Here is a 72,089-nt window from a genome sequence, read left to right on the forward strand (position 1 = left end):
TGTGATCAGAATCTGCAATTTAAGCCCCCTTAGAAAATGTCTTATGCAAATTGATGCCACTACCCTGGTGTTGCCATTGAATTTTAGTTTTGATTACGTTAGTTATACTGTGTCTGACTGAAATTAAACAAATGCTGACATAACAAGAAAGTGATTTTGCCTATGGAATGGTTGTCTAAACATGAAACGCCGATCCTTTATGAATATCTCATGTGTTTCTATATTAACCTAGGTGCTGCTCATATAAACTAGCTTTCATTTCTGCCATTATTTGGTGTATATTTTGCACTATAATATAGCTAATAACTATACTCATATGACTATTCAACTTTTTATTGTTGTATTTCAGCCTGGAAAAATGTACAGAGCCTTCATCAGTTACAACTAGGAATACAGATAAAAAAATAACATAAGCACATAACAAAACATGGATTTATTAAGCGGTAAATGTAAGTTGTATTTAAAAAGTTGCACATAAAGCTAAATTCGCAATAATTAGCACAAATGTACTGCAGCTTTGTGGTAAATGGCAGAATACATAAATATCAACTTGAACTGAAAATGTCTGACTAGAAATTATTGATTGTATCAAGACTGTAATAAACTTCAGAAGTGGTGCCACCATTAGATTGCTAGTCTTTTTTTTCAAAACTGAATCTGTTAACTACATGCATACTTTTCCATGCAGTGATGTATACAAAGAATTTGGCTGACTATAACCTCTAATTAGATGCTAGATGTAATAGTTTCTACTAAAAGTAAAGAAAGACAAGCTAAAGTTCAGTTTGCACACACAAGATACATGCCCAGATACATTAGAGTCATCACATTTTTTCTTAGACTGTCCACCTACATTTATCTTGTGAGTTTCTAAAGCAGGACATGTGAAGGACTTTGACCTCTTAAAATGATCTCTAAACAATGTATGGTCAGTCTGAGACTTTCATCTCCTGAAATAAAGTAGTAGCTGGCCCTAATGCAACTCTCTGCAAGTGTTTCATGTTTTTCAGTTCTGGACATATAATTAGTTTTTGTAGCTAACAACCAACAATTACTAAATGGGATGAGATAAACAGATCTAGACATTTGTGATCTTCAAGCATTACAGCATGGCTGCCTGGCAAAGGTGAGTAATCAGTACATCATGTGGGTGTAACTCTGCTGGCATTAGTGTCTGTAAGCACACTGTCTATAACCAGTCATTTGCTTCAATTTTGGCTCTCTGAAGTATCTGACTGTAATCTAGTTTGTAGTATATATCTTAAGGACACAGATATCAGTAGCATGTTAGAAAATAGAAATGAGTAGTTACAAGACAGAAGGCAAATTAGTACCTTGTATGACAGTCAGCCATTACTATATGAAAGGACGTAAACATATGCCGATGCTAATGAATACTAGTCAGAAATATAGTCATTGGTCCTGATATTTCAACAGTGTCACAAGTTTAGAAACAAAGTAGATGGCTTCTCACATATCCTTGTAACAGGAAATCACTTTTGAATGCAAACTGGAACAGCTTTGACATTTCAACATTATTTAAACCAGTACTGGTCAAATGGTTACTTTAGAAAAATATTTCAGAAATTAACACTAAAGAAAAAGTGGTCAACATCAGACTTAACAATATAATCTGTACTACTACAATGGCCACATCTGTGTGGTTATCTGTTTTTTACACATCTATATTTCACTGAACAGAGATGCTAAGAGGCTGTTTTAAACAAATTTTCATGCATACATTTATTTGTAAATGTATCCTGCTTTCTTGCCACATTATGAATTTTCCATTCATATTTATTATTAACATTTTTGGTGTGCTCCTTTCCAGTCAGCATCACCTTTATGTCTCTGTTAATCATTTTTCATGTTAACACCTACTTATTCTGTTTTCCTGCCACTGTGACCTTCATTTTTCCAACAACTCAATCTCGGCCATAATGGAAGCCAAGTATTCCTACATATATGTAGAGTTGTACATAACTCTCCCTGCCTACCAGCTTACTCATGATATCACCTGACATTGTTCTGGTTCTCCATTAAGAGATTTATCACTTTATAATGCATTAATCTAGCAGCAAATCCAAGCAACTCAAATTAAGGGTATTAAATAAGCATCTGATAAACTTATGCTGAAAATTATTAGAAACTTGAGGTACAGATTAGATCCAGGTGACATGAGTAAGTTTATTATGTAACATTTCTATAATATCAATATAAATATAAAGTTTATATCATCATCGAAAAAAATTAAGTTAGCAGCAAATTCATCCAAACAGCATACGTTTCTATAACAGATGACTGTCATAGAATATTAAACTAACATGACCAGATTTTGCAAAATGTTACTGTTTCATCAAAAATAATGCAGCATCACTTATTTCAACTGGTCAGATAGTTCATATCATTTCTTTGATAAAATCTAGCTGGGCTATAATTCTAGTTAGGTAAAATCTACTGATTGCTCTAATCAAGAAATACAGTTGATAAATCATATAAGGGTATTAAGATAACGATGTGGTTCCATATCTTTGCAGGCTATAGTTTTGAAAAAAAAATAGGTGGTCGAGAAGACTTAGGGACTGAATGTCAAAAGCATAACTTCTCTACTCTTTTACAGATGCTTATAACTTATGTTTTATAATATGTGCATTTGTCTTATCTCTCTATGGTGTTTGTAATTTTAGTGAGTGTCGGTATATGTGCAACATGACCTTCTCCGAAAGGTTAACTTTTCCTCTCGTCAACATTTTTTTCTTATAGTTATGTAGGGGGCAGATGGACAGGGAAGTGAGGGTCAGCATGGAGATATCAATAAAACAGAATGGGAATAAAGTGCCCCATGTTTTCTACACAACTAATAGAAGCAAAGTCAGCACAGATATGGTATGTTAAACACAAATACAAAATGTAATAATGCTGACAGCATAAAACAGGACATAAGTGAGAAAGCAAGCATAAATGAAAGTCATACAGCCTTTAATCTTGGTAGGCTAGTACCCCTCAGTGTCCATGTGTCATTCTCTCTCTCTATGTATCACTCTCTAAAGGCACACATAAGTGTGTGCATATTCTTCAAAGACAAAACTACAGACAAAAGACACAGACTTCTACGTGTATGTCAAAAAATGGTCTCCCAATCCTGTCCCTGGTGCTCAATCTCAATCATTCTAGCAAAGTGTGCCACATACAGCCTGATCACGTTGGCACTCAATCAAGTTCCCATGATACAAGTAAAAAGGTGCAGAAATGATTATATGCACAGTAATGTTCTAGAGGTCTGGTTGGTTAACATTTAGATTTGCAGAATATTATTTGTAAGGGATGTATACAGTATAATTACAAACTACAATAATTACTGATTGTTCAGGTGAGTAAATTCTGTGATTATCTGACTTCACTGCATTATTAAAAAAAATGGGTGCTTCTTCATTTTATTGTAATACGGGTAGATGATCTGACCTAATTGGTCCTTTTCAAAAATAGCCTTGCTACAGAACAAATAAAACAAGTAAGAAAAGATGCAATGTAAAACAAGACAATAAAGTATGGTAAAGGTCAAAGCAACCTTGAAAAACAATCAACCAGTGACAGACATCATTGGCAATATAAAATAAAGAACTTACTGTTTTTGTAAACATGCAGTCTGCAATGTGCGATCAACTACATCCATTAAAATGTGTAAAAGGATTGCAAACTTGCCAGTCTATGTAATACTGAGGTAAGGGGGAGCCTCTTGGTCTTTATCAGTCCTGCAGTCTGATGGAAGCACTTCTCATACATTTCATCCTCTGTCACTTTCTTCTCATAGTATCTTTTCTCTTGCATTATTTTTTGCAAGTGTTAACAAAGGGATGGCATTAAAAAGAACGTCTTGTACCATACAAGATAATTCAGAGGGAGTACATGCCTGTGCATGGGAGGGGGCAAGAAAAGCAAAATTTTAGCAACGGAGTGTCATGAATGTTAGTCTTTTTCTGGACTTTAGTAAACTCCTCACAGGTACGTGTTTATCACATTTACCTTCAGCAAGGGACATTACCTATGCATCATCTCCATGATTTTATCAGATTTTTTTACATGCATTCCAGCAGTTGTCGTATCAGCTCCTCACACACACATTGTTACTCACTAGTCCACCATTTTGCATTTGATCAGTGTGTGTGTGTGTGTGTGTGTGTGTGTGTGTGTGTGTGTGTGTGTGTGTGTGTGTGTGTGTGTGTGTGTGTGTGTGTGTGTGTGTGTGTGTGTGTGTGTGTGTGTGTGTGTGTGTGTGTGTATGTGTGTGTCTTCTTGCTAGTCTGTTGGCAGTTAAGGATAAATGCATTCCCGAGCATACTGTAATACTTAACAATGTAATAGCAAAAAAAATAAATCTCTCAAATCCTCTGCTCACTTGCAAATTATATTTAATAGACATGTATACATATGCCTTTCTGTGAAACCTAAAGTTAAACAGAATGGCACATAAAAGATCCATGTTAGGAATAACTTGTATGACTATCGCATTTGGGACACATTTTACATTTGTAGTCCTAATCTTTACCTTTGTGGGTGGGGTACACAGGAGGGGTCAAAAATTCTCTCTTTCATTCTTTCATTCTGTCATTCATTCATTTATTACACCTTGTTGACCAGATAAACATACCTAGATGGAGTACTTTTATAGATGGGATCTAAGGAAATTAGGAGGTGTAACACCCAACAGGATAAAAGCACTCTCATCAAACTAAACAAGCAAACAACTCAGAGGACAAACACAGTCTACCAAAGCCAAATTTGAGTTGTTTGGCCTCCCAGGGCAAGGACAACCACAAGGCATTTTTTAGCAGTATCCACAACCTCAAAGGCAATAAACAATTGTGTGCAGTAATGGAGCCACCTATACTGATGGAAAAGATATAGCAAACCTACTGGCCAGCAATTTCAGGTCTAACTTTATCCCTCTCTCCCCCTCAACCTCCCTTCAGGAAATGGCATTAAATATCACTCTCCCTAGAGAGGTCTTTAATTTTCTCTCTCTAAAACCAATATCCAAAGATGCCTTCTAAACAGCACGAATAATGACCAATCAGGCCCTCTGGAATTGCTATTTAGCTGTAGCCTCCAAACAGGCCTTGTGCCTCATGAATGGAGAACAGCAACAGTTATCTCTCTGCACAAAGGTGGGCCATCTACAAACCCTGGAAACTACAGACTCATTAGTCTCACTAGCCTCATATGTAAAGCCATGGAAAGAATTATTATGGAAATGATCAATAGTGACATAGGAAACCTCCAAACCCTGGACCCAACACAATTAGTTTTTGTCAAGGACAGTTTGTGCCTAGTCATACCTCTCAACCACTTAGAGGACAAAATCTGGACAAAGCCATAAATAATGGGGGGACAAGGACCAAAGATAGTGACCATTTTAAATATTGCTCTTACAAACTTAGAAAGTTAATAGAATAGTAGGTTTGGTGTTAACATAAATATTCTGAAAAGTATAAAGTCTGACACTCAAATGTTATCTTCAATGATTTGCCAGAAAAACACAATTTTGTGAAAAATGGACCAAAAATACGAGGCAAAAATCTGGATATTCTGTGAAAATCTGTACAGTTGAGGGGTATGGCAGCCTACTCAGTTTTGGTAGACCTCTTTGAGAAGGTCACCAAAACAATGGATGAGTGCAAAATGGTTCACACTTCCTACCTCAACCTGGCCAAGGCATTTGACACAATACCCCACTCAGGCTTTGTTGACAAATGTAAGAGGTTCTGTACAGACCCATATGTCCACTGTGGATAGCCAGCTGGCTCACAGTTAAGACTTAGGAAGTTGCAGCTGGGATGTCTACCTCTACAAAGAAGCCAGTCACAAGCAGAGTCCCAAAGGGATCGGTCCTGGAACTGATCCTTTTTAGCATTTACTTCTCTTAACTCAAGGCCATTGTCAAGGGCTTTATTTAATCCCTCAGACTTTACCATCTTAATCAATCCATACCAGCCAGCTTTAAATCCTGCGAAACTGATACCCAGTTGTGGATTATTGTTAAATTATGCAGTGATACATTATTAAAAATCTACAATAATAATAACAATAGAATAAATTATACATCTGTCATCAAAATCTACTGTAATAATAATAATAATAATAATAATAATAATAATAATAACAAGAACAAGAACAATAAAAACACCACAGGTCATAGGTGCATATATAACCAAAAATAGAAGATACTGGAGACATGGAAACTACAAGCTGCACTGGTGTTATCAAGGAAAGGTTACCAGGATGGTAAAATAAGGAGGAATTAATTCTCCTTTACTGCTTACACTAAGGGTGTCAGTGAAATGTTGCTCCATTACTAAAGTTGGGCATTTAAAAATTAGATGCCTGGAAAGAACTAGCAGGCAGGGTGATGGATAAAACTGACATGCAAACATCTGTGCAACACTGGTGTTCTTGCTATGATGGTCTTCAGAAGATGCAGCATTGAATACTCATGGAATTGAAGACATTGGTCATTAGGCCCCCAGTGCATAGCTAGTGAAACTCCTTATATGCCTGAGAGTCAACTGGGTTATTCTTCTAGGTTAATGTTCTCTTAGACAGCAGCAAATGTGTTTATTATTTAAATAATGAAGAGCTGGAACTGACTTAGCCATGAGTGCTGAAGCTGTTGCTGAATGTGTATAATGACCTGCATCCACTAGGACTGTTGTTTTTTTTCAGAACAGCATAGCTGATACATCATATATACCCCTATAATATAACACATATGTACACTGATGTTGCTACATGCACATAACTGTTGACAGCAGGACTCATTCAACCATTTTGGTTTTATGCAGAGGCTTTTGCCATTATTCGTGGTCCACCAGTGGACATCCAACTATGTTTCAGTACTGTCTGCAGACACTGATGACACATATGATCTATGACAACTAAGTGTGTGGGCGCCCACTGGAATTTGTTTCCATTCACATTATTCACAAATAATTATGTGATCATGTATATAATTATCTCAGTAGGCTTAGGTGTATTACCAATATGAGCATGTGACATGCTGGGGAGTACATAGCACATAAGAATGGTCACAAGACAGAGCAGCACAGAAAAAGACAATACTGGTCAGACGGTATGGCAAGTGACACTCTTGTCATCTGTGTTCGTATCTGCCATTATTGTTAGCCACTGCAGAAAACGTTTGTTGGTCTCTTCCCACTATATCTCCCCAATGTGAGTGCAACATCACCACACACATAACATAATGTGCCACAAATGAGGGGGATGTGATGGTATTCATGCCACATTACTGTTCAGCCATGATTCTTGATGTTTGTGTTTGCCCAGATGCCAAGGATGGAGAATCTGTCAGAACAAGAACAGAGGAGAGGAGTGGCTGGGTAGTCTGGACACATAGTATAGGTATGGAAAATGGAATCTTTCCTGATTACATGACAGATGTTCCCCAGGGGAATGACATTTCAGTAGCCAGATTTGTAAAACAGGCTTGTGGCTTGTGTGTGTGTGTGTGTGTGTGGGGGGGGGAGGGGGGGGGGTCCTGCACTGATTTTCATTTTGGCTATGCCTTTTGTGTTTCAGGTTGATAGTTTATATTAGTAAAGTAGCTTCATCATACAATGGATCAGTTAGTTCTTGTAGGACTCTATGAAAATAGGTGCCATTCACAACGCCAAAAATTTGTATGACTGAACGGAAGCAAACACCAGCAAAAAAGATAAAGTATGAAGTGATTTCATAGTTCTGTTCTTTGCATGTGTGACATTATGATACATCAGAGATTGGGAATTTGTCCTTTCCCAACTATAATGGAGTCTCACTGTTGGTATATATAAGTAGCAGTAGGTGTGGGGGTGCAGGGAGCTTTCCCCTGCAAAAAAAAAATTATTGAAATGTTTCGATCTTTTTTGAATGGGTGGGTTTTGGTGTTGATGGAGAAGTACAGTGAAGGTCAGAAGGAGTTGCATTGTGTCTTTGTGGACTTGGAGAAAGCATATGACAGGGTGCCTAGAGAGGAGTTGTGGTATTGTATGAGGAAGTCAGGAGTGTCAGAGAAGTATGTAAGAGTGGTACAGGGTATGTACGAGGGTAGTGTGACAGTGGTGAAGTCTGCGGTGGGAGTGAGGATGCATTTAAGGTGGCAGTGGGATTACATCAAGGATCAGCTCTGAGCCCTTTCTTATTTGCAATGGTGATGGACAGGTTGACAGATGAGATCAGACAGGAGTCCCCGTGGACTATGATGTTTGCAGATGACATTGTGATCTGTAGTGAGAGTAGGGAACAGGTGGAAGAGACCCTGGAGAGGTGGAGATATGCTCTAGAGAGAAGAGGAATGAAGGTCAGCAGGACTAAGACAGAATATATGTGTGTGAATGAGAGGGAGGATAGAGGAATGGTGAGGATGCAAGGAGTAGAGGTGGCGAAGGTGGACGAGTTTAAATACTTGGGATCAACAGTTCAGAGTAATGGTGAGTGTGGAAGAGAGGTGAAGAAGAGAGTACAGGCAGGATGGAGTGGGTGGAGAAAAGTGTCAGGAGTGATTTGTTACAGACGAGTACCAGTAAGAGTGAAAGGGAAGGTCTACAAGAGGGTAGTGAGACCAGCTATGTTATATGGGTTGGAGATAGTGGCATTGACAAAAAGGTAGGAGTCAGAGCTGGACGTGGCAGAGTTAAAGATGTTAAGATTTGCACTGGGTGTGATGAGGGTGGACAGGATTAGGAATAAGTATATTAGAGGGTCAGCCCATGTTGGAAGGTTTGGAGACAAAGCCAGAAATGCAAGATTATGTTGGTTTGGACGTGCTGAGGGGGGATGCAGAGTATATTGGGAAAAAGATGCTAAGGATGAAGCTGCCAGGTAACAGGAAAAGAAGAAGGCCTAAGATAAGGTTTATGGATGTGGTAAGAGAGGACATGTAGGTGGTTGGTGTGACAGAGCAAGATGCAGAGGACAGAAAGAAATGGAAACAGATGATCCGCTGTGGTGACCCCTAACAGGAGAAGCCGAAAGAAGAAGAAGGTTGGGTTTTGGTGAGATTTCTTTGATTACTATGCATCCAAGAATCTGACAGTTTGAACGCTTGGTATACACCCGTGGAAACATGCAATTTGGTACAGTGCACAAATAAGGAACATATGGTACAATCATTTCAACTAATGGCAATCTTTATATGGCTCTGTTTATGTTTGTGATATGAGCAAATATATAGGTGTTTTCTCACAACCAGACTGAAATCATACCGCTCACCTGCTCCTGATTTTGGACAAAATCCCTAATTTGCCCTATCCCTCAAAAATGTTTGATTTTTCTGGTAAATTCTGTTTCGACTGTGACTATTAGACATTAGAAGTTCATACTTTCTGTTGTGCAGAAAATGCATGTTAATGTAAAACCTGTTATTCTATTAACTTTTTATGTGAATTAGAGTAATATTTAACACCGATTTTGAGCCTTTATCTCCAGTTACTTTTTCTTTCACCAGAATTCTTTAGCAAAGAAGTTGGAAGGCTTGTTGGAACACCTGTGCATTTGTAACCTCCATACTTAGCCTTGCATGTGCACCACAAGCTACAACATGGAACAGATGCAAAGGATATATGAAAGTGGCCCGTTTGTTTTCTTTTATCATTTGTTACAATTCTGTAATTTTAAATTCTTCAACTACATCATTTTTAATTATATAATAAAAAATATCATTCTGTCTTCCTGACTGTACCATTTTTCATTTTCAAAGCAACCACAATATTATTAAGTAAGTTATAAATTAGAGTATCCTTCACGACATTTTTTGCCACTATAAATATTACTTATGCTATGCATGTTAACATTTAGTACTAACAGTGTTTGTTCTAAATTTATTTCAGCTGACCCAAAGCCTGAATGAACATGAGTTTGAAGACTTGATTTACTTTTATTTCTGAGACAACATAAACCAAGTGTTGTTTTTTTTTTTTTTTTACGACTCAGTTTGCATCCCTGGGATTCATTAACACATACACTAAGTGTACACCATTCTGAGTAAACAGGCAACACAAGCATAACTCACACCTTCTTCTGCCTAACTTTGGTTTTACTACTGATTTCTTGCAGCCTTATATAATGGGGGGGATTCATAAAGTTTACCCAAAGGGTAGACTACACGTACACTTAGTATAATCTTTCTGAGTGACTAGAAAGCACAAAAAATGCAGTAGAGATGCTCTTGAATATAGATGATGTACACTCACTGTACATTTAGTGCAAATATTAATAAATATGGTTCTATGTTTCTAACACATTTCACATGGGAAAGGTCAAGTCACAAACTGATAAGGTACAATGTGGCAAAACTTAAATAGCAAAAAAAAAAAAAAACAAATTGGGGGAAAAAAACATCTCTCTCTCTCTCTCTATCTATATATATATATATATATATATATATATATATATATAGGTTCACTTTATAATTCCGAAATCCTGAAATATCGAATTTCAGAATCTCGAGATCATAAAGCCGAAACCTTAAAATCCCAAAACCCCAAAGCACGAATTTCAAAATCGCGAATCCTACACTAACCATACACCACACACATACACACACCTTCCCCCCACACACAAACACACAAACTTACACTACATACAAGCAGGGGGGCAAGCCCCCCTGCACCCCCCATGTCTCCCCTACTTAAATATGCTAACTCCAAGGTTGCACTACACAGGCAAACACAAGAAAACACCACCATACAAGCTACATTCCCCTCGCACACACATATCACAGTCACACAAAACACTAACACACACTAAAGCTCCTAACCAAAACCCTTAAACATAAATACTTACCTGAACTTCCCACTACCCATTCACAAACTGCAACACCAGAAGCGCTAACTCAACATCTCCGGACTTCGGGATTTTGAAATTCGCACTTCTGGGGTTTCAGAATTTTGAGCTTTCGGCTTTATAATCTCGGGAATCTGAAATTCGATATTTCAGAATTTCCTATAGATATATATATATATATATATATATATATATATATATATATATATATATATATATATATATATTTTATAGATAGATATATATCACCTCTATCAGCACATAAACATGAAGAAGAAAGAAATCTCCCAAAATGAATGGGTCAGTGCAGGCACACATATAGAAACCAGAATGACAGAAATTTCTTTTACAAATTAGTTGCTGGCATTTTACACAAAAGAGATTTGTGTCTCAGAAACTGGCATTCAGGGAATTTGATCTCAACAGACTCTAGACATACCAGCAAATTTATAGTTTCATAACACAGAGATAAAAGCAGCTTACTACAATTATAGTTTGTATATAAACATATAAGATGACATTCTGGGAATTAAATGCAGCAGATAATTAGTGATAGCTTTGTATAACGAGCTCAACCACCACCACCCCTATACACACAATGTAAAACAAACAAAGAGAAAATACAGGCACTATTTCAAATGTCCTGCGAGAAAAGAAAGAAAGAAAAATGCTAATAAATATGAGTATTATTACTTCCTTTTGAGAAGAAAAGTAGTATGTTTTAAAACCTTTAGTTTACAACACATGCCTGGTTGACTTGAACCATTTTTGAAATATGAAATTATGGCACAGTAATAACTGAATGTTTCCCTGTTTGAACCAAATTGCATACATGTAATTGTTTTGCACAACCAGTAGATTCTTTAGACAAATTCATTTTAACATGCCATAGTTTTAACATGCCAAATAATAAAGCAGTAGATTTGCATCTTAAGATAAAGAAAGAAGCACCGTTTTAAATGGAGAAGTGAACATTCCATAACCCCTAGAATTATCGACTGACCCCACCCAAGGACACCCAAGCCACATACCATATTGCCATAGCCACTATACCACATTTATCTCAAAACAATGTGCCAAGCTAGCAATGGTTCTCCCATCAAGGATGCCTCCAGATCTCCAGGTATTGAAACCTTCACTTGCATTTTCATAGCCTTTAATCTCAGGTTCCATCTGAAAGGTAAAACTGAGCTTTAGCATTCCTGTTTCTCATTTTTTTTTTTTTTTTTTTTTTTTTTTTTTATGAGGGACCTACATGATGTATGTAGAATAGTCATGTACTCGCTGAGTTTTTGCTGCCATAAGTCCCTGAAGGATTATATCATACATTGTATAAGATAAAAGTTCACAATGATGGAACTTGGTCTGCAGCAAGGAGAGTTTGGTAGATCTAGACTTGTGTGGAGTTTCACTTCTGCGTAACAAAGCATGGAGGAAAATTAAATACTTTAGGATCTAAGTAATGAACAAAATGTTCATTCTCTAATTGCTACACATTCTGGTAACCCCTAAATTAATCCATTATGGTTCAGTTTTGTTTATATGTCAGCTTATCTTGAAGCATGTAGATTTTCAGTGTAAGAACATTAGTTTGAATGTCAGTCTTCTGAATTCTACTGCTCAGCTCACAAAGAATATTTCCAATAGCAGTAAACTTCTCCTCTTGTAGAGCAACTAGTGGTTTTAACTCTGTGTGTTGAGCGACACAACATAGCAAGTTGTCTATTTTTGAGTGAGGGACTGTAAAACCAAGGTGTTTCACAGGATGCGTCACATTGTATGTTATGTTCTGTTCTGTGGTGTGTCCTAAGAGTATAATTTTGGGTTGTACCATGTGTCATTAAATAAAGCATCCCCTTGCTTGTTCTTAAGATTTTTTTTTAAGCTTCTGTTCCAGATCTCCTCTGACCATTGAGGATGTCACCTGGCTCACTACTTTGCTCCCACTGTACAAGAGTTCAGTGATCCATTCATTTCCTCAGATGACGTGCAAGTGTGCAAGGAGTAGTGCCATTATTACATGCAGAATTGGATATTTTTTCTTAAGCCCTGACTACATGTGCATGCTCAGAGGTATTGGTATGCAAATGGACATTTGAGATGTACAGTACATCTTTGTATTACAGGTTCCCTTTATAGAGAATCACCTCTATGTTATTCCTGATCTCCACAAGAGATTCTACTTTAGAGAGTGCCTCCATGAGCACACATCCCTCCCTATCTCTCAAACAGAGGCAAGCTAGGTTAAGATTCATCATTCCTCTTCCCTGTACACCAACTTCAATAGTAGTGTGAGTCTGTAGTTGACCTCAGATTTCCAGGGTTGTAGTCAGAACTTTATCCAGCTGTACTAATGAAGCTGCTTTTGTCAGGATTATTTACACTGAGGTATCGCAATCCAAACTCTCCTCACTGAATGGAAGTCCTCCAGCTCAGAATCCTTCAGTTCATACAGAACAGTTGAAAATAATTGGGGTGTCACATTTTGTAGTGTCCCGTGTTGAGAGAGGGATGATGTTTTGCAGAATGATGTTGCAGCATCATAGGACAAGCCATGTCTTGGGGTTACAAAGCTGTCATTGCAAACTCAGCCAGTATGCCTTGTCTTCCCCAGCATCTGTAGAGGCATGAGCCAGCTCCACCTATAATCCTGTCCACCTATGTCTACATCTACCTCACCTGGCATATCTGGTGTATCATTACATCATTTTGAGTGTGTAGCCAGTAAAGGTTGTAACATTGAAGAACGACATATGCTTACAGTGGTGCTGCTTAACCCCTTCACACATGATGCTCATCATGCCAGCATGACAGAACATCAGGATTCTATGGAACTCCTGGCTCTCTGCTGATTTACATCCATGAACCTCTGTACTATAGGTGTATGCTATGGATCTGGATCTGGGCAATAACATGATACTACAGTTGCATGCCTATCTGATGTAGTACTGATATTTTATACATACATGTTCAGTAAATGGGGAACACTGGTGTTAGTAAGTGGCCACTGCAGATTTTCCTCCTCTGAGGATCATAAGGCCACATTCATCTGTCTCTTCAGCACCTCTGTCAGTACTATTGCCATCTACCAAGTGGAACATGCTGCTATACTCTGTGTACCTACCTACGTACAATGTGCCCACACTCTCAGTAACCGGCACCATCAATGGACAATTGAATGGTGTCCACATCAGTCATATCCATGTAGTCACTGACATTGGAAAACACCTCTGCCAGCCTTGGCTACAGTATTACCTGTAAAAAGGATGCAGACATTAGCAATAACTGATAAAGTATCACCCTAGGTGAACATGTGATAAAGCTGTATGTACTGCAAGGTCCAAAATAATGTGAGCTATATAGATATATAAGCATACCTGAGCTAGATGCATGTCCAGCCTGTAGCTTTACGTAGAGAACATTGTGCCATAGAGGTTTTGACTATGTTTCTATAAAACTTGTAAATGTTATACTGATAGCCAGATCATCGAGGGAGATCTGACACTTCATATTCCACTTCCCATATTCATAGTAACATCATGACCACTGCCAAGGATGATGGAAACATCATATTCAGACAGTCATACTATAAAGGGCTTAATATCTATCAGAAGCCATGATGATGCCCCACCACAACCTATAGCATGCTGTACAGTATTTGTGTTCCTTGCCTAGTCACTCATTTCAGCAACCCTGTGGCAATGCTGAAGGCCAGTCCTTAGCTTCCATGGCCACTAACTGCATTGATCTGCAGCAGAACATTGGCTTAGCTGTTCATGCTGTTCCTAGGAGAGACCACTCTTGTCTGCTAAAACAGGACCATGCTCCCTCAAGGCTGTCAGGAAGACTTTATTTCTCTATAACTAGGTTTCCTGCTTTGGTGTTGTTTCTACTTAATATTGCCGAAGCTACAAAACTTAGCAAGTATGTGGAATACCTCAGAATTTAACACATAGCAAAAGTGTAAGCCATTAGAATACAGCAATCCTGCATTTTATTTGTTTGTTTTGTTATGTATTTAGTTATATATTTTTATATGTTTGTTTGCTTTTTAAATGACCTTGTGGGTAGGCTGGTTCAAGGACCTTTTTCAACTATGACTCATGCTATAATGATCCAGATTCAGAACATTAGGGTTCATAGGTAGCTTCTAAGTTTGCAGTCCAGAGGCCTATTCAAAAGCCTAGCCCAAATTCCCAGATTACCCCCAAGCACTGCTTGGTTAAGTGACGTGCTCAATGTCACACTGTAGGCAAATAGGACTAAGGGAATCAAACCCAGGACCACAGGAACTAAAGCTCATAGCCTTGATGCTCTGTGTCTTCTGTCAAACTTTCAGGTTAAAATAAGACATTTTGGTTACCTTAGTAAGTCAGTGGTAGTTCAAAGTCTTTTTTCACTGCATTTCAAATACAGGTTAGTGTAAAGTATCATAATTCACAAAAAAATTGAAGTTTATTTTTATTACCTGTATAAATGCAGCACATAAATTTATAGCCACCTATATTCTAATGACAAAAAAGTCAAGTTGTCAGAGAGGAATAGTATACACAATACTATACATAATAATACAGATGATGCAATCAAAGTAACCAAATAAATATAGATGCATATTTATTAGTAAAGAGCCAGCCATTTCAGCAAAGTAGTATCTGAAATCATTGTTTATATTCATTTACATGAAGGTGTTGACAAGGGGCAAGAAAAAGATTAACAGGTAGCCTATTTTTACAAACCATAAACAGGAGGCTGTGTCTTTGGATTGTGTAAGAGTTATTTGCTAAATTGTGGGTATATATTGTATGTTTTTACATATCAAAAGGGAGATGGTGTCACTTGGCTGGTGCTATTTAAGCAAAATCATTTTAAACTATAGCTTGGAGAAACTGAGGTGATTGAAGTAATAATAGGGCATTGTCCATGTCTGCACATACATCATATAGGAATGATCTAATTTTTAGTTTATTTTAAGTGTGGGCATGGGGCAATGATTTCTGTATAGGAACTTGAAAGTACTTTGGGTTTCAGAAGCCTCAGGCAGGAAAAGGAAGCCCATTTGCCTTCTGGAGTGTGATGCATTGGTCTCTGAACCTGAGGGATTTTAGGATAGCTATGGGGAAAAGGTAAGTCTAAGAAAATTTATAGTATGTGCTCTGTATGATAGAGCTTTTTTAGGTGATTTGCAGTAGAGTAACTGACTGATCTGTTTACAAACTTTGTAATATGCTGCTTGCCAGATTTATAAGTAAGGCAGGGGTCCAATAGAAGTCTTAGGTATTGGATTTGTAGTGCCTATTCGGCTTTATTTTTGTCAGGATTTGTGATTGCCAGTGAAGTACTCTGAATTAACTTTAGATTTGTCCCAAAGAGTACTGATACAGTTGTTGTGATGTTTAGCTTTAGCTGGTTGGTGCATCACCATTGACAGAGGTGGTTAAAAACAATCTCTAATTGCTCCTGTAAATTTAATGCAGAGGATCTAGAAGAGTATAGTATTACTTCATCAGCACAGAGGGTTATTGCTGAGAGGATTATGCTGGGGGTTGCATAATCAAAAAGCAAAGAAAAAATAAGTTGAACTAGCACTAATGCCTGTGGGACTCCTGCTTGCAATTCCTGTTGGAAATTCCTAAATTTAATTATATATCAGAACAAGAATGTTAGAGTTTACTTTGGTAAAAGTTGAACTAGAACCATGTTAATGTGGTGAGTAAGTCCATTGTGTTTCAGATTTAAATTTGTTTACGGCCTAGTCTAGCTGGATACATGTCCATTTTCAGTAGAGGCCCGGGGAGAAAAGCTCCAAGAAGAAGGTACAGATAACATAATAGATGCTAAGACAATAAAAATTACTATAGGCTATACATATATTTGAAATAGAGATAAAAATAAAACAATTGGCTATACATGTAGTTGAAATAGAGAAACAAATAAAAATAAAACATATTGCACTTCTCCAAATATAAACAGGCCCAGCCCAACTCCCTGCTAAGTAAATAATATTAACTCCAAGACTCATGTAGTTTGCTGGAATATAGTAAATGTTGGTTTAATATGTTTTTCCAATGTTATGGGAATCAATGTTTTGAGTTTTCAGTGTTTTGAATTTTCAAGATTTTGGTATCAGTGTTTTGAATTTCAATGATATGGGCTTTCAATGTTCTAAAGTGGATCCATGTATACATATATAAATACAAACATATATATATATATATATATATATATATATATATATATATATATATATATATATATATATATATATATATCTAGAGAGAGAGTGACCGAGGGGGGGGGGTGAATGCATGTGACTGAGAGTGCTGTGTGTACTAGTATTAAATTAGAAATTAAGATCGTTAGATATGGTCACTGAGAAGGCTGGGAACTGGAAAGTAGGAAGTTATCACTTGTCAACAGATGAGATTAACCAAAGCAATACATTTTTTATATTTTTTCTGTAAGGATGGCTCAACATCTCTGTCACATTAGCTTTGGCTTGAGGGGCATAAACAGGCAAATGCTTTTATAGCTTTCCAAGAATGTTTGGGTTTTGAGATCATAATTATTTGCTTCTCATGGAAGTAGGTGGATTTAGTTTCTTTAATACTGAGTTTATACTGCCTCCTCGGTTGGAAGAAGGTCAGTTGCTCTATTTGTAGCTGGGAAGCTTTCCATTTTTTCCATGTTTTGACCCTGGGGTTCATTAGTAATTTCAGACCTGAAGTTATCCAGGGTCTGCTTTTGTCCCCTGAGGATTAAGTGTCATTGAATACTTTATCTAGGACTGAATATGATAGTCAAAAATTTGAAGAGACAAATTTTGGTTTGGTGTTTGATACAGGGGATCCATTCAATGTTCTCAAGTTCTGAGACTAACAAGCTTTAATTTGATTCTGCATATAATCTGGAAGTTATTGTCTTAGTTTTGGAGTTTTCATTGCACTATTTGTATTAACATTTTTATAGTTTGACTGAATGTTTTCCATGTTTGTATTTTCCTATTTAAAATTATTTTTAATGCCAGTAATTATTCTTTGTTGAAGACATTAATCAAGGTGCTAGAGAATACTTATGTTGGAATAAAAGTTTTTGAACTTGAATATCATTTTATTATTTTACAACTTTAGCTGTTTGAATAGTTTTGGAGTTGTTGAAGAGATTATTTCTTGAACAAGAAGATCACTGAAAATGTATGGGAGGCAAGATGTTTTTGTAACTTTCAGAAGATATTAGTAATTGAAAGAGCGAATTCAAGAAAGCTTATACGGTCATTTTTTCCATGTGCACATCGAGACACGATGCGAACACAGGAGCAATAATTTTAGATTTAGTAAACTCTGTGTAGCAGTGCACAATCATGTGTAATGCAAATTTCAGCATAAGTAGCTGAAATGTATACTAATGAAGTGAAACAACATGGTGGAGTGATCCAACAACCCCTAATAAGTGCAGACTCTGTGTCTGTGTTGGTAGTGTACGCAGAAAACTTCTGTATACAGGAGTCTACACAGAAGCAAGGGCATGTAAAAGTCCAGAAATATGGACAGAATTCCCCTGAAAAGGTAGCAACACACATATAATGGGTGATGTATGCACTGTGGATGTCTGAAAACATCATGTAAAAGAGGAATATAATATACTGTAACCATAGGTAAAGTAATACCCTGCCTTGTGTCTTTAAAATTGTGCTCCAGTGCTGTTGATCAGCATACATGGCTACTAACCATGTATATTTCAGACTGTCATCACAGTTAATATGCAAACGAGTGCAAAAATCAGTGGATTTGTTGAATCACAAAAAGCAGGAACCCTGTAGGGATGTTCACTTCGTGTAGGCTCCTACACAGTGTTTAAGTTTCCAACAGATGTTGATGACATCGGGGGGGGGGGGGTGTCAAGTCACTTTCTGTTTTTTTTGTTTGTTTTTTGTATTGTGAATGTTTGCACAGTGCGTTGCATGCCGCAAACGGTTTTGGCGATGCATACCTTGTTTGCACGACTAGACCACCCAAGTATCAGACTTGAGTTATACATCCAAAAATAGAAGCCGGGTGCATTCAATTGATATTGCTGAGCACCGGTAGGCATGACACAAACCCAGTAAGCAGGGCTGCACTATGCTAACATCCTCAAGTTATGGAATTTTGTGTAACTACTCCTGTGGTGACAGGTGTTAAGTATTGGACTGGAATGCAGATGGTCCTGTGTTCTAGTACAGGGGATGCAAACTTTTCTTATACTTTTGTGACATTGGAGCTTATGCAAATAAAGTGTAACTTGCAGTAAATAGTTTTTTCTTCATGCATCATGACAACAGAGATAAAAATATAAAATTTTGACATGGCTTACCTTAGTTATGCACAGTTGCACTCTGCTGCTCGTCGGTGTGCACAGTTCACTACTGCACACTGAAGCAGGAGCTTTAAATCATGTTGATTACAGCCTAAGCAGGTGAATTGCATCTTAATTAGCCAATTCCACATGGTGGAGCTACTCAAGAAATGTATAAAGTATGCGTGCAGGTTAATCATCTGTAAAATTGTGAAATGAGGGGGTGGAGCTAAGAACTAAACCTTCTATTTAAGGGGTAAAATAAAACATTTCAGCGCTTTACTAGAAAGGCTCACCCAGACTCTGCTACACTTTGTTGTGAGGGAAAGGTTAGTTTACTTTTTATTTCTTGTATTTTGTATTACTTTATTGCCTTTTTCTATTTTGAATACTGTGATTTGTTTTCTTTACCTTGTGTTTTACTTGTAGTCTGCCTATAACTGCATATTAAAACTTGAAAAGAGACCACAGCTCTGTCTCTTGTGAGTCAGGCAGAAATCCCCACCCTCCCACATGGTTACTGTTGTGTTCTTAAACATCACTGTCTTTCTAGTTGCCTGCCCCTTATGTTAATTTAACCATATATCTCATTTCCTCTCTGTTTTTACTGGCTTGTGTGAGTAAGCGCAAAATTATCATTTTGTGAAATCACTCCCCTTCAACTATTTAAATGTATTGGCCATCCTACTGTATTCCATAGCACCAGAATAGAAAAGTGACCACCCCTTTCAATCTATCTTGCTGTTTTAAAAATAGTGACGCTCCACAAAAACTTAACTTTTTAGACAGGTAAAACTTAAGTTACTTACTTTCACATCTAACTCCTCTAGTGCAAACTGCAGTGTTTAGCATAAACCATTTTTTTCATCTTACCTTTAAGCATCCCTCTGACTAGCACTTGCTTTAAAACCTGCTGGAAAGCACTAGGAACCCTTAAACTGATACAAGCACTCAACTCTCCTTGTTAATAAGGAGAAATTAATTGTAGACACTAAGCCTATAATTGCAAAGTACATTGCTAAGGTAAGGGAAAACAGCACTTGTACTTTACAAAAAAAGCACCAAACCAGGCATGTCAAGGGTCAGCTTCCTGTGATTTCTCCTGTCCACCTGGTGAATCTGGGCATACTGGGGCAATACAGCAATTGCCTCATGTACACAGACAACCCTCTCCTCCTACCACCCAGCACTACAACCTGCGAGAGATGCACATAGCCAAACTGGAAGCAAATCTCTCTCCACCCAAGATTGTGCTACACAGTGAAGAGGAGAAGGTTAACATCCGCACTACACCTCAAGCAACACATAGGCCTTCTAAACCCACACCACCAACACCCTTACATAGTAACACTAAACCCTCATATGTGGAGGCCCTTAACAGTAACCTCCCTAAGCAACAAGGACCTCTGACGCTGAAATGCAAACAAACACCAATCACAATCAAAGTGTCACACAGCTCACAACACCAGTGTGCCACCCAACAGCAGCCCCTAAGGCAAGACAACTTACCCAACACTTTAGTCATAGGTGACTCTATAGTCAGTTGCACAAGAAGAAAATTACATTCAGTTGCCTGTCTGGTGCCAGGATCCACCACATAACACATGCACTCAAATCACTCCACAACAAGTACAAATATTACTCTGTCATTGTCCATGTTGGAGTGAATGACTTGAGACGCACCTCCCTTGACTACATGAAAAGAGACATGGAAGAGCTCTCAGATCATGTGGCCCAGGCAGGTATGACTCTAGCCCTGAGTAGCATCCTGCCTTCGCCCAGAATTATACCACAGTATAAGGACAAAATGATTGACTTCAACAATTGGCTAAGCTTCTGGTGTCATTCAAAAAGGATCCAGCATCTGTCTGCCTGGGACGACATGATCAACAGACCACGATGCTTTGCCAGAGATGGTCTGCACCTGTCACCCCTGGGATTCAGGTTACTGGCTAAGGTTCTTGCCACCCCTATAGTGCCTTTTTTAGGCAAAGTTCAAAGGACAAAACCACCACTGTAACAGGTACAAGCATTTAAAATCTGAAGGTAATGTAACTCAATGCTAGAAGTCTAAACCTCTAAATGCACCCTCTCGAGGCACTCCTAAAAATGGAGAACATCGATATCTGTGCAGTAACTGAGATCTGGTTCAAGGCTCCAGACAGCACCCCTCCAATACCACGCTACAACTCTTACCACACTTTTTGGCCACCAAACCAGGACCGAAACACTAAAGGTGGAGGAGTCTCCATATTCACCAAGGATATTCACACCACCAGGCTAGTTGCCCAACACAATGCATCTGAAATTCTCCAGGTGCAACTTACACTAGGTAAGACTGCAATCCAAATTGTGGCTTGCTACAGATCCTCCACCATGCCCCAAGATTCTCATTACACCTTTTTAAACATACTGGAAAATTTTAAGATACAACCAAACACCCTAATACTGGGTGATTTCAACTACCCTGCCATTAACTGGGAAAATTACTCATGTACCAACACTCTTGCCCAACGGTTCTTGGAATTCATAAATTCCAATACCCTGGATCAACTAATCCATAGTCCCACCAGGGGCTCCAATTTCCTAGACTTGGTCATTACCAACATGGGAAATCAATGCTCCACACCTATGGTCACCCCCTCATTGGTCAGGTCTGACCATAAGCTAATCACCCTTGACATCCACATCCCTCCCCCACCCTCCAGTAAGAAAACCTCTGTAAAAAACTTCTCCAAAGCCAACTTCATGCTACTCAAGTCAGAAGTGACAAACTTCATGACACCCATGCAGACAGGATATGAAAGTTTGACTGCTGAATCCTACACTAAGGCACTGTATGAGCACATCCACTCGTGCATGAATCGTGCCATCCCACATAGAACCAAGATACTCTCCTCCAAAAAACGGAAGCCAATCTGGTGGTCCCCTGCCATAAACAAACTTTACAACAAAAGGAAGAAACTGTTGCAGAAAAGAGGAAAATCCCAAGATGCAAAAAACTCCCTTACCAGCCTCAGTAAGAAGCTGAGATCCCTCATAAAATCCTCCAAAGCTAGTTAAGAAAATAAAACTGCCAAAGATTCCAAAGACAACCACAAGGCATTCTATAGCTATGTCAAGAATCTAAATGGCAATGCTCAGATATGCTCTGAGCTACAACAGAATGGCATTAAATATACTGATCCCAAGGGTATTGCCAGTATCCTGGCAGACCGATTCAGTGCCAACTTCACCCCCCTCTCACCCTCTAAAGGGTCCATCTCAATACTAAAAAGATTGCCAAATTCCAGTAATAATGGCCACACAGGTAGAAACCACACTCTCCAAAGCTAAGAATACAGCATCCATGGGACCAGATGACATCCCGGGCTGTGTACTACATGAACTACAAAATGAACTGACACCTCACCTAAGTGTCATGTTTAATCATAGCCTCACCTGAGGGTTCATGCCCATTGAGTGGTGCACAGCTACATTTATCCCATTCCACAAGGGGGGATCCACCTTGGATCCTGGGAACTACTGCCCCCTCAGTCTGATGAGCCTGATCTGCAAGGTCATGGAACGTATTAACATGGAACTTATAAAAAAAGACATTGGCAACCTCCAAACACTGGACCCCACCCAGTTTGAGTTTGTGAAGGGACGATCTTGTCTCCTGAACCTGATTGACTTCTTCAAATCAGTCTCCAGAGCTGTGAACAAGGGTAAGGCATTCCACACAGCCTATCTGGACCTTGCCAAGGCCTTCGACACCATCAACTACTCTAGAATCATAGATAAACTTACTAAGCTGGGCATTAATCCCTATGTCACTTGATGGGTTGCCAACTGGCCTACTGACAGAACCCACACTGTAAAAGTAGCCAACTTCAAATCCAGCTCCAGACAAGTAACAAGGGAAGTACCTCAGGGTTCAGTCCTGGGATGGCTCTTGTTTGGCATCTACTTCTCTGAAGTACAGGTCAACACTAAGGGACTCGGGCTAACAAAGTTCACAGATGACTGCAAACTGGGAGCCATTATTTAATCCCCAAATGATGTGGATATTCTACAAAAGGGCCTTACAGAAACAGATGCTTGGTGCCAAAGCCATGGGCTTAAGCTCAATGCCAAGAAATGTACAGTTATCCCCGTGGGTAAAAACATGTACCCGTGAATTACCACATAGGTAGCAGTACACTAAACACCAAAAGTGTGATAAGAGACTTAGGGACACAGGTGAACAGTTGTCTCACCTTCAATAACCACATCACCACAGCTGTCAGGAAATCCTTCTATGTGGCACACCTCATCACTAAGGGCTTCTCATCCAAAAAAAGGAGGTCATTGTCGCACTGTACTCATCCCTCATTAGACTCATTATAGAATACAATGCCCTGTTTGGTATGTACCTCTCAAGACATCTGTAACAACTGGAAAGAACGCAGAAATACATCACTAAAAGAATCACAGGCCTAAAGCAGATGCCCTATGCTGACCATTTAAAAAAACTCCAGCTATACTCTGTCACATATCGTCTACTCAGAGGCGATCTCTGCTTAACATACAAGGCCATGTCAAATCCAGAGCTGTTGGACATGCTACACTTAAAGAAATCCCAATCCCTCAGAGCCACACATCCTAGGGATCTAAACCTTGTCATCACAATGAACAAAGCATGCTGGAGGGATAGGTTCCTCACCCAGAGACTCCCCAGAGTCTGGAATAGACTGCCCATATATGTCAAGCAGAGTGCTTCTTTGGCCCTCTTCAAAAGGAACCTTGACGATTGGATGGGAGATATAAAATTCACCCCAGGGATCACGTCAGTCACCCTGCTAGACAGGGGTCCAGGGAAGTAAATACTGTGGAAAGAAATAGCCAGGGAATTGTTATAGCTAGGCTTGTATAGGCTCTAGGGCCAATAGCCTAGTACCAACCTATGAACCTATGAACATTCTGATTTTTCTTCTATACCTATAGATCACTGGAGTAGAGACTTGGAAATTTTATCTGAGATAATGCTAGCAGCTGCTGCAGCTGATCTACATCTGTACTTGCTAGATGCTGAAGTCAGTGCTGCTGGTGCTGCTGACAATGGGCCTAGGCTGACAAGGAGAAGAATGTTCAAGGCCAGGGTAACCTCAACTTAAAGCCAGAGCCAACTGAGAGGAACCCATCCCAGTGAAATCTAAGGTATGTGTAGCCCTTAGGATATTAGCTACAGGTACTTTTCAAAGACCAGCTGGGGATATGATGGGGGTGTCACAGGCATCAGCATTCGGGATATTCCACCAGTTCCAGGATGCTATGCTCTTACATGCCAGTGAGCACATATATTTCCCCCTTTCCTCTGAGGAGAGGGCCAGCAATATACCATGTAGTGCACTACCCTGAAGTACTCGGTGCCATAGACTGCACTCATGTACACATCAAGGGACCATCTGGTGAGTAGGATAGAATCTACATTAACCACAAGTGATACTACCTATCAACTGCCAAGTTATGTGCAACACCCATGGAATTATCTTGAATGCATGTGCTGGCAACCCTGGCAGTTATCACAACTCCCATATATGGCACACATCACAACTGTGCCCGATGTTTGCTAGGGGGGGACATCCCACAGGGCCATTTACTGGGGATTGCTGGCTATGCCCTGGAGCCATGGATGATGACACCCATCAGAAATGCACACACACCCACAGAAGAATGCCAAACTGATGCACATGCACAAACTAGAAATATCATAAAGCATATGTCTGGGCTTCTGAAGCCATGTTTCCAGTGCCTAGATATATCCAGTGAAGCCTTGCAGTATACTCTACACACATGTACACACATATTCACAGTATGTACTATGCTCCACAGTCTGATCATGTGGAAACAGCTGCAGCAGGATCAGCAAGAGGAAGAGGCACACATTCCCCAATCCACACCTAGGTCACCACAGCCACAGTCACAGGGACTCAGAGGAAGAACGCCCCAGCTGATGTCCCTGCAGGCAGACATAGGCATGCGCATTCACTGACCACTTAGGGACCAAGGGACTAATACCTTTCTCCTACTCACATACATATATTAAAATTGATGTCAAGCAACTCACACAGTCTGTACCCATCCATGTATTGGCTGTGTACTGCTTGCATCAGACAGAGTCAGCCCTGAACTAAAGTTGTGTCAACTGCCCCATTTGCAAGGTAAGACCTGAGCCTAAACTGTATTCTTAAAGAGTATTATGATATATCCTTGTATCTATTACCTTGGTACAGCATGCAAGTATATAGTGGTGGTGTTGTAGTTAACGTACATTAACGTGTGACTACAGATACTTATACTACTAATATTTGTCCATGTGTAATTAGTAGGCATCAGCCATGAAACATTCACACAGCACTACCTCAGCAGAATACTGGTACATCATTCAAGAGAGAAGTCAGAAAGTGAGGCTAGAGATTGCAGTTTTTGACTTCAGACTTGTTTGTATCCTATCAGTAAATGTGGCTTGTTCCCCCACTCCCCAGCACAGGAGTGTCTCCTTGTAACTGCCATAACAGTAACTCAGCTATGCTACCCACAAACCCATGGTATATGCGTGTTTATGTCACAGTTATTATCACCCACATTTTCAGAACAATTATATAGATTTGATTATATCTCGTATGTGTTAGTAACTGATTAATTAACAACAAACACACACATGTAAGACAGAGAGATGTATATTTGTAACCATAATAATAATACTTGTGACAGGTTGTGTGACTACTAACTGCTTTATGTCCAGATATAATACAGAGAAGTACTTGTACAATATACAGTGCATGGTTTGATAGCAGTGTACATTTTTATGCAGGGGGTTGTGTGATGAATGATCCCAGTTCTGGCAAGCTGCTTCTGTGGCCAAATGGACTAAGACACCTATCCTGTTTGATGCAGCTGTATTGCTGTTGAGGGTTCTAATCCTGATACAAGTAGAAATTTTGGAGGTTTACTAGTGTGTTTTACAGGCTGTGACTCTGTGTCCCATACTGTTATCAGCTTTGTCTTGTTTTAATTCCACATTTGCATGGCACATCTAATGTATAAAACATTTTTGATAAGGCTTAGCCATTTTACATGAAGTGCAATAGGATTTGTGTCAGACTGCCAACCACAAACACTGGATATATTCAATTATTTGCCATTAGTAATTGGAAAATCCTGGCCTGGAGTAGGAATAGGAGTGGGCTGTAGAAGCAAGTATATATTGCATCATAGTATGTCTCAGATGTAAGTAATGCACCTCACATTTGCACACTGCTTACCTATGCGCAAACAGGTAAAGAGGCAAATGCGCATGCGTGTACACTTAGTTAACCATGCCACAAATCCAATGCTTCTCATGCTATTGCATTATATGCATGCATATATGTCTTCAGTACCCTATCATTCTCAGACCCCATGTCTCACATAAGACTACATGTGAAAAAATTGCAAACTGAGGGCACAATATAAGTATATGTACATATACTGACAATCCATCCATTTGTTTCCTCACCAGCAGCAACACCAACAATCACAACAACCCTGGGTATCCTTGATTTTTGCACACATACATCAACCATTGTACAAGTTGTAATATATAATGTGATGTGCTCCCTCATCGTCAGAGCCAACTGGTGGTGCTCACAGGCTTGCTCATCCAAACACAAACAGACAAATATGCTCAATAAGGGTACTGTTGTTACACAACAAGGCTACTAAACAGTATTCGTTTGCTAGCCTACTAGCCTCAGATGACACTAAGAAGCAATGTGACTATGCAGGCTTCCCAAGCCGTTGTTCAACACATCACTTGGTTATGTCACCTAGCATAAATTCATCTGCAGTACTGCCTAAATTGGATTTGTGCTGTGGTGCATGTGTTAAGTACTGTGTTCTGTAGTCCCTATACATAGATAGGTAGGGGTTCTAATCTCACTGCAGTCAACTGTGTGTATTTGTGTATGTGTAAACAAGAGTGGAAGTGTGTATCCCAATCTGACTTCCCAAAGGATATGGTTTTCCATTGTTTTGTTGCCTGCATAAACATCCATTCCAAGCAGGCCTCCAAACACTGGTCACCCACATGCCCTGCTGATGGCATCTATTATAAGATCACCTGCAGTCTTATTAAAATCAGCTGTATCATTGCATGTGCATTAAGTACTGTGTTCTGTTGTCTGTAAACTTAGATAAGTAGGGGTTCTATCCTCACTACAGCCAACTTGGTGTGTGTGTGTGTGTGTGTGTGTGTGTGTGTGTGTGTGTGTGTGTGTGTGTGTGTGTGTGTGTGTGTCCATAAAGAAGTGTGTATCCCACACTGACCAACCAAAGGGCATGGTGTTGCAGTATTCTGGTGCTTGCACAACATCCATTTGAGGCAGGCCTCCAACCACTGGTCACCCACATGGCCTGCTAATATCATCTACTATAAGATCACCTGCAGTCCTGGTAAAATCAGACTTGTGTCGTGGTCCCTGCATTAAGTACTGTGACCTGTAGTCTGTAAACCTAGATAGGTAAGGGATCTATTCTCACTGCAGTCAACTGTATGTGCGTGAGTTGTTGATGGATGTTACAGAGAGCATTTTACAGCAGCCTATGGGACATTGTCCTCTTGTCTACAAAAGACACTGCTGATGTCATCAGCAATATCAGATTATTGGATATGTTGTTGTTGTTTGTCTTTTCGGCTTTTCCTGGTTAGGGGTCGCCACAGCTGCACAGGTAAAAAACACACTCTCCAAAGCCAAGAACACAGCATCCATGGGACCTGACAACATCCCAGGCTGTGTTCTACATGTACTGCAAAACAAACTGGCACCCTACCTAAGTACCATGTTCACTCATAGCCTCACCCCAGCCTTTGTGTCCACTGAATGGCACACAGCAACGGTTATCCCACTCCACAAAGGGGGAGCCACCATGGACCCCGGGAACTACCACCCCATTAGCCTGACGAGCCTGGTCTGCAAGGCTATGGAGCATATCATCATGGAACTTATAAACAATGACATTGATAATCTCCAAACTCTGGACTCTACCCAGTTCAGGTTTGTAAAAGGCAGATCATGTCTCCTAAACCTAATAGACTTCTTTGAAGCGGTCACCAAAGCCATAGATGAGGGTGAGGTGGTTCACATAGCCTATCTAGATCTCGCCAAGGCTTTTGACACCATCCCCACTCTGGAATTATAGGCAAACTCACTAAACTTGGTATAAATCCCTTTGTCACAAGATGGGTTGCCAACTGGCTCACTGAGAGAACCCACACTGTGAAAGTAGCAGACTCTAAACCCAACTTCAGACCAGTGACAAGTGGAGTACCACAGGGTTCAGTCCTGGGTCCTCACCTGTTTGGTATTTACTTCTCTGAAGAACAGGCTAACACAGAAGGTCTTTGGCTAATGAAGTTTGCAGATGACTGCAAACTGGGAGCCATAATCAAAACTCATAACAATGTGGACATCCTACAAAAGGGCCTCACTGAGTCAGATGCCTGGTGTCAAAGCCATGGCCTCAAGCTCAATGCCAAAAAGTGCATTGTCATCTCTTTTGGTAATAATTTTGTACCCATGAACTGCCACATAGGCGGTAGTCTACTTAACACCGAAAGTGTGATAAGAGACCTTGGGACACATGTGGACAGTAGTCTCTCCTTTGATAATCACATCACCACAGTAGTCAGGAAATCCTTCTACATGGCACACCTCATCACAAAAAGTTTCTCATCCAGGAAAAAAAGAGGTCATTGTTCCCCTCTACTCATCATTCATTAGACCCATTATAGAGTACAACTCCCCTTTTGGTATGTACCTCACAAGACATCTACAACAACTGGAAAGGGCACAGAAATACCTCACAAAGTGGATTAGCAGCCCCAAACAGATGCCCTACACAGACGTTCTCAAAAAACTCCAGCTTTACTCTGTCGCATATTGCCTACTCAGAGGCGATCTCTGCCTAACATACAAAACTATGTCTAACCCAGAGCTGTTGGACATGTTCCACATAAAGAAATCCCAATCCCTCTGAGCTACATGCTCTAGGGACTTAAACCTTGTCACCACAATAAACTGAACATGCTGGAGGGATAGATTTCTATCCCAGAGACTTCCCATACTCTGGAACAAACTACCTAGCTATATCAAACAAAGCTCCTCATTAGCACTCCAAGAAAAATCTTGATGATTGGCTGGGAGATAGGAAATTCACCCCGAGGATCAATTCTGTGGCTCTGCTTGACAGGAGCATAGGAAAATAATTTTCTTGGGTGGCAAAAGCCAGGGTACCATTTGGCTAGGCTTATATAGGCCCTAGGGCCAACAGCCTAGTACCTACCTATAAACCTATGAACCTATAAACATCATGACATCTATTTTCAATGGTGACAGACAGGTTGACATATGGGATCACATAGGTGTCTCCACGAAGTATGATGTTTGCAGATGATATTGTGACCTGTAGTGAGAGTAGGGAACAAGTTTAGGAGACCCTGGAGAGGTGGAGATATGCTCTACAGAGGAGAGGAATGAAGGTCAGCAGGACTAAGACAGAATATTTGTGTGTGAATGAAAGGGAGGATAGAGGAATGGTGAGGATGCAGGGAGTAGAGCTGGCAAAGGTGTATGAGTTGAAATATTTGGGATCAGCAGGTTCAGTGTAATGGTGAGTGCGGAAGACAGGTGAAGAAGAGAGTGCATGCATGGTGGAGTGGGTGGAGAATAGTGTCAGGAGTGATTTTTGACAGATGGGTACCAATAAGAGTGAAATGGAAGGTCTACAAGATGGTAGTGAGACCAGCTATGCTATATGGGCTGGAGACAGTGGCACTGGCAAAAATACAGGAGTCATAACAGGTGTTGGCAGAGTTTCAGATGTTAAGATTTGCATTGGGTGTGCTGAGGATGGACAGTAGTTTTAATCCATACATTAGAGTGTCAGCCCAGGTTGTACAGTTTGGAGACAAAGCCAGAGTGGTGAGATTGTGTTTGAACATGCGCTGAGGAGTGATGCTGGGTGTATTGGAAGAAGGATGTTAAGGATAGAACTGCCAGGCAAGAGGAAAAGAGGAAGGTCTAAGATAAGGTTTATGGATGTGGTGACAAAGGGCATGCAGGTGGTTGGTGTGACAGAGCAAGATGCAGAGGATGGGTGGAAATGGAAGCAGATGATCTGCTGTGGTGACCCCTAATGGTAGTAGCCAAAAGAAGAAGAAGAAGAAGATGATATCTGTGTTTGGAGAAACCCCATCTGTACACTTGTGGCAGGAGTGTATTATGGGAGTGTCTACTTGAAGGTTAGTGTTTCTGGACTCAGTCTGAGCTTTAACAGTGTGTCTGTATTACCTGCTCTGCTCTGGATTGTGTGCAGAGGCTGAAACACTTTGCCCTTATACATGCAGAAATGTCAATACACTTATTTTCAACTCCACTCTGCTGCTACTATGTAGCAGAACAGCTCTAGCTGTCAGAACCTATGTTACACAACAAGCAGCAATTTAACCACTTACCTATCAGTAACAGAAGTATTGATCCACTTTATGAAGGACCTCCTAATGTACAACCCATAGGTTAGTCCCTTGAAAATAGCAGTCAGATCACATATCACCCTCCTTTTTGCATTCTCTTTGCTGATACAGGGTTCAAACATCCCAATATAACATATCATTTCCCCTATGTTTCCCCTACTAGCATAGTTGACATGAGTATTTGACTCAGTGCAGACAATGCCTCATGTGCACTGAATAGCCTGTATCTCCTACATCACTGAATTACAATTTTCAAGAGATCCACCTATAGTAGGAATCTGGAATCAGTGTGCTGTTGCTTCCAGAAGATCAACACTAAACTGGTTGTCTGCTCACACACCTTGCTACTACTCATAATATGCACCCAACACAAACCATCATGTGTGGAGGTACTCTCCAGAAGCCAATGTAAGCAGAAGACACATCCAAAACACAATCATGTTACATCTAACACTGCACCCAAAGCAGACAATACATATAAGAAATATTATCACCAGTGTTTTACCATATAAGTGCTTAAGGCAATGGGCGTCTATTCCAAAGATTTGCATAATAGCTGACTGTATAGTGAGATGTACTTAAACAAGGATAATGTGTTTGGAGAGACTTTTTATTGACAGAGAAATGGCATAGCTATGGGCAATTTGTTTGCCAATAGCTACGCCAATGCCGTTATGATTATTTGGGAACAAGAGTATGTTCTTAAAGGTCCCTTTCATGAGCTCGTAATGTTCTACAGGAGGTTTGTTGATGATTTATTCCTTTTATGGAATGTGACCTATGCACAATTTTGTTAATTTAAGGAATACATCAACATGACTACCTCATACTTATGCATCACTTCAACTATGTCTTCAGACAGCATTAGTTTTCTGGATGTCTGTGCTGATGTAGATGGAAGGAAAGTAATGTCCACCAGGTTATACAAGAAACCATGCCATTGTAATCACTTACTTTCTAGGGATAGTATGCACCCCCCCTATATTTTCAAAAATGTAGTTAAGAAACACGTATTTATGGCCTCAAGACTCAATGTTCGAGATCAAGATTTTACTAGTCAGGTTAATGTCTTAGAAAATGCCTTACAGGTGAGAGGTTATGAGAGAAAAGAAATTGCAAAGAATACTAGTGATGTCAAACTTTTAAGAACAAGTAGAGCTAAACCTTATTTTTCTGAGATAACTGTTGATAATACACAAGACAAGTAAATGTTAAGAGATAGAAAGTTGAGAGTTCCTTTGTTTTATTCTACCAATGTTTCTTCTTACATGCAAGTTATTAGAAAACATTATAATATTTTAACCACTGATAAAGAGATAAGTGAATTAGTAGACCCTGAACCTACATTTATTTTTAAAAATATGAGGTCCCCTGAAAGGCAACTTTGTTACCCTGACTTTAGAAGGAGGGATTTTAAGGTTAAGGCAACTTTACCTTGTGGCAAATGTTCTATATGTAAGTATATAGATAGCACAGCACACTTCACACATCCTGACCAAGGTAAGGTGTATGAATTTAATGTTTATGCCACATGTCATTTTGAACATATAGTGTAGTTGGCTTACTGCACTTTATATTCTAAGTTTTATATAGGTAAAACTGATAGAACATTTAAAGAGAGAATTAAGGAACACATTTATTAAATTAGTAAAATGTAGCAGTGCTAGTGCTTTGGCTAAACATGTACAGGCCACTAATTCTGAGCACAAGTTTAAGTTCATGGCTATAGGTAGAATATTTGAGAATATAAGAGGGGGTTGATGTTAGAAATGCTACAGAGCAACTAGAAGCTAAATGGATAATTAGGTTAAGGGGAGACTATGGACATGGGTTGAATGACAGTGTACCCGTTAAACCAAAATTAAAATCTAGACCTTTAGCAAGGTAAAGATGTGTTTTTAATAAAAGTTTTCATGTTCTTTGTTATGTAGATGTATTTATGTCTATTCATTTATAATGTGTTTGTGTTTTTAAAAAACTTAAGATTCTAAGTGCTTATTAAGTCATGTGATTAATTAATAGTTAATTGCTGGTAGTTTATATAAGAGTATTTGTGAGGAATTGTACTGACATCCGAAGAAGCAGCATAGACTGCAAAAGCACTTATGTATTTTTAATAAACTGAGTCAGTTGTCTGGCAGAAGTAGTCATCACAGCACACATGCAATCTAGTCACTCAACAAGTCCCACTCTTAGTCCAGCATACTTCATGTTGGTATGCGCAACTTGAGACATGTCTATATGAAATATATGATCACAGACATGATTGAGCTATCTAAATATGTTTCCCAGCCAAGTATGTCTCTATGTCTGAGCAACATTAGACCCTCACTTAGGATGATGCCACTATAGAAAAACAACAGATTCTTTTGAAATTTCCAAAGTTTCTGGTGTCATTCTAAGGTGATACAGTACCTGTCAGTGTGGGATAACATGGTGTATAGCGCACACTGCTTTGCCATACATAAGGCATTTGACTGCTCCATAATCCATTTATTAGGCAAGGTCACAAAAGCAGAATTACCAATGTGAAAATATACAAGTCCAACAAAGTAAGGGTCATGCTGCTATACCCTAGGAGTTCACATCTTAAACTGGACTCTGTAAGCACTCTTCACAGTGAAGATGCTGATGTCTGTGCAGTCACAGAACCATGGTTCAAGGCTGTAGTAAATAATCCAGCCTTGCAAGACTACAATGTCTTCCAATCATCCAAAGAGAAAATGGAAGTTGTATGAACCACAGAAGGTATCATATCTATCTACACTGAAGATAATTACCGGTTAGTGAAGATAATGATACGGAGTTATTCTACATCCAATGTACTGTGGATAGGAAACCCTTTCATGTCATTGCCATTACTAGGTCACCATCCATAAACACAAAAGGCCACACAGCCTATTTATAAGTACTTGGAACAATTAAAGTAGAAAACAATAACACAGTCAGAGGTGAGTGAAACTTTTCATCCACTGATCAGGATAATAATAGAACAAAAACCTCACTTTCACAATATTACTTGGAGTTTGTAAACTGAAATGCCATGGAAGAAATAGTGCACCACACCACAAGGTTATCTGGTATTCCAGACCTGTTCCTCAACAATATGAGTAAACAATGTAATGGCAAATGTGTAGTGCCTGCACTGTTAATCCAACCATAAGGTGCTATGTTTTGAAGTAGATATATCTACTGAACTCCCTAAAGGAGGAGTCAGGTTCAAAAACATCTTCCAAGGTAATTACACCCTCCTAAGGAATGGTCTAATCTACTTCGCAGCCCCAGTTAGCATGAAGAACATTAACAGCTATAGTAAGTTACTAACTAATGCCCTGTCTACACATCTACACAAATGTATACAAACAGCTGTGCCTGATAGGCTCAAACAAAGATCCCCTGGAAAATACAAACCATTGTGGTGGATGTCTGTCATTACTACATTATACAGTAAGTGATAGAAGCTGCTGTTTACAAATACAGCATTGGGAAACCAGTATTGGAAGGCCACTCTCCTTAGTGTAAGCAAGCAAATAAAACATCTTCAAAAATCCTCACATAGCAACTATGCTAATAATTTACAAAACATATCCAGAGATAACCATAAGGCTTTCTTCATTTACATCTGCATACTAATAAATATAACTTAAGTGTATTTGGAACTAATTGTGGATGGTATCGCACACACTGACCCAATGTAAATTCCAAACCTGCTAGCAGACACGGTTGGCTGAAAATGCCCCCCCTCCCACCACCAAAGTACTACAAACCATGTGTGCAACATCACCTCTAACCTGTGGTATCTACAAAGAGAAAGTTATCACTGCCCACTCCAAGACTAGGAGCACAGTCTCCATGGGACCATATGGCATTCTGGGTTGTGGTCTTCATGTGCTTCAACAGTGAGCTACTCCACTAGGCACCATATTCAACCACAGTCTGAATACTGCTGTTGTCCACACTGAATGGAATACAGTGACCATTTTTCAACCAGACAAGGGATGATCAGCAAAATACAAGTGTAATTATAGACCCGTGACTTTATTCAACCTCTGCTATAAGGCAATGGAAACAATTTGCATGCATCTCAGACACAAGGACATAGGTGACCTCCAAACACTAGATGTGTTCCAGTTAGGTGTTCTCAAGGGGAGCTTGTGGATGAAAAACCTGGTGGTATTCAAGACTGTGACCAGAGACATAAACAAAGTCAAAGCTGTGCACACATTGTATTGCAACTTGGCCAGGACCTTCAACACAATCCAATATTCGGTCTCAGTGAGAAACTAACCAAGATGAATATCAAATCCTATGCTATCAGTTAGTTCACAGACCAACAACATTCAATCACAGTGGAAGACTTCACCTCAAGCAGCAGATCTGTCACCTATGTGGTAATAGAAGTGTCAGTGCTATGGCCCCTCGTGTTTGACATATACTTCTCAGAAGTCCAGAATAAAACAGAGGGTCTGTGGCAAACCATCTTTGTGGCACTAATGACTGCTGACAAAGCCATGGGTGTTACATCAACTGCACAAAAATGCATCAGCATACCCTGTGGTAATAACAAATGTTCCTGCTTATTGTAAAATAACCAATAATACACTACTCCCCAATTCTGTATTGATAGACCTTGGAACGCATGTCAACTGCATCCTGGGTCTACTGTGGGGTGGAAGTCATTCTACATTTTACATCTGATTACCAAAAGCATTACATCAATAGCAAAATATGTTATTAGTCCCCTATACTCATCCCTCATCAACCATATTAATGAATGTAATCCTCCCTTTGATATGTATTGTATCAGACAGCTGCACCAACTTGACAAACCTCAGACATTTCTGAGTAATAAAAGGGGTCTCTAACACTTGTCTTCCGTGGGCAGACTGAAGTAGCTCTCTCTGTGTGCAGTATCATATAGATAGCTTTGAAGCAGATTATGTATGCTTTACAGGGTTATCTGTGGCCAAAATGTGGATGAAAATGCTGCACATCCATAAGTAATGTGGGACTAGAGTTACCTGTTCCATTTACCTCAATGTACACTATGACATACATAGGACATACTGGACAGACAGATACATCTGTCATAGGTTGTCACTCCTCTGCCATAGGCTTCAACTCCATGTCAAGCAGAGCACCACCATTACCCTGTTTAAGCACAGGTTGGATGACTTGATGTGAAAACATCTGCCATGGATCACTTCTGCTTCTCTCTTGGACATGGGTAGTCCCTGCTAGACAAAACTTGGCCATACATTATATCTGCCATTAAATATTATATTGCAATGTAACAGCTATGCTTCTAAACACCATCTGGTCAATACCCTAGTCACATCCTATTATCTTCGGAACCTATGATGATGACATGCAAAAATAAACATTATACTGTATTATTGTTCAGATGAATTTTGTCTTCAGTCCTGATATACAGTCCTGAGCTCTGAATCTGATGGGTTGACTTTGGATGTGTACCCATAAGTTTGTACTAAACAATCCTTAAAGAGAAAGTTAGATATATTGAGACACATTTCATTGTCTAACTTCACAACCCTTACAAAAGCATAAACTATCAAGTAAAGAAATTATTATGCTAGCAACTGTCTAACTGGCTAAGTACAATCTAACTGACAGGTACAATTACCAGTTTAATAGCAGAAATGGAGATAATAAATTTGTATTAATATTCATATTAATATAGATAGTCATCCTGTCCATCAGACACATAGCTTTAGCATAGCAAAACAACAGGAGTCAGCACAGGATCCAAAAGCAGCTTTATTTTCTTGTCTCTCTCTCTACAGTAAGCCTTCAAGGAGTAAACTAACAATACTAAAACACACTTTATATAGTCACAAAAATCATTCAATTACATAATTAAACAATTAATCAATAAAATTGATATGCACCTACAAGCTAAATAACATTCTTCCAATTACATTCTGTATTCAAGCCTCTAGGTACTAAAGTGTCATATTTTAAAATAAAAGTAGTTTCTTTCTTTAAAAGTAATTTACCCACAACTAATTCATCAGGTTCCATTTTAGCTACCTGTTGTAAGATAGTACCTTTTAAACTCTCACTACTGCCATTGTGAAATTCACAAAAATGTAAGGCTAAAGGGCTCTCCATTTTTTTATTTCTTATGTCCCTCAGATGTTCTAGAAGTCTAACCTTAAACATTCTTTTCGTTTGACCGATGTAAAATTTATTACAACCACATTTGAGGAAGATTACCTATTAGTTCTACAGTTGTATGAGCCCTCTAAATCAAAATTCTTGTTATTAATTTTAAAGAAAGTTCTATATATATATGAACAAGCTTGACATTTTCCACATGGAAAAGTACCCAAAATAGTTAACTGGATGGGTATTTTCACAATCAATTTAGAAAACCTAGTCCATACAACAAAATCTTTAATGCTTTTGCCTTTTGTGTAAGAAAAAATTATTTTTTGTCTTTAAATTCTTTAATTCATCAAAGTTATCTAAAATTCCCAAAAATGTAATACATTTGACTTAATCATATTACTACAAATATTATACTTAGATACTATAAATAAATTATCTATACAATTAATAGTTTTATTAGATATAAAAATATCTCTACTTTTTTGTTTATTAAATCTATCAAATCTAAGTTTAATAATTCTATCAATATCACTTTCGACTAACTTTTTATCATAATTTCTTCTCAAAAACATCTTTTTAGTTTCATGAACCTCTTTAAAGAATATCTCATCAGTATTACATAAGCGTGAAATTCTTAAGAATTCCCCATATGGTAAAGCATTAATAACATGAAAGGGTGGCAACTATCAGCTTTCAAAAATCATTTGGCTCTCCAAACTTTCTATGTAAGCTAGTTAAGATGGGTTGACCATCAATACCCTGTACATTTACATCTAAAAAGTTAACTGTGTTTCCACACTGTAACCCATCAAAACAAATATTAAATCTATTTTGAATCTCTTGGACAAAATTTTGTACATAATTCTTACCTCCTTCACATAAAAATATTAAGTCATCAATAAATCTATAATACAATTTAACATATTTGTGTACAAATTCATTATTATAGATACATTCTCTTTCTACCAGACCCATGAAAATATTTGCATACATAGGTGCAAAGGGAGCACCCATTGCTGTTCCCTGCTTCTGTTGAAAAATCAAATTGTCAAAACAAAAATAATTGTTTTCTAAACAAAATTGTATCAAGTCAAGCACATAATGAGTTAATGGCTTATCTCCCATAGTCTTATACAACGCCTCTAGGCCGTATTTATGTTGAATGTTTGTGTAAAGATAGCTTTAGCATCCCTGAATCCAAAAAGTAGACAACAGGGAGGTGGCACAGTTATCATCACTTATACAAGGTGTTATGTGGGGTGCAGGAGGCCTAGGCTGGCACAAAATGTTGGTGAGTGTGTGTATGAGTAAGAAAGGGAAGCAGGCAAGATGTACCATGTAAATGTTGTGTGAGTGTCTGTAGGTGCCCTCAATGTGACATTGATGTGTGTGTCTGTATGAATGCAGCCAAGCTCAGTGCTAGCCCTACATGTCTGTATGTCAGACAGCTGTGAGCCATGCATGGTAGAGCTGACAGTTCATCACTTCTGCCCCCAACCACAAGAAGTGGCTCTGCCAGGAGTTGCACTGGCATCTCCACACCCAAGGTCAGATGCTGTGCTACTACCTGAAGGTGACCGATGTCTGCTGGACATGCTTCCTTCATGGGAATGCCCAGGACCACAACCCCATGGCCTTCTACCTCTGGGTGTGAAAAGCACACTCCTTGCTGGAGTAGTGGATGTACTGTCACTATGTGAGCATTATCGGGCATGCCCATGTCGGATCTCAGCAGATGTAGTTGCTGACCTACTCCCATGAGGCCGACATTCCCCTCCTAGCAGACATTCCATCACAGGCAATGTGTGTTCCATGACAGATACTCTGTGCTCCCTCACAGACACATAGCATTCCAATGTGTCATTCAACCAATCCAGGGAATCAACAACACAGTGGAGGCAGTCACTGATGTCAGACTGTGCTGCATCTATAATCCTGAGCATTCTTATGGAGTTCCTTTCTGAATGTGCCTCTGCCTCCCTGATGGCACTAAACATATTGGCAATTGAAATTAAATGCCCTAGTCCCTCCAGGTTTAAATGACCTAGTTTACATCAAGAGCATCTTGAAGTTGAAAGCTTTGGTTAGATAGATTTATAGTTTAATTTATTTAGGTTTTATATATAGTAATATTTCTCATGTATTTTGTATTTTGTATTTTTTATTGTGAGTTACCTATTGTTGAATGTACCATGGGACTTTAAATTGAGGCTTGGCTCCATTTTGAGGATATGATGTCATTATTAATAATTGTATTTAAGTGCTTCATTTTTTAAAATGATTTGTCTGAAGAAGTTTGCTTATTTTAGTAAACGAAAGCACTTACGATTATATTGCCTTTGGTGTTCATTGTGTGGTGTTTCTTCCATTTATTCATTGTGTTTGCAGTTTGTGACTTTTTACCGAGGGCACTAAACATATGTTGAGTAACATGTGAAGAAACACTTGCAACAGGTAGAGGAGTGACAGCAGGCCTCCTCCAAGCACCCCTATCAATCCATCTACATGGGACCCTCACCAGCAGTTTGGCTATGGCCAATGTCAACAGTTACTTAAGGTGCAATAGCCACACTTCCCTGGTCAATGGTCCGCCCTCCAATTGTCCAATATCTGAGGCCTTGGTGGACTGAGTAGGTGTAGGCATACTTGCTGTGTCTGGTGATAATGATGGGGGTCGCTGGATGTCAATCTGTGTGTCGGATTCAGCCTCTGCAACTCCTGGCTGTGCCTCACTTTGGCCGCCATTATCATCAGAGTCTGAGCAGACATTGACATCAGGTGGCACAGGGGATACAAAACCACTTCCATGTTCACCTGTGATAAAAGGAAGAAAAACAGGAATACATTAATACCTGCACTACTATGCTGCAATATATGTTCAGTGATGTACTCTGCTGTCACTATTAACAGACATTTAGACCTCTCAACCAAGAAATGTGGACAAAGTCATGAATAATGAGTGGACAAAGGCCCAAGAATAGGAACTATTGTGACATATTGCCCTTACAAACCTAGAACATTGATAGAATAACAGGTATTTCCTCACCATGACATTTCTGAAGGGTATGTAGTCTGAATGTGAGATCTCTGTCATTATTTTATACTTCCAATCATTAATGAATTGTCAATAATTTTCAAGTCATTCACTATGATCTTAAATATGGGCCAGAAGTATGAATCAAACATCTGGACATTCATCAAAAATCTGTACGGTTGACAAGTATGCAGACAATACAGCAATACAGACAGCAGGCCTGATAGGACACTTTAGCAGATATGTTGGAATATATCTACAGTACTGACATAAATGTATTCTGCTTACCAACTGCAGGAACCCTATATCTGTGAATTCTTGATGGTCCTGATAAAAGTAAAGGGAGAGGTAATGGCAACATCACCACGTTTAACAGTATAAGATGAGGCAATACTTTTAATCGTCTGTATCTACAGTAACTGCAATTTTAACAAGAATGTGGCTGACAACCTAAAAATAAGCTTAAAACTACATCTGTCTTAAATAACCCCACCAAAAAAATAACCTGACACACATATAAAATATATACACTATTACAGAATGAATGCAATATTATTCTACTAATGATCTAACAAGGCATACCTGGAAGCTCCTCCTAAGATGTAGGAGTAGCACCCATGTCCAGAACATATTGGTTAATGGATTGCTGGAAGGTGTCCTGTGTGGCAATGTTTGCCAGGATTTCCTCTGTGGCAGTGGGAGGGTGTTGTGCTGCAGACCCACCACCGGTGATCTGTTTATCATGTGCCACTTCAGTGCAAGCCTCCTTCCAGCATGAATCATGTCCATGACTCTGTCTCCACCTGCTCATAGCTGTGACTGTGTCGCCCAATTGCATTAAGGTTTCAGACCAGTTCATACCACAGGCTGCATGTTCTGACATATTGGCCTGTCCTCTGGTCTTCAGGACTACATGATGTTCATAGGTAGATACTAGGTAATCTGCCCTACGGCATTTATAAGCCTAGCCAGAGTGTATTTGGCTTCCGCCTCCCTATTAGATTAGCCTACTTTGCCTCTGTAAAGTAGGTCACAGAACGTACCCTTTTAAGATTAGTTTACTGTGCCTCTGTCTAGCAGGGACACAGAAGAGATCCCAGGGGTGAATTTGCGATTTCCCATCCACGCGTCCAGATTTCGCTTGAAGAGGGTCAACGAGGGGCGATGTCTAACATGAATTGGGATTCTATTCCAGAGTGAGGGGAGCCTCTGGGAAATGAATCTGTCCCTCCAGCATGTCCTATTTATTTTTGTGCTGAGGTTTAAGTCCCTGGAGCATGTAGTTCTAAGGGACTTGGATTTTTGAGGTGGAGCATGTCCATTAATTCTGGGTTTGACATGGCTTTGTACGTCAGGCATAGATCGCCTCTGAGTAGGCGGTAAGCAACTGAGTAGAGCTGGAGTTTCTTTAGTCGAGCTGCATAGGACATCTGTTTGTAGCCCATGATCCTCTTGGTGAGGTACATTTGGGGTATCTCCAGTTGCTGCAGGTGTCGGGTAAGGTACATCCCAAAAGGGGCATTGTATTCAATTATGGGCCTGATGAGTGACGAGTAGAGGGGCACAATGACCTCTCTTGATCTAGATGCGAACCCTTTCGTGATAAGGTGGGCTATATAGAAGGTCTTTCTAACCACTTTGGCAACATGATTATCAAAGGAGAGATTACTGTCTACGTTGGACCCCACATCTCTAATTACTTCTTCCGTACTTAATGGTAATTTGTGAATACCTTGTTTTTCCCAAAGGGGATGACTATGCACTTTTTAGCATTTAGCTTGAGACCATGGCTCTGGCACCAAGCATCCGTCTCTGTGAAACCCTTTTGGAGGATGCTTGTGTCAGCTGGAGATTCAATTATGGCCCCCAGTTTGCAGTCATCTGCGAACTTTGTCAGCCATAATCCCTCCGTGTTAGCCTGAACCTCAGAGAAGTATATACTAAACAAGAGAGGTCCCAGAACTGAGCCCTGTGGGATGCCACTTGTAACTGGTTTGGATTCGGACATGGCACCTGCAATTCTGACCATGTGGATTCTATCTCTGAGCCAGTTTGCAACCCATCTTGTGATATAGGGGTTGATATTTAAGCTGGTAAGCTTATTTATAATGCTCGAGTGGGGTATTGTGTCGAAGGCTTTTGCGAGGTCCAGGTAGGCTGTGTGGACTATCTTGCCCTCATCTATGGCTTTGGTAACTGTTTCAAAGAAATCAACTAGGTTTAAGAGGCAAGATCTACCCTTAACAAAGCCAAATTGGGTAGGGTCCAGTGTCTGGAGGCTCCCAATGTCTTTGTTTATGAGTTCCATGATAATACGCTCCATAGCTTTACAAACTAGACTAGTCAGGCTTATGGAGTGATAGTTTCTGGGGTCCGTTGTGGCACCACCTTTGTGGAGTGGGACCACTGTAGCTGTACGCCATTCTTTGAGTACATATCATTTAGTAAGGCTAAGTTTGGACAATGCATTAATGTGCAGGTTCAGTTCTTCTTGGAGCTCATGTAAGACACAGCCTGGGACACTGTCGGGTCCCATAGATGCTGTTTTTTGCTTTGGAGAGGGCAGCTTTCACCTGTGCATCTGTGATGTCAGGGAGGTTACATTCAGTTGGGATAGGCATTTGTTCCTTTGGGGGGGAAGGGGGGGAGAAGTTTGCGCTGAATCTGTCTGCCAGGATGTTGGGTATGTCTGTAGGTTCTGCATATTTTGTACCGTTATGCAACAATTCAGAGCATATCTGGGAGTTTCCGCCCATGTTCCTGACATAACTAAAGAAGGCCTTGTGATTATCTTTAGTGTCTAGGGCAATTTTTCTTTCAAAACTGGCCTTTGATGATTTTATGAGGGATCAAAGTTTCTTGCTAATACTGATCAGAGATGCCTTCCCTTTTTGGGATTTTGCTCTGTCATGTAGTAGCTTCCTCCTTCTGTTGTATAGCTTATTTATGGCCTGGGTCCACCAGACCAGTCTCCTGTTTTTGGAGGAGTGAGTCTTGGTTTTATTTGGGATAGCACGATCCATGCATTCCTGCAAGTGCTCATAGAATGCATTTGTAAAGGATTCTGCGGATTGGGCTGTATTATCCTCTGGCCCAGGGGCTTTGAAGGATTCCACCTCAGTCTTGAGAAGTGCAAAGTTGGCTTTTGAGAAATTCTTTACAATGATTTCCTTTGCTAGGGGTGGGGACGGGATATGGATGTCCAGGGAAATTTGTTTATGGTCTGATCTTACCAATGAGGGGTTTACCTCTGGTTTGGAACATAGAGTCCCCATGTTGGTGATGACCAGGTCCAATATGTTATTCCCTCTTGTGGGAGTGGTGACCAGTTGTTCCATTGTGTTAGAGTTTATAAAGTCAGGGAACCTTTGGGCGAGGGTGTTTGGGCTTGAGTAGTTTTCCCAGTCAATGTTTGAGTAGTTGAAGTCGCCCAGTAACATAGTGTTTGGAGAGACCTTCATATTCTCCAGTGTTCTCAGGAATGCCAAGTGGGGTTCCTGTAATAGGGAGGGTGTTCTGTAGCAGGCTACAAACTAAAAGGCAGTTTTGCCTGCTGTTAGTTGCACATGGATGGTTTCCGATGCTTCGTGCAGTGCCATTAACCTGGAGGTGTAGGTATCTTTGATGAATATAGATACTCCCCCTCCTTTTGTGCTTCGGTCCGAGTTTTGGGGCCAAAACGCATGGTATGAGTTATAACCTGGTAGTGCTGGGGTGCTCTCAGGAGCCTTGAACCAGGTTTCTGTTACTGCACAGACATCGATTTTCTCCATACTGAGGAGCACCTCGAGTGCATGCATCTTGAGGTTTAGACTTCTGGCATTGAGTAGCATTACCATTAGTTTTTTATCCTTGGGTTGTCTATGGAGGTGGGTTTGTCCTTTGAGCCTTGCCTAAAAAAGGCACTATGGGGGTGGCAAGAGCCTTGGCCAGTATACGAAAGCCTAAGGGTGACAGGTGCAAGCCATCCCTAGCAAAGCAACGTGGCTTGTCGAGCATGTCATCCCAGGCTGGCAGACACTGGATCCCCTTTGAATGACACCAATACTTTAGCCAATTGTTGAAACTGATCATTTTGTCTTTATACTGTGGCATCATTCTTGGTGAGGGCAAGATGCTACTCAAGGTCAGGGTCATATCAGCCTGGGCTACATGGTCAGAGAGCTCCTCTATGTCTCTTTTCATGTAGTCCAGGGAGGTACGTCTCAGGTCATTCACACCAGCATGAACAATGACAGAGTCATACTTGTACTTGCTTTGGAGTGACCTGAGTGCTTGCGTTATGTGGCGGATCCTGGCACCCGACAGGCAGCTTACAGTGACCTTCTCCTTGTTCAGTCTGGTGAGCAGGACATCAGTGTGCCGGACAATAGAGTCCCCTATAACCAGTGTATTTGGTGTGTTGTTTGGCCTTAAGGGCTGTGACTGTGAGGCACACTGATTTTATGAGATATGTGATTCGTGGGTATTGTTGAGGGGTGGCTGTTGCTTGGATATCTGCTTAGGAGGTCTTTGCGGTTTAGGCAGATTTTTATTTAGAGCCTCCGAGTATGTTTTTGTGTGTTTATGTGTTGGGTATGCAGATGCAATAGGTCTGTGTGAGACTGGATTTTTGGTGTGGGTGGTTAACTTTTCCTCCTGACTGACTGTGCCAGTCTTGGGTTGAGAGAGCTCTGCCTCCAGTTTGGCTGTGTAACTGCATCTCTCACATGTATTAGAGTTTGTTGGAAGGAGGAGAGGGTTGTCTGTGTACATAAGGCAATTGTAACATTGCCTCAAAATTCCCAGATTCACCAGCTGGACTGGAGAGTAACCTTGAAATTGACCCTTGGACATACCAGATTAGTATAGGGAACTGTTTTTTTACTGATCAGATTAGGGAAGGGAACTGATATTTCACTTGATCAGGAAGGACCAATCGGGAGCCTAATACTTATGAGAAGTCAAGGAGGGTGTAGTGCTTTAGTTAGTGTTTCCTTATAAGAGCTGAGCAAGTGCAGGGCTTTAGAACGAGAATAGAGTGATTACTTTGAGAGTTTGAACAGTTCTAAGGGAAAAAGTGAAGAGCAGACTTTGTGGAGCCTGGAATAGTTTAAACCTGTTTAGGCGGCGCTGCCCGACACTGCTCAGTGCGCAAAACCACACAAAAAGAGAGTTGTAGGGTTTTAAGAGAGAGATCAAGGAGTTTAGAAATTACCCAAAATGGCCAATAAAACTGCAGCTTCTAGGTAGTAACCACTCCTCCAGGGACAGGCAGGCTGTTCAGTGTTAACCACTCCCACCGGTGAACACAGAGACTTCCCTTTAGCCCAAGCAAGCACTGGCCTTCTAGAAACTTCCAAATAGTTCAGAACAGCAAATCTGTATCTGAACTTTCTTAACTTTCAGAAAGTGGGAAAAAACAAAATAATTTTTTGTATTTATTTTCTTTTTGTTGTAGTTTAAAGGTAGCAGAGATACACAAGCAGCAAAATAATCACAACAGTGCAATAAATGACCCCACACTTGAGTGCTAGGCCAAAATCAGGTAAAATGCAGCTTTTAGAGAAAAAAAATGATTTTAAATTAAGTGCAAGACAGGAAATGCAGTAAACAGGCTCTAGATGTGTTCCAAGTACTGTTACTGTTACAGATATAAACTTTAGCAAGCCGAAAAATGCCAAAAATTAGGCGACAAAGCAGTAAAACGTAACAGAAAATCAGAAGAAAATACTTAAAATCACAAAAGTCGCTCCTTTTCTTCTCTCAGCATTTTCTCCCCTTGGTAGGTGCTTCAGCAACAACTAGAAAGCCTGTAAAAATACCAAAACCATGAGGCAGCCGGGTTTTAAGAGAGACAGATCAAGGAGTTTAGAATTGACCCAAAATGGCCAATAAAACTACAGCTTCTAGGTAGTAACCACTCCTCCAGGGACAGGCAGGCTGTTCAGTGTTAACCACTCCCACTGGTGAACACAGAGATTTCCCTTTAGCCCAAGCAAGCACTGGCCTTCTAGAAACTTCCAAACAGTTCAGAACAGCAAATCTGTAACTGAACTTTCTTAACTTTCAGAAAGTGGGGAAAAAAGCAAGATTTTTTTGTTTTTTGTTTCTTTTTGTTGTAGTTTAAAGGTAGCAGAGATACACAAGCAGCAAAATAATCACAACAGTGCAATAAATGACCCCACACTTGAGTGCTAGGCCAAAATCAGGTAAAATGCAGTTTTTTAGAGAAAAAACGATTTTAAATTAAGTGCAACACAGGAAATGCAGTAAACAGGCTCTAGATGTATTCCAAGTACTGTTACTGTTACAGATATAAACTTTAGCAAGCCAGAAAATGCCAAAAAGTAGGTGGCAAAGCAGTAAAACTTAACAAAAAATCAGAAGAAAATACTTAAAATCACAAAAGTGGCTCCTTTTCTTCTCTCAGCGTTTTCTCCCCTTGGTAGGTGCTTCAGCAACAACTAGCAAGCCTGGAAAGACACCAAAACCACGAGGCAGCCGGGTTTCAAGAGAGACATATCAAGGAGTTTAGAATTGACCCAAAATGGCCAATAAAACTACAGCTTCTAGGTAGTAACCACTCCTCCAGGGACAGGCAGGCTGTTGGCATAATGCCTCAATGATGAGGTCATTCTGTGCCTCAGAAAATGGGGGCCTACAGCAAGCGGGCATATTGTTTACTGAAAGACAAAATTATGATAACATATGTAAGGATCACATAAGTACAAATAAACTGTGTACAGATAAAGCAGTACAGGAAGGCTGTCAGTATTCACTTGATTACACTTCAAATATTCAACAAGTGGTCAACAAATAACAAGGGGGTACAAAACAAGGAGAGTAGCAAGAGGAACATATCCTTGTTTGTGCATAACAGATACTTAACTATGCTCAACCACCCAACACAACACTCCATTCCAGTTTGTGCCATAGCAGGAACTCATCCCCCCCCCACCCCACCCCACACACACACACACACACACAAAATAACAGGCTAAGGAACAACTGTGCTAATCAAACAACAGTGTAATGTTAAAAGTGCTATTAAAGGACCTGTAAATGAAACATGTACACATAGGTATCACACAGCATTAGACCTTTGGCCTATTCTACATCCTCTGTACCTCTCAAATGGCTGGAAAACAAAGCCATGTCATGAGTACAGTTCTAACAAACGCATACTGATTTACTTTACATTATTTCTAAGTACATTCCAGCATATGCATTATTTAGGTAACAAAATGGCAGATACCTGATAGAGTACAATGCTCCTCTGTCGAAATATACTGCTCTAAAAGAAATGTGTAACTGAGTTTGACTTATGAAATAACTCTCATCCACATTGGTTTGCCTAGCTACACATTTGCTTTTTATAATGGTGTACATTAGTAATTGATTGCATCTGACCTAGTCTGTGCTTTAGAGATGCAAACTGCAGCATGCACTGCTGCACTGTATGCTAATTTATCAATCCTGTGAAGCTATTCAACAAGATATAAGGCATCAGTGTAGACTCCATGCCTTTTCTTGTATGTGGAGTGAGAAAATAGTGGAGTACAGACACAACATAAGATCGAAAGATTGTTAGTAGCAGCTAACTTTTTAAACACACTTGTCTGTGCTACAGGCTGAAGCCGATACTGCTGCTACTACCAACAGCCATAGACAAACGGTGAAGACTTTGCAGGCCAACAGTACAGTAGAGGAACTGTGGGACCGCTGGCAGCTTTGAGTCAGATACAGAGCCAAATGGAGTACAGACTGTATGTCCCAAACTACTGGACAGATAACTGATGAATGGCCAAGAGCAAAGATGTAAAACAGTGCTGAATATTTGCAAGTAAAAATCATAACAGGGTTTATAATCAGTAAGTGCAGTATTTTAAAAGTAAAATATTTTACTACATGTACAGGTAACGTAATATTTTATTATGACTGTACATTATTTTCAATGTGATTGCATGCTGGATGACTGTTTATGCTTGCTACAAAGCTATATGTGTGAAACACAGGGTTAAGGCACCCATCCTGTGTTCTGCATGTGCATTGGATGGTGAATTGGATTGTAGAGCTATGTAGGCATATTTCCTATGTAGTAATCTACTATGTGTATAATACATTGATTTTATTTTCTGCCTATTATCACTTGTTTTATCTCAATATTTGGAGACACTGCACATTGCTGTGCATAGCACAAACAGCTTCAGCTATGTGCAGCTGATTTGTATGCCAGAGGCAGTGCACAAACTACAGAAGTGTACCACCCAGGTAGCAGATTATTATTATTATTATTTGATATTTGTTAACCGGGTTAATCCATCTGGTCAGAGACCCTTTTCAGCGGAGACCCGAGGAGAAAAGTTTGAAATATTACAATAGAACATACAGTAGATAAAACTGACAATGATTACAGGATTAAACACGATTAAAATATCTAATATGAGATAGCTAACATAGAATAACAAGGTCAATTTCTTTTTACAGGTGATACAAGCTAATTGAAGAGAAAAAAAAACAAAATGTGCATAAAACAAATATGTCAACAGTAAGTTATAAAAAAAAGACAGCATAAGAATACCGACAATTATGAGGCAAGATAGAAAAATAGTAGTAAGGAGAGGATAAGTGTAGAGTGAAAACAGAAGAAAATCCCTACGTAGTGGGAAGCTCACAATAGCATAGTTAATAGGAAATTAGTGTAACAATAACTTAAATGGAAAGTGATGGGACACAGACATCTAAAAATTGACCTGGGATATATTCTCTTAATGTCAGTCTGCATAATGCAAATCTGCTAAGCATTGTTGCGCTGCTTGTAACAGTGAGAACCTCAGGATAAATATTAATGTAGCAGATTTTCATGTAACTTTTTTGTGGCTGCAGGTGATAAGTGTTGGCCTGAAGTTCACATGGTCCTGGGTTCTGATACAAGGTTTGCAACTTGTATTTTACCAATGTGACCTTGCATTAGATAGCAATGAAATAAAACATACATATGTATTCTTTCATCCTTCTACTAGCAATAGCTATGAGTGTAAGACTATCATGGAAAAGGTCCAGAGTCCTAATACAGAAAACTTCTGTCTTTTTTCAATGGTGTCCCACTTCACATTATAGTCACTCTCAATTATAGCAGGTGACCTAGTATTTCTTATATCATGATTATTTTCCTGCTGGATGACACACTAATATTGTTGGTTATGTACTTATATCATAATATCTGTATTGGTTAACTTCTCTTTATTGGTTCCCATCACGCAAACATGTTGCCTGTGTCTGGGCAATGCTAAGCAGTGCGCACCATTTTCAAATGTTGCACAATCCAACAGTGCACATTCTCAGTATCTGTCATAACTGGAATTGGCAGGAAAAGACATCATAGATTAGTTTTCATCTGCATCAGACATTGCTGGTGATCAGGGAGAGGTTTTGAGATTTTGGTCTCAAACGTAGGGTGTGCAGGAGTCTAAAGTGTTTGTTGGACTCCTAGTGAATGATTATGGTCCTCGGCTGTTGCAGGAGCACTATCATGGATCAGATTACAAATCAGATGCATAGAATAGTTTGGCCAGGGATTTGTCCAGTGCTACCAGTATCCCCCATACTGGTGAACAGTGTAGGAATCATTACCAAGACCTCAGGATGAGGAAGAGAGACATCCTCAACCATTGGACAGAGGAATGTAGGATTGATGGCACTCCACAGATGTGTAAGTATCACTTACTCCCACTGCTTTTAAGATGTAGTAGCTGCATGTATTCATGATTGGTGTTCTTGATGGTATTATGTTGTGTTCTGTTTTTTTTCCACACCTAATGTGGATCAATTACTGAATGAACAAACTTATGAAGAAAGATTGATAAGGATGCAAGATGCAAGTGGTATGTATGCATCCAAACAGTACTGTTATTTTAGCATTAACTCATTCACTCCGGAGCAGCAAAGGAAAAGCTGCCTGCTTAATTCCACCATAGGAACAACAGTACAGCCTGAGCTCATTTTCAGAAAATCCATTTGTAAAACCATACAGAAAACAAATGTTCATAACTCTTTAACTATAAGAGCTAGACTAAACATGTAAACGCGAAAGTTGTTCAGCAGATACTGATCTTTCCAACAGTGTAAATGTTGATAGTGTATATCAAAGTTATTATTAAATATTTGGCAAGGAATGCTGATATTGTGCATATTTTTTACCTTTTTGGAAAAACAAAGCATAATATCTTGGTCAATGTACCATGCAGACCCATAAAATTTGAATGTAATTTGTTAGTATGAATGTCAGCTTTAAAATGATACCTTAATCATTACTGTGGGATGTTCCTTTCTTGAGATATTCACAGAAATATGATTAATATATTATTTTTCATAATTGATAAATAAACAAAGCATAATATCTCATCACCTGTAACAGATAGAGCCTACATATCAGTGTAGAAGTTGTGCATCTGAATGTCAACTTCAAAATGATACATCATTTGTGTGATCACCATGCTCCCTTGCAAAGATATGGGCATAATAATGAAAAGTATTGTAAATGTATAATTTTCATAATTGTACAAGACTAAATAAACTGTGATATCTGTACATGTGTAGAGTGCACAGACATAGTTGTTTTACCATGTTGTAAGGAGTAACACTGTCTTCAAAATTATGTATTACTTGGCACACTGATATGCTCCCTTGCAAAGTTATTTACCAAAATATGAAAAAAAATCATAATTTCCATAACCTAATTCCAAACAAACTTTGATATCTGCCTATGAGTACAACATACAGGCACCATTCTTTTACCATGTTAGAACTATCAGTACTGTCTTCAAAATGAGGTATTACTTAGCACATTCAGATGCTCTCTTGCAAAGTTATTTACCAAAATATGAAAAAAAAATCATAATTTCCATAACCTAAGTCCGAAACAAACATTGATGTCTGCACATGTGTACAACATAAAGGCCCAATTCTTTTACCGTGTTAGAACTATAAATAATCTTTTCAAAATGACGTATTACTTAGCACATTCAGATGCTCCCTTGCAGAGTTATTTAGCAAAATATGAAAAAAAAAATCATAATTTCCATAACCTAAGTCCGAAACAAACTTTGAAATCTGCACGTGTCAAACATACAGGCACAATTCTTTTACCATGTTAGAACCAGCAATACTGTCTTCAAAATGAGATATTACTTGGCACATTCAGATGCTCCCTTTCAAAGTTATTTACCAAAAGATAAAAAAAAATCATAATTTCCATAACCTAATTCCAAACAAACTTTGATATCTGCCTATAAGTACAACATACAGGCACCATTCTTTTACCATGTTAGAACTATCAGTACTGTCTTCAAAATGAGGTATTACTTAGCACATTCAGATGCTCCCTTGCAAAGTTATTTACCAAAATATGAAAAAAAATCATAATTTCCATAACCTAATTCCAAACAAACTTTGATATCTGCCTATGAGTACAACATACAGGCACCATTCTTTTACTATGTTAGAACTATCAGTACTGTCTTCAAAATGAGGTATTACTTAGCACATTCAGATGCTCCCTTGCAAAGTTATTTACCAAAATATGAAAAAAATCATAATTTCCATAACCTAATTCCAAACAAATTTTGATATCTGCCTATGAGTACAACATACAGGCACCATTCTTTTACCATGTTAGAACTATCAGTACTGTCTTCAAAATGAGGTATTACTTAGCACATTCAGATGCTCCCTTGCAAAGTTATTTACCAAAATATGAAAAAAATCATAATTTCCATAACCTAAGTCCGAAACAAACATTGATGTCTGCACATGTGTACAACATACAGGCCCAATTCTTTTACCGTGTTAGAACTATAAATAATCTTTTCAAAATGACGTATTACTTAGCACATTCAGATGCTCCCTTGCAGAGTTATTTAGCAAAATATGAAAAAAATCATAATTTCCATAACCTAAGTCCGAAACAAACTTTGAAATCTGCACATGTCAAACATACAGGCACAATTCTTTTACCATGTTAGAACCAGCAATACTGTCTTGAAAATGAGATATTACTTGGCACATTCAGATGCTCCCTTTCAAAGTTATTTACCAAAAGATGAAAAAAAATCATAATTTCCATAAGAGTCGTTTGCCAAGCTCAGAGAAATGAATTTAACACAACACATTTCATAATAGTGTTTTACTTACTATACTGGTCCGACTTGGTCATGGGTGTTTTCCATTCTTCTCACAAGCTGCATGTTAGCAATCTTGCATGGCTCTCCTCACGCCATTGTGGAGGTTGGTCAAGAACAACACAATGCCCTCCTCAGTTAGGTGAATGCCATCCATTCTGAACAGGTGAACACAGACGTGCCAGTGGAATATGATCGGCATCATAATAGTCATCCTTACTCTGGTTTGCCTTACGTTGTGAATCAAGGACCAATTTCATTTCGGACCCACTGGTATTACTGTCAGAATCAGTATCATCGCCCAAGTAAACGTCGGTTTACTTCTTAGCAGATGGCATCTTCACTGAGGGTTGTGATGTTGGGTGAATGCAAAACTAAAATACACAATGGTATAAAACAATATAATGTTACTCACCTGCAAAGCAACACAACATGCAGTATGTAGTGATAGTTTGAGACATTCAACTGTTTCACATGTGGTTCAGTTACATTAATTCACAAAGATATGAACTACATTAATAAAATGGATACTTGCATCTGTATGTTACTCGTGAAAAGACAGACTTACAGATATATAGAGATATAATGAAGATCTGTAAATCAGGTCAGGTAGGTATACTTATTGGTATCACTGTATGCTAAACACCTTAGGACAAGATACTTCTTCCTAACAGTACAACATGTTTTAGCTGTGTAAACTAATATTTATGTGAGGACTCTAAACTCATACAAAAACCCAATCTGGCTTGTGCATTCATCAATGCGATAACGAGTTGTACTTATGTGAATAACAGTGACAGGTCCAGATAGTTTTACCTGAAAAGTGATAATGACTCCGTGCTATATTGTAACTGACTTATTGCTAAGGAGATAATGACCTGCCTTTCATTACTGCAAAGTTATGCATGCTCAGACACAGGTGATAATTGCTGCACATAACCTGTTGAGTAGGGATTCATTATATTATACCTTGTGCAGCTGTTATTTAAAACAGACTCATTATCATCGTTAAGAAGAAGACCTGAGTAATTCAGTAAAATAATATAACACTTAGCCCTTCCTCCCACCTAAGTTGCACAAATTACTGACAAAGGCCAGAAAAATTACCAAAATATAAAATAGCTCCATGCTGGTAGCAGTCAGCAAGTAATAACCTTTATCTCACTCAGACAACTACGGAGTATAATCAGAAATGCAATAAGCCTAGACAAAATCTCAACCTGTAAGTAATAAGAAATACAGCTAATAGCCATTCATATAGTTTGGTAAGAAACGCATATATATCATATTCATATCATGATACAAGCTATTTACAAAAATAAATCTTTATAGTATATATATATATATATATATATATATATAAAATTAATGATGGAACCACAATGCGGACTAAGTTGTACTAAAAGGAACTAATGAGTGAGTCTGTTTTCCAGCAGGCCTGCCAACGGTGGGGTCCCACAAGGGTCAGTGGTGGGCCCTTGGTTAGCATATAGTTCTCGTAAGTGCAGGCCAAAATGGAGGGGCTGTGACTACTACACTATTTTCATTCTTTTTTGTTGGCTTGTCAGCACTTGACATTATGAGTGCCAATATCTCAATAGGGAGCCATTTATTTTATTTTTTATATTTATCATTTGTTGACCGGGAAAGTCCGACTAGGTTCCACATAGCCTGTTTTTAGCGGAGGCCCGGGGAGAAATGCTCCAGATGCATGTCTTTGGAATGTGGGAGGAAACCGGAGTACCTGGAGGAAACCCACACGAACACAGGGAGAACATGCAAACTCCACACAGAAGGTACCCCAGCCGAGAATCGAACCGGAGAACCTCTTGCTGTGAGGTTACTTGTTATTCAAGTTTCCTGTATCTTGAGTGTTAGCTGTGGCTGCACCATTAGATCATATACTAAGTTTATTATTGCTTTAGTTATTTTTATAACTTTGTATAATCGTTATGTAATTATTGCCAAATAAAATTGTTTCAAAATAGCAGAGGATTTATGGGTAAATGACTGTTTAGCATCACATCAAACCACAAAGAACAAAAATGCTGTTAAAGCAAAGCAGTGCAACCAAACCGGCTGGCTCTGTCAAACAACCAGACTCAATGCTCTCAAGGCCACCTTATACAATAGCTGATTTTAGTTCCACTTCTAGCCAATCTGTGTTCCCCAACAAACAGTAATGTAAGGCCCAGTCAAAATATTGTGCCAACCAACCTTAGTTGCTAGTGCCTCTGTCAAGTAGATGCACTGGAGTGATCCCTGGGGTGAATTTTCTATTTCCCATCCACTCATCAAGACTTCTCTTGAAGACGGCCAGTGAGGTGCTCTGCTTGACATGTATGGGAAGTCTATTCCATAGCATGGGCAGTCTTTGGGTTATGAACCTGTCCCTCCAGCATGTTCTTTCTCCAGTTCACATGCCTGTATCACACTCCCTCATTAAAGCTTACCCCTGCACGAATTACATAGTTAATAATTCTATGAAATATTTTCCATATAGACCCACACACCACCTTTAATATATCTTGTTGCTTTACAGAAAAAATTTGGGCTGCGACAAGAAAAATGTAATTCCATTACACCTTCAGTGCAACTTGGACATCCCCTGTATAGAAACAGCAACAGATACCAATACAAAACTAAAACCACAGCAGGTAATCTACTAAAGAACACACAGAAACAATTAACCGGTAATTTAAAGTAAAAAAAAAAATCTAGTATTGCTAAGCGTCTCACCTACCAATGATGCCAGGCTGTTCAACCACCAGGTGGTACCAAAGTCACACACAGTGATGGCACTGTATCTTACGGTACACAGCTTTTGACCAAAACACTAAGAAAGCTGTGTCAACATGACTAAAACCTAGTACGACACACTAGCAAACACTTTGCTACCATATGAACGTTTCTAGTGCGGCTTTTTTTCACCATCCATACACCAAGTATATGTTTTATTCATTACATAGTCCAATATGGCTCTATATAGTATACTCTGCCAAGTGAATTTTACACTCATGCTTGTCAGTAAAGAGATTAAAAGAAGTAGCAGATATTTTTAATTACATTTTCTCATTTCACTATTAGCTGAGATAGGCTCCAGCTTCTGTTATCCCAAAACCCAGAGCAGGATAAAGTGGGTAACAAAAAGAAAGAAATGACTGTATAAGCAAGTTATGTAAACCATAGCTGATATTAGTACTTTTAAGAAATATAAAGTTTTCTAATGTAAATATTGTTATATTCTTCTTTAGTGCTGGGCTAGTGGCCAAAGAAGTAAGCAATCATAAAGGCCTATTAAATACCATGTCTATGTATATACTACAATGGAAAATGTACACATTCTTGAGAATTACTCTGCTCACGTTCGCCCACTCTAAATAACAAATGCAGGCTTTACTCCACTAGAATACACACACAAAAATAATGTATAATTAAAATTTCCTAAGCTAAATGGCTTACATGTTTTCCCATTTAAAGTGCTTATAGAAAACTGTAGTGACAGTTTACAATCACCTACAGCAAATATAAGGAACTGCTGGAACCCCTAGTAAATAAAAAATAATCCTTTCACTTGAACCATAGCAGTGATCGCAGATGCAGCACTGGTGGTGTTGATCCGGTTTCAGTGAATTCTAGTCTTGGCAAGTGCACCATGATCGATAACAGTCGATGCCCTGGTCAAGTCTAGTGAGGGACCGGGTTAGCTACCGCGATTTTCGGGTTGACTATGCTGCAACATCACCCTTTTCACATCAAATTAGAAAAATCAATAAGTAACACGAGTAGACTTAACACGGTTAGATAAAGTCTCAAAAAACATCCGCTTGTAACAAAGAACACTTTATTCCATAAACCAGATGATAAGCGCTTTCGCGTATAAAACTATACGCTTCTTCAGATCAGTATTCTAAAAAACATTCAATCCATTTATATATAAATCCTACCAACTCTAAAAAGATTAATCAAATGATTATTCAATTAATTAAGTCAGCTCATTAAAACGCATTAAAGTTACAGCACATTTAAAATCCATACCTCACAGTAATAAATTAAAGCAAATGACGTATGTATAGCTAAGCACAACATATTCAAACTTGTCGTAAATAAAATAAAATACAAGCGAATATGTGACAAGTATATATGTACATTGTTCTCAATGAGGTCTTACTGGTCATTGAGCCACATACACATTGAAACACAAGCTAACCAACACCATGGTTTCTTAATCCTTTCATACTCTGCTTACCTTCATCTTGGTCGAGACACGAGGATTAGGAGTCAAGATGACCGATCTCTTTTCCTCCACCAACAGATGCACCCAGAATTCTGCAGGGCCACGCCATGATAAGCAGTTAGTGCTAACCACAGAAAGTTGATAGCAAGCAGTCTTACACTGTGTGCCCAGGCAGTTAAAGTAAGACTTCCACAATCCCCACAAGCTGCCCACAAGTTGGCATTTGGCAGCTGTTAACAACTAAAGTTTCTTTTTTTTTTTGAAAGCTCCCGCCAGTCTCGCGTCATGGAGTCAGGCAGTCAGTACTGTTTCACAAAGCTGATGTCATGAACGCCCCTGTACTCTGGCAATGCATGCTGACATCAGTGATCTGAACAGCCATAAATTTAAAGTTGCACATAAAAAAAATCGGGAATTAAAGGGGCAATTTGCCGTCTAGGTCCAGAATTTCTGAGCCTCAGAAAACAAAGACTATGACCGTGCAAACTCCTCCTAAACCCTCCACAACCCCAGTTTCAACTATGCAGACAAGAACCACTTGCACACAGCACTTCAGAGCACATTTATGAAACATAACACAAGATAAGCATATAATACAATTTTGCAGCATTACTTACCTAATAATGTCCGGCACGAAAAGAAAATCGTAGCAAACCAATTAGGTCGTAGTCCCAATTCTGTAGGCTGAAATACTTCACCGAAAAGCGGTATCTGGCGCAACAGGAAATAGAGGGATCCAGCAACAATACAAGTCTTGCAATGTTAATAAAAAAAAAGGGAATTTCTGTTGCTGGAACCCTCTATTTATTAATAAAAAAAACAATAGAAATAGCACTGGGGGTGGAGGTGTTATGCAAGTGTTGGCTTGGATTTCCGTACTCTGATTGGTTGCCAGCACTTGCTTCAGGAAATGCAGATAGAATAGGCTTGGTGTCAGCGGAGGAAAGTACAGTACATTCTAAATGTATTTACTCAAAATATTTCAATACAAACATATGCTTACTGCGATGTGAAAGCTAAGTTGAGAAGGCAACTGACAAAGTTAAATTACTTTCTCAACTTAGTTTTCACATTAAAGGACTGAAATGGGACCGGGAAATAAGTTGCGTTTGTGGAAGGCACTCGGGGGTAATGTCATGAAATTACAAACGTCTCATAGCGCGCTCGGATGTAACCACAGATGCACTATGGGACGTTAGTCGGGGTTAATGAGTTAAGAGTAAATACAGTTTATTGTGTTAAACACTTGTATCATGTTGAGTATACATTTATCAATTGTAAAGAAAAGTATGCATGCATTAGTATGTAAGGTAAAACAATAGTCCAGTATTACAGAGTAGACAAGGGTTGTTGTTTAGAAAACCACACTTCCAAACTGTACACTATTTGTTTAACTTGACAAGAGCTATAAACCAGGGGCAACAAGAGCATGCTGCAGACTATCATTATAATTGGGACACACAGAAGTGTCAACATGTATGTTAACACAAATCCTATGCAACTTTCCATGTGTGTAAGAGCAATCTTTGAGATATGTTCATATGTCTGTGTCATTGCACCCCCATTATGTTATGATCTGTCTAGATATCCTGCTCTGAAAGGTTGAGAGGTGTGGTCTGTAACACAAAGCAACACTCGCACATTCTCAGATAACAGTGAACCTGTATCTATAAAGTGTAAAAGGAAAGAGTGCTGGCATTATGCTGTATTCCAAAGGAAAAGTACAGTATTACAGTAGTCACTGGTTGTGGGTTCAAATGCCACACTCCCCAAATTTAAGCTCAGCTGTTTAAAATAATGTTTTAGGTTGTATCAATAAAAATATAGTACTGTTACATATTCATCATGATAGCATTTTAAGTTCAGACCTCCAGACCTGTGACTGTGATGGCCTGCTGTCAGGTGTAATCATTGTACATGGAACATGTGTATGAGCAATATATGCAACCATGAATGATTGCTGGATGCGATATGATTTGTACTATAATGTGTATATGTTAGCAACAGGGTAGTATTCAAACTGATAATGACACCTCTTAGCAGTTGGTAGTGTTAAAAGCAAAATGTAACAGAATATAGTAAATTATTTATAGAAAGCTTTGTATATTGTCTGTGAAGTTACTAATTTTCTCTCACCCCACCCCTTATCTTAATTTTTTATGCATTTCTTATTTTTTTATTATTTGCATTGTTATTATTTATCTAATCATATTTTTATCATAATTATTTTTATTACTTTTTATGTTTTGCTTATTATGTATAATTTTCTATTGTTTAGCTGTTAAATACATTTTCATTTCTTATTATTTATCATTGTGTTTGTAATTATATTTATTATTTTTATAACAATTTATTATATGTTTACATTTTTTTAAATGTTATTTTTTCCATTTTTTGTGTTATGTTTTATTTCATTATTGAATTTTAATTTTATTTATGTTATTACTACAGAACAGCAGGGTAGATCAGTTCCCTGTGATTCACTTACACTCCCTCCACTGGCTACAACACCAAGCCCAATCACTTCTGGGCTGCAGCCTAGCAGCAACCCCTCCTGTTGCCCCTGCCCTACCTGCACCTTCAGGTAGTTCTGCACCAGAGGATAGGCCTGTGGTTTCCTCTGGGAACAGAGGCAGAGGGGGTGATTTTGTCACCCGAGGAGAACTGCCAGGTCTGGTGCATAGGATTGTGCACCACACAATTTATTTATTTATTTATTATTTTATTTTACATTTGTTGACCGGGCTAGTCTAGCTGGATATATTTCCATTTTCAGTAGAGGCCCGGGGAGAAAAGCTCCACACAGAAATACACATAAAAAGGAAAAAAAAACCTTATAATTAAAAAGCAATTACAATAATAACAAATGGCAACATAATATCAAAATAAAACTTAATTAAAGAAGATATATCAAAAGTCTAACTTGTATGAGTAACTAAGATTCAGGTTAAAGGATGAGATGACAGTAAGAAAACTGATATAGGGTGACAAGTTATTGTACAGAGAGAGTTAGAGGTAAGCAAAAGGGTAAAATATCAGAGAAAGAGGGCAAAAATACTATAAGTGGGTAAAAAAGGAAGCCATCTAAGAGATGACAGTAAAACAAAAGAAGCAGAAAAGATTTACTAGATATGAGAGGAACAGAAAAATAAGAGTAAGGAAGAAAGAGTTTTAAAAAGAAAAGAAAATGAAAGAAAAAGAAAGAAAAAAGAGATAGTGGCGGAAAAATGAGGAGGAGGATAGGCAGATGTAGGTGGGAAGATTAGTCAGGCTTTATATTTGCAATTTGCAATTGGTGGACACCTAAGCTGAGTGGAGACACTGCTCTTCATTGTCATCCTAAATTTCACAAGGACACACAGAAGTCAATCACTGCAGCCATTGGCACAGTGAGGTGACAGTGATGACAGTCCAGTGGGTGAGGACTCAATTCTCACAGAACACCAAACTTGACATCCATAAGTTTGTGATCTCCTTACCCTCAACCCAACCATGGTGTTCACCCCCCTCTTGTTCACAGGTTCATAGGTTCATACTAGGCTATCTGCCCTAGGGCATTTATAAGCCTAGCCAGAGTGTGCTTGGCTTTCACCACCCATTTTAAATTAATTTTGCTATGCCTTTTTTTGAGGTTAGTATACTGTGCCTCTGTCTAACAGTGACACAGAAGTGATACCTGGGGTAAACCTATGATCTCCCATCCACTCATCAAGATTCCTCTTGAAGAGAGTCAATGAGGGACTCTGCCTAACCTGGACTGGGATTTTATTCCAGAGTGAAGGGAGCCTCTGGGTTATGAATCTGTCCCTCCAGCATGTCCTATTTATTTCAGTGCTGAGGTTCAAGTCTCTCAAGCATGTAGCTCGATGGGATTTGGATTTTCTGAGGTGCAGCATGTCCATTAATTCCGGGTTGGACATGGCTTTATACGTCAGGCACAGATTGCCTCTGAGCAGGCAGTATGCCACTGAGTAGACCTGGAGTTTCTTTAACCGGGCAGCATATGGCATCTGTTTGAGCCCTTTGATCCTCTTGGTGAGGTACTTTTGGGGCCTTTCCAGTTGCTGTAGGTGTCTGGTAAGGTACATCCCAAAAGGGGCATTGTACTCAATTATGGGCCTGATGAGGGATGAGTAAAGAGGCACGATGACCTCCCCTGATCTAGATGTGAATCCCTTCATGATCAGGTGGGCTATATAAAATGTTTTTCTAACCACTTTGGCCACGTGGTTGTCAAATGAGAGATTGCTATCAACTTGGGTCCCCAGGTCCCTAATTACTTCTTCTGTACTTAATGGATTACCACCTATGTGGTAATTTGTGGGCACTTTGTTTTTGCCAAAGGGGATGACTATACACTTTTTGGCGTTTAGCTTGAGGCCATGGCTCTGGCACCAGTTGTCTGTTATGAGGCCCTTTTGGAGGATGCTTGTGTCGGCTGGAGAGTCGATTATGGCACCCAGTTTGCAGTCATCTGCGAACTTGGTCAGCCACAGTCCTTCCGTGTTGGCCTGTACCTCCGACAAAATATATACCGAACAAGAGAGGTCCCAGGACTGAGCCTTATGGGATGCCACTTGTAACTGGTTTGGAGTCTGACATGGCTCCAGCAATTCTAACCATGTGGGTTCTGTCCTTGAGCCAGTTTGCAACCCATCTAGTGACATAGGGGTTTATATTTAAGCTGGTGAGGTTATCTATAATGCCCGAGTGGGGTATTATATCGAAGGCTTTTGCGAGGTCCAGGTAGGCTGTGTGGACCACCTTCCCCTCATCAATGGCCTTGGTGACTATTTCAAAGAAATTGACCAGGTTTAAGAGGTAGGATCTGCCCTTAACAAAGCTGAACTGGGTAGGATCCAGTGTCTGTAGGTCCCCAATATCTTTATTTATGAGTTCCATGATGATCCTTTCCATAGCTTTGCAGACCAAGCTAGTCAGGCTTATGGGGCGATAGTTTCCAGGATCCGTTGAGGCACCATCTTTGTGGAGAGGGACCACTGTTGCTGTATGCCACTCTTTGGGTACATATCCTGTAGTAAGGCTGAGATTGAACAGTAGTTTTATGTTTGGGTTTAGCTCTTCTTGGAGTCCATGTAGGATGCAGCCCGGGACACCGTCTGGTCCCATTGATGCTGTGTTTTTTGCTTTGGAGAGGGCGGATCTTACCTGAGCATCTGAGATGTCAGGGGGGCAGCACTCTGCTGGGATAGATATTTGCCCTTTTGATGGGGGGGGGGAGTTTGCGCTGAACCTGTCAGCTAGGATGTTGGCAATGTCTGTGGGTTCAGTGTATTTTTGTCATTTTGGACTAATTCTGAGCATATCTGGGAATTCCCACCCAGGTTCCTAACATAACTAAAGAAAGCCTTGTGATTATCCTTAGTGTCCTGTGTAATTTTTCTCTCGAAGCTGGCCTTAGACAATTTTATGAGTGCCCGTAGTTTTTTGCTAATACTGATCAGAGATGCCTTCCCTTTTTGGGATTTTGCTCTATCATGTAGTAGCTTCCTCCTTCTATTGTATAGTTTGTTTATGGCTGGGGTCCACCAGACAGGACGTCTGCCTTTGGAGGATTGGGTCTTGGTTTTATTTGGGATTGCATGATCCATGTATTCCTGAAGATGTTCATAGAATGCGTTTATAAAGGATTCTGCATTCTGGGCCGTATTTTCCACAGGCCCGGGGGCTTTGAAGGATTCCACCTCGGTTTTGAGGAGTGTGAAATTTTCTTCAGAGAAGTTTTTCACTGTGGTTTTCTAGGCAGGGGGTGGGGTCGGGATGTGAATATCCAGTGAAATTAGTTTATGGTCTGATCTTACCAGTGAGGGATACACTTCTGGTCTGGAGCACAGAGTCCCCATGTTGGTGATGATCAGGTCCAGTATGTTTTCCCCTCTTGTGGGAGTGGTAACAAGTTGTTCCATAGCATTCGAGTTTATAAATTCTAGGAACCTTTGGGCTAGGGTGTTGGAGCTACAGTAATGCTCCCAGTCTATGTTTGGGTAGTTGAAGTCACCCAATATAATGTTTGGAGAGACCTTCATATTTTCCAGTGTTCTCAGGAAGGCCGAGTGGGGTTCCTGGGTTTGGGAGGGTGGTCTGTAGCAGGCTATAAACTGGAAGGCAGTTTTACCCACTGTTAGTTGCACATGGATAGTCTCTGATGCTTCGTGCTGTGCCACCAATCTGGAGGTGTGGGTATCTTTGACGAATATTGATACTCCCCCTCCTTTTGTGGTTCGGTCCAGGTTTTGGGGCCGAAAAGCATGGTATGAAGTATAACCTGGTAGTGCTGGGATGCTCTCGGGAGCCTTGAACCAGGTTTCTGTTACTGCACAGATATCGATGTTCTCCATGCTAAGGAGAGTTTCGAGTGCATGCATCTTGAGGTTTAGACTTCTGGCATTGAGTAGCATTACTCTTAGTTTCTTATCCCTTGTGATACCTATGGAGGTGGGTTTGTCTTTTGAGCCTTGCCTAAAAAAGGCACTATGGGGTAGCAAGAGCCTTTGCCAATATCCGAAAGCCCAGGGGTGACAGGTGCAAGCCATCCCTAGCGAAGCATCTTGGCTTGTCGAGCATGTCATCCCAGGCTGACAGGCATTGGATCCCCTTTGAATGACACCAATACTTAAGCCAATTGTTGAAATTGATCATCTTGTCTTCATATTGTGGCATCATTCTTGGTGAGGGTAAGATGCTACTCAAGGTCAGGGTCATACCGGCCTGGGCTACATGCTCAGAGAGCTCCTCTATGTCTCTTTTCATGTAGTCCAGGGAGGTAAATCTCAGGTCATTCACACCAGCATGGACAATGACTGAGTCATATTTGTACTTGCCTTGGAGTGACCTGAGTGCTTGTGTTATGTGGCGGATCCTAGCGCCCGACAGGCAGCTCACCATGACCTTCTCCTTGTTCAGCCTGGTGAGCGGGACGTCAGTGTGCCTGACGATAGAGTCACCTATTACAAGTGTATCAGGTGTGTTGTTTAGCCTTAAGGGCTGTGACTGTTCGGCACACTGGCTTTGTGAGCTGTGTGTTGCACGTGTTTTGTTTTGGGGTAACAGTTGCTTGGGTGTCTGCTTTGGAGGTCTCTGCTGCTTAGGCAGATTTTTATTTAGAGCCTCCGAGTATGTTTTTGTGTATTTATGTGTTTGGTTTGCTGTCATGGTAGGTCTATGTGAGACTGGAATTGTAGTGAGTGTGGTTTCCTTCTCCTCCTGACTGGTTACGCCAGTACTGAGTTGAGAGAGCTTAGCCTCCAGTTTGTGTCCATCACCAACCCTGTCTCTTGTCTTGCATGTTTTGTCTGTCAGCAAATGCTTCCTCACCTTCCCAATTTGCCTGTCCCAGACATGCCTATGTCGCTTCCCTAACATTCCACTCTCTCCTTAAAAAATACAAAGGGGCACCTGTCCCAAAAATAAATAATGTCCCATACATAGCTCTCCATTTTGCACAAGTGTCCACTTGACACACTTAATTTGGTCCAATTGGCCTCACAATGCAATTATGTTGTTGTCACCCCACCCCCGTGGAGATGACAGTCCAAATTCAGCTATGAATCTGTACATGTTCTCAGTTGTTACTGTTGAAGAAATGGATAGCTATGGTTCTGACCTACACCCATCCTGTACATTCCTGCCTTCCTTTCACTTTGTTTTTCCCCCTGCTTGCTCTCCCTTCACCACTTTCCTGTCTCCCCATTTCTTTTCTTTAGAGAATCTTTGCACAATGGTGCAACAAGAAAAAAATAACCAGACAAGCAAGCACAACTTAATTAGTGGGATAACACAGTAAGTAGAATTCATGTTTTCATGTTTCAGTACCCCTGCTTCTACCTGGATAAATAATTAGCACTGGTTCTACTCAGTTCCCATGCAAGCAGAAATGTAAAAAAAATAGTAGCAGGACTAGTTAATGAGAGATACAAATGTTTTTATATAGGAATGGTAATGTAGGTACAACAGGAAGCCCTGGGATCAGACAGCATAGTGAAGAGCTGCTCTACAGAGCTCTGTTTTGAGGCTCTGGCTTTAAAATCACTGTGGTTGGATTAGTGGGTGCTTCTCACACAAAGAGGAACCTAGCAGTTTGTTTAAAGGCACGGTGTGTTACATAGGTTTAGGATGCACAAAGTTAACAACAAGGCAGCTATTCATGAATGTATCAAAGAATTTAGAGACCAGGGGGTAATGGAGCATGCAACACTTAATTTAAAATGGTATCCTTGAACATAGTGGTAATTACAAAATATGCACATTAACACTTGTTTTCCATATGGAGCAATTTCTGTTTTCCCCCATTAAGAAGGGTAGTCCACCATCAGTGACTTCCAATACCTGGGTTAAAAACAACAATGCATCTATAAATAAACTAAGTTTATAAACCACTGTTTCTATTTAACTGCATTCATTTACCAATCACTTAATTGAAGCAAAGACAGGGAGAGGGTATACTACACCTGCAAAGCTATAACCCTGAAAATGTCTAGGAGTATGTGACCTTCCACAATACCCACTACATCTCTAATGAGCACAACAAAAGGCTGCAGCTGTTCCAACCAGCAATATATAGCTCCTGTTCCAGAATACACAAACAACATTCCTGGAACAGTTTACTAAATAAGGACATACAGAAGTTTCATTCGGTACGCAAAAGGTTTATTACACATATGAAGTACAGTGCCTGTGCAAACAAGACAGGGAGCCTCTTTGTAATGGCATTTTTTTTTCCAGAATACATTGCTGACATCACTGAATAAACCATGAACCTAGCTATTCCAAAAAGAAATTGCATTTCTGATAAGAACATTACTGTGGACAGAAAATGGGCTGGTATTGGATTGTGCATTTGAATTTGAGCTTGAAAAGGATGTTGACATAGAACAAAGTACCTAAAGTTTATAGATGTTTCATAAAGCAGATTCCAATACAATGTGAGACTTCACTGGCTAGGTTATTAAGACTTGGAGTAGACTGTAAATAAAATAATACTGTCACAAATTAATTCCTGATCATGAATTAGGTTGTAAGCAGTTATAATACAAGCCAACAACACTTCAAATGGAAAATAAACTGAGACAGACATTAAACCACTAAGCAATTTCATTTTTTAATATAATGATAAGAAATTCTGATGAAGTTTTTCACATTACATTAAAGAAGAAAAAATGTTAACAGTTTAATGTCTGTCTCAGTTTATTTTCCTTCTTAAGTTTTGTTGGTATGTATTTTGAGTCATTTGGCAGCACTTCCTGTTTTGTCTACCATTTTCTTTTGTGCTTGTTGTAAATATTTTTGTATTTAACTTATTTGTTTTAATTAGTGATACTTAGATGTGCATGGCTGATATACAGCAAGTTATTGATAACTGAATGGAAGCACTGATTGAGTGGCATGATGCTTTATTAGTATTTTACAATCAAAGAATTATAAAAAGATTGTATCAGTAATCAGTGACAAAATAAGTACATCATTCATGGGAATTGTACGGTGTGTTACAAGAAAATGTTATTAATAAGTATTTATGTTACTCAAATAAATAACATTACTGTAAGCAGTCATTGATTACTATTGCATACATTTGACATAGTGTGACAGCTTTCCCTAGAAATTTATGTAAAGTAAGCAAATAATCTCAACTGCATAACCAAGTCAGCAAATTTACGTGCACTTTAATATGTTTTAAATATACAAGTGATGTGCCTTAGTCACCTATTTGGGGCAACAAAAGTCGTTGCCACCCCTGGGAAAGGCTGCTTTTAGAAATTCTGAATGTGAGAGGGTCTCAAGCCAAAGTTGCCCTATTACCTGCATTCCCAGAGACCTACCTGCTCACCATTGCAACTATGTCCAAATGCTTACCCAAGATCTATGGCAAACATTTAACTAAAAAAGTGTGCTAAGTATACATTTGCCATGTCTTTGCAGCAAAGGAGAAAAAAAATCAGAAAGTCAAGTACAGTTCAACAAATGGGAAGACACAATAAGTAGGAGTCTCACTGATACAAGCCCAATAAAAAAGTTAACCACATTTGCAGTTCAGTTCCCACTGCTAATAGGAACATAAAATTTGTAGCAGGGCTAGCTAATCATAGAAATGATGGCTGTTTACAGGGACACTGTTTTATAGGCTGGAGGCAGCAAAAGGGTAAAACAGCAGGTAAAGGAAGTGCCACAGGGAGCTGTGATTTAGCGCATCAGCCAGAAAAAACTTCTAATGCTTTATATAAACACACTTTACAACATAATACTGCCAGGTTTTATTTCACTATTATTGATGAAATTAGTTATAAGAGGAATAATAAAGGTGGATGGCATAAGGTGTTGGACCAAATAGAAAAAGAAAGTGGATTATAAGGTTGGGGGCCTGTTTCCACCAGGGTTAAATGACTGTTTATGATTGACTAATGGGATGCAAGTAGAAAGTATTTAATAATGAGATGTTTCATGTGGTTATTTACACTGATGAAGGTTTATGCAGCCTAAACCGGTATGTGAATACAAATAAAATAATTTCCAGGAAGAAGGCATGCTGTCTTGATTTGTTGTTTAATGGATTTTACAGAGAGACTGAGTACCTGCTGACTATACTTGCACAGAACTGTTGTTTTTTTTTTTTTTTTTTTGGTATTCAAGTCAATAAGCCAGAATCCTCATTAAATGGAGTGATGTAACATTTTTGAAGTGAGGGCTCATCAGTACACTATACATGGAGAGTTGATCCATGCTCAGAAATACTCAGTTTATGAAAAGCTGATGTCCATTATATTAGAGCTTGGTCTCATGTAAAGTCCAAATAAAAACACAAAAAAGTCCCACAGCAAATGTATGTAAGACCAACCAGAAAGACTATCACAAAACTTAGGACTATTTGTGGAAAAAGACTGGGATAGAGCCCACAACCCGCCTGGACATGGGCAGTCATCACTAAATGCTATCTTGAGTATTGACTAGTATTCAATGGTATTACATTGGGATGAAACAGCTAGGCTTAAAATGACCTCCACGTTGATAGCCTAGTAACCTCCTATGATCATATAAAATGCACTTGGTCTGGTTCAGGAATATAACCATGTTATATACACTGACAATCACAGTGCTGATATAAACTAGTGATGATGGTGTATACTGTGACAATCACAGTGCTGACATAAACTAGTGATGATAGTGTACACCGTGACAATCACAGTGCTGATATAAACTAGTGATGCTGAAGGTGTATACTGTGACAATCACAGTGCTGATATAAACTAGTGATGCTGAAGGTGTATACTGTGACAATCACAGTGCTGATATAAACTAGTGATGATGGTGTATACTGTAACAATCATAGTGTTGATATAAACTAGTGATGATGGTGTATACTGTGACAATCACAGTGCTGACATAAACTAGTGATGATAGTGTACACCGTGACAATCACAGTGCTGATATAAACTAGTGATGCTGAAGGTGTATACTGTGACAATCACAGTGCTGATATAAACTAGTGATGCTGAAGGTGTATACTGTGACAATCACAGTGCTGATATAAACTAGTGATGATGGTGTATACTGTAACAATCATAGTGTTGATATAAACTAGTGATGATGGTGTATACTGTGACAATCACAGTGCTGGCATAAACTAGTAATGATGATGTATACTGTGACAATCACAGTGCTGACATACTAGTGATAATGGTGTATACTGTGACAATCACAGTGCTGATATAAACTAGTGATGATGGTGTACACTGTGACAATCACAGTGCTGATATAAACTAGTGATGCTGAAGGTGTATACTGTGCCAATCACAGTGCTGATATAAACTAGTGATGACAGTGTACACTGTGCCAATCACAGTGCTGATATAAACCATTGATGATGTTGTATACTGTGACAATCACAGTGCTGATATAAACTAGTGATGATGGTGTATACTGTGACACTCACAGTCCTGATATAAACTAGTGATGATGGTGTATACTGTGGCAGTCACAGTGCTGATATAAACTAGTGATGATGGTGTATACTGTGACAATCACAGTACTGATATAAACTAGTGGTGATGATGGTGTATACTGTGACAATCACAGTGCTGACATAAACTAGTGATGATGGTGTATACTGTGACAATCACACAGTGCTGACATAAACTAGTGATGATGGTGTATACTGTGGCAATCACAGTGCTCATATAAAGTAGTGAGGATGGTGTATATCGTGACAATCACAGTGCTGATATAAACTAGTGATAATGAAGGTGTATGCTGTGACAATTACAGTGCTGATATAAACTAGTGATGATGGTGTATACTGTGACAATCACAGTGCTGTGATGATGGTGTATACTGTGACAATCACAGTGCTGATATAAACTAGTGATGGTGTACACTCTGCCAATCACAGTGCTGATATAAACCATTGATAATGGTGTATACTGTGGCAATGACAGTGCTGATATAAAGTAGTGATGATGGTGTATACTGTGACAATCACAGTGCTGATATAAACTAAAAATGATGAAGGTGTATACTGTGACAGTCACAGTGCTGATATAAACTAATGATTATGGCATATACTGGGACAATCATAGTGCTGTGATGATGGTGTATACTGTGACAATCACAGTGCTGATATAAACTAGTGATGATGGTGTATACTGTGACAATCACAGTGTTGATATAATCTAGTTATAATGGTGTATACTGTGACAATCACAGTGCTGATATAAACTAGTGTCGGTGTATACTGTGACAGTCACAGTGCTGATATAAACTAGTGATGATGGTGTATACTGTGACAATCACATTGCTGAAATAAGCTAGTGATGGTGCATACTGTGGCAATCACAGTGCTGATATAAATTATTGATGATGGTGTATACTGTGACAATCACAGTGCTGATATTAACTAGTGATAATGAAGGTGTATACTGTGACAATCACAGTGCTGATATAAACTAGTGATGATGGTGTATACTGTGACAATCACAGTGCTGTGATGATGGTGTATACTGTGACAATCACCATGCTGATATAAACTATTGATGATGGCGTATACTATGACAATCACAGTGTTGATATAAACTAGTGATGATGGTGTATACTGTGACAATCACAGTGCTGAAATAAACTAGTAATGATAGTGTATACTGTGACAACCACAGTACTGACATAAACTAGTGATGATGGTGTATACTATGACAATCACAGTGCTGATATAAACTAGTGATGATGAAGGTGTATACTGCAGGAAATGACAAAGGAGAGAAGTGGCAAGACATTGCATACTGTTGCAGTTTTGAGACCACATAACTGAGTTAAGTGAACTGATCCATATAAAGGCATACAAGTTTACTGAAGAAAGATTTAAAACTGCATTACGAAGTGATTATGAGACTGACCATTAAAATAACATTATACTGGGTAACAAGCGATCAGTATAATATAGAACCATGATAAGACTACTCACAGTTGTTAGTAATGATATATTTCCAGCAGGTAGTAACAGAGGAAATAAAGTGGTTAAGCAAATTGTAAGGATGAGCAATGTGTGAAAAGCAGCTGATATCACAGAAGAACTAAATTATAAACACAGACTTTAAAAAAGACAAGAGAAATGATGCAGTCATGCAAAAGCTGTTGCAATTATATTAAACAGATAAATTCCAAATGCATTTAAAATAAAAAAGGCAAAAATGTTACTACAGTAAGCTATGTTTGTAATCCGTGCATGCAAATGCATACACACACATACACACACACACACACACACACACACACACACACACACACACACACACACACACACACACACACACACACACACACACACACACACACACACACACACACACACACACACACACACACACACACACACACACACACACACACACACAAACTCTTAATGTAACTATAGTCATGGGCTGGCAACACAGGTATTTCTACTAACGCCCATTATGAACCAGTCCCCTCCAAATGGTATAAATACCTGTGACCATTGTAACTCAGTGTTAAAAGTAAGAAACAAATATGTTGGAGTCATATGCTGTGAATATGTGAGACATTGTTATTCTACCAAACCAAATACACGCAAAGGAGACAGAGTGCATGGATTAAACCATAATGTAAAATCCAAAAGAAAAAATCCAGCACCAGAAGAAGATGCAAATTCAATCTTTAAATATGTTTATTAGGGCAAACCCAAAAGATCCATAAGCAGCAAACCGGTTTCGGCTGAGTAATAGCCTTCTTCAGTGCATTAATATGAATAGACAGTTCCACATGCTTATATAAGAAAAAAGTCAGAAGGATTGTTGCAATCATCCATTAATTATTTAAACAATTAAGCAAATTAGCTTAACTCATTCAGGCCAGGACTAAATAGTGCACCTAGCCTAATAATCCATCCTGACTCTTTTTGATTTAAAATAGAATGCCATCCTGATTTACATGTTTTGTTACATTCAGTTCTGTCAATTATAATAAATGTAAACTTAGCAGTTTTGTGTTTCAAAGTATGTTTATATAGTGCATTGGATAACCTATTGTTCTTGATATCACTTAGATATTCACTAATTCTGAATCTAAAAGGTCTTGATGTTTGCCCAACGTAAAATGCATTGCAAAAACAGGTAGATAAATAGATTACCCAATCGCTACTGCAGTTCCCAAAACATCTGATGTCATAAATTCTGGATGTATTTTTATTAGTAAACTCTTTTGTTTTGACTATATGTTTACAAGCATGGCAATGACCACAGGCTATACAGCCTGACAATCTGTCTCCAAACAAAGTGGTTTGTTGTTTGGTCGGCTCAGTATGATGTTTGTAGTGTGTAAAATATGAGTCGATGGTTCTACCTCTCCGATATGAAAATGAACAGCGGGTTGTAAGACAATTGCCTAATTTTTCATGGGCCAACAAAATATCCCAATGATTGCTGATAATGTCCCTAAACCATTTCATGTTACATCCAAAGGTAGTTACTAGCCTGATGGGTTGTGAGGTTTGTTTTTTAGAAATGGTTTGGTCCCTATATTGTAATAGTTGACTTCTGTCCTGTTGGTAAACAAAACTTTGTGCCTCATTCAAAGATTCTGCCTGATAACCTCTATTGAGAAATCTTTGGGTAAGATCATATTGGCAGGGCCCATGAGATTGTTCAGAGGAACAAATCTGTTTAATATGTAGATATTGAGATTTGGGAATATTTTGGATGATGTGGCGTGGGTGATGGCTAGAAGCATGTAGTAGGGTGTTATACTGTGGAAACTTTCTATATACCTGTGTTTCCAATGTGTGATCCATCTGTCTGGTAATAGAGACATCCAAAAATGTGATATTGTGATGTTCAATATTAAGTGTGAATTGGATCCCCCATTTGTTTTCATTGAGATATTCTATAAACTCCTTGGCATAGAGCTCATCACTCCACCACACCATCCAACAATCATCCAGATAGCATCTCCAAATATCTATCTGGTCCAAGAATATGTTGTGATTGTCATCATATATCAGTTGTTCCTCCAGATATCCCATGAAAAGGTCAACATAGATGGGAGCAAAGGATGCTCCCATCGCCGTACCTTGCACCTGCCAATAACACCCCCCATTAAAACAGAAGACATTTTTGGACAACACATGTTCCGTCAAACAAACTAATAATGTATTGAAACCAGAGTGTATAACTCTGATCTATCCAGTCAATATTTGATAACCCCTAGTCCTGCCCAATGTGGAATGATGGTGTACAATGAGGTGACGTCTAGTGTACATAGATTCCAACTTGGTTCTAACTGTGTGTCCAGGATGATATTAAGAAA

Source organism: Protopterus annectens, chromosome 2.part1, assembly GCF_019279795.1.
Source record: "Protopterus annectens isolate FY-2018-M chromosome 2.part1, PAN1.0, whole genome shotgun sequence".
In the NCBI taxonomy this organism is placed as follows: Eukaryota; Metazoa; Chordata; order Ceratodontiformes; family Protopteridae; genus Protopterus; species Protopterus annectens.